This window comes from Macaca mulatta, chromosome 13, assembly GCF_049350105.2.
Source record: "Macaca mulatta isolate MMU2019108-1 chromosome 13, T2T-MMU8v2.0, whole genome shotgun sequence".
Taxonomy (NCBI): Eukaryota; Metazoa; Chordata; class Mammalia; order Primates; family Cercopithecidae; genus Macaca; species Macaca mulatta.
Window position 1 is genome coordinate 49,894,401 of NC_133418.1, and position 71,757 is coordinate 49,966,157.

A 71,757-nucleotide genomic window follows, 5' to 3' on the forward strand; every position below is an offset into this window, starting at 1 on the left:
AAGCAAGTGCTTTTTGGATGTTCACATGAGAGCTATATATCCTGAATATGAATCACATTTGCCAACCAAGACCAGTCAGAGGCCCTGAGGGTGGTGCTAATTTCAGCCAAGCTATTTAAACAGTAGACCGCAGGACTAGCCATAGCCCTTCAGTGGCTTGAAATCTAAAGGGTCAAAGGCAACCCAGGAAAAGCTGCCTTCTAGTTCCACTGGAACTGAGTTTCCAGAAAGGCCACATGCCTCTCAAATACACACACTCAAAATCAAGACACCCATAGATTACTCATCAGGCTGGCCAGTAAGTACTGATATGACCGGAAGATGACTACACTCTTAAACACTCATGAATCACACATTTGATTATTTTGGAAAATGTTAAAATTTATTAATAGTTAACATCACATAGTTAATTAAACTAGTTATTTATTGTACATAATGACAACATCTTCACTAGACTGAGTGCTCAAGGATTTGAGATGATTCGCTATTCATCACACCCCGAAGATTGAGATCCCATGTATATTACACAAAGCAAAGCCACGTCAGCAAAGGACTGTCAACCTAATTCTGAGAACACAAACATTCAAAATTTATTTTCCAGTGTTCCTTTTTGGAAACCAACAACACATTTTTAATACCTACACACACACACACACATCTCTACCTTAAAAAAAAAAAAAAAAAAAAGTGTAACTTCATAGATAGTACCTAATCTTCAAGCTTAAAATTTAAGTTAAAATTCATCTCTAGTTTGTGGGCACCCTTTAGTGAACCTAAAATCTACGTGAAAGCTTTTGGCTTTTGTGTAGCAGGAAACACCCACATTTTGGGTCAATTAGTGCAGATGGGAGCAGCAGAAGAGCTACACCAGACAGCAAAGAGACTAGAGCAAGAGGATCAGCCCTTTGCCGCTCTGTGCTCCCAGGAGGAGCTGGGCCATTTTCACCCAATAACACCCAACTTTGCTTAAAAGTCGTGCAATCAGACACTATTCTCAGCACAAATTTGATAAATATACAAAAACTGGGTGCAACTTCATCATGAGTTTCTTTCCATCTTTCCATTCTGATCCTTGTATCCAATTCAATGGAGTTACATCCCTCTTTATTATATAGTATCCAGGTTTAACGTCTGTGCTTGTGTGTATTTTAGAGCAGAGGTGGGCTTTCAGATTCAGAATCAACTGCACTCTTGAAAAGTAGGGACGGAAGTTTTTAAGCCACTCTCATCCCTCCCAATGGTTTGAAATGAATAGTGTGTATAAAAAACCCCCCACAAAAACAGGTCAGCAGACCAATGCCAGCTCAGCCTAGGGAAGCACATGGACAACAATTCTTGTAAAACATTTAAAATACAAACCCAAGGTGAAACTTGCTGGGAGGGCACAAAAACACCAAAAATGTTGTCCCTGAGGTTTTATTTGGTTGTTTAATTGTTCTGTTTTGGTTTGTTGTTGAGGATTAGATACAATTTTAAAAACATTTTTTTTTGGTGACTTCCTTTATCTTGTCAGAAAGCTTTAGAATACTACTGACTGCCCTAAGAATAAAGATTTCTAAGCCATGAGTCCATTTGAAATGATTCCTTTGGTTTCCTTTGCTTAACATCCCATGGAATATTGCCCCAAGAAAATCTCTAGATGGAGGAACCAATTGCTGTGGTCTCTTCAGTCCATTGGCTCAGCCTCCATCTCTGTCCCTGCCTTCCACACTTCCAAGACCACAGGGGAAGGAGGAGCCAGAAGCAACTGCTTTGCCACTCACTCACCCTGAAGAGGCTTCCCTTCTCTTCCCACAGGCGAATGAGGTATTTCTATGACTAGTCAGTATCTTCCCCTTCCGCCCTTTAACTACACTGAGGCCAATTCTGACAAGACTTGCATATCTATATACACAACAAATTAACATATAAATACATTACGTACAACTGACCATTACATGTCAAGATGAAGGAGCAGATCTACTTCAAGAACTAAATAAAATTTCAAATATAAATTAAAATGAAAATACAGTGTTTCCACTTTTGCAGGAAAAATTTGTAAAACAAACCAAAAACTCCCCCTTCCCCAAAAGTCCATCACTTGTGGATCATGTGTGCACCCCGCTGAGATGCGACGGCTGGCCCAACTGCAGGATGCGTCAACTTCTGGCTTTGGTTTCACTGCCCAGACTCGGGATTCCTTGATTCCAGGAATAGCAAATGCTGGAATCCACAGGACAAATGCTTGTAGATGAAGTTAAAGAGGGGCTGCTGCATGGATATCCATGGATTTCCCTCCATTGTCGCCCCTCCACCCTCCCCACATCTGCCTGTAGGACAATCAGGCTCACATCCTCAGTGGAGACCTCCCAGATCTCTGACAGGAGAATCAGTAACAACATCAGAGCTGGGGGATACACCCCACCTAGAAATGTCATGTTCAGGCTTCAAGGTGAAGCAACCATATCTTCATTAGTGTCCCCATCCTGTAGAATTATACAGGGACATGGAATTTGGAAAGGGGGATTACTAAGGGTGACAATTTTCGTGTTTTAAGAGAACCAATGGGAATGGTTGTGATGCATGTGAACAAATCCTTATTTGGAACTGTACTTATCTTAATAGGGCCAAGTTCGGCCACCAAGCTCTATGATGAGATGCAGAGACAAAACCCAGTCCAGTGGGGTCCTCTCTGCCAAGGAAAAGCCAAAGGGTCTGTCTCTGACACAAGGGGATGACATAATTTAAAACAGGGAAGAGGGAGAGAAAGAGGAAGTTCCTTCCGATTTCAGGGGTTCTATCGCTGTCCAGCCTCACGGATGCGGCAGGCCACAGCAGTGATGAGCGCAGCCCCCTTTCCGCTGCCATCCTCTGACTGCAGGAAAGACACATCACATTTTGGAGCCAGGTCCTTCACTGTCTCATGCATGACTTTGGCAAAGCTGGAAAAGGTGGGAGGAAGACACAGGAAAAACCATCTTAGTCATGATTGGTTTATATTTGCACTTAGAAATGGAAAGCTAAGAAGCGATGCTGGAAACCCAGAAATAATTAAGGAGAGGAGAAGGATGACAGCTATAATGTATTAAACATTTACTATATATTATTAAGTACCAGAAAACTGTGGCTTATTGAAAACAATTTCCATATCACATCAGCCATTGGAGAGCTGGGATTCAATTCTGGGACAAATGTCTGAGATCCCAGCAAATTGTGTTCTTAAAACTAATAATCAGTAAAAGAGAAGTTCGACAGCCATGGAAGCCACAAGTGTGCCTAACAGAGGAGCACAATCTGTTCACAAACTCTGGAGGAGGAGACCAGGACTCATGAATGTGATTTTCTATCTTCCAGGAGCATAGCCTCGTATCAGAGCCACATCTGCTCCAAAATGCCATTGGAGGCAAAAGAAGCAGACTTACAGAGTCACTGCTAGGGTATCACAGTGATCACAGATCCTTCCTATATGGACCAGAGAAAGAGAGAGCTGTGATCTGTCCCAATACAACAGGGTCAGGACACCCTCCCCATCTACAAAGCTAAAGATGCCATGTCCCAGGGTTGGTGGCTGGGCTTCTGTCCCCCTCCCAATCCTCAGGAAACTTTATGTACAATAACAGTCTGTGACTGTTGCCTGTCAACCCCTGCTCTAGAATGTTGAAAAAAATCTTGCTTCAGAGTTCTAGCATTACATTTGCCAGAACGTTCACAGTAGCACTGTTTGTAACGCTCAAAATCTAGAAGTAACCTAAATATCACATCAATGATAGAAAAAACCACAATATACTCAAAGGTACGCTATACAGCTCTGAAAATTAATGAACTACAACTGTATACTTCAATGCGGATGCATCTCTAAACAAACGCTGTGTGAGAAAAGCCAGCCACAGAAGAGATACCATATGATTCCATTTGTGGCAGGTTCAAAAATAAGTAAAACTAAACAATATGGATGCATACCTAGATATATGCGGGCGGAAAAGAAAAGCAAGGGACTGATTCAGCACAATGCTTACCCGTGGCACGGGAGTGTGAGGACACAATTGTGGAAGGGCTCAGAGGGGGCTTCCCACGATGGGGGGTGAAACACAGGCCTATTTCTGGTTGTGAATCTTTAAACTATAATACATGTATTATATACACTGTTTGGAATGGCTGATAATTCACTATCAAGTAACAAAGGAAAGAGAGAAAAGGGGGAAAGAACAAAGAGACAGAAAGAAGGTGGGCAGGGAGGGCTGGGCTCAGGCACTCACTGAGGATGTAGCTTGTAGAGAGTCCCATCCACACCCACTGTCACTTTGAGAGCGTCCAGCCCACGGTTTTCTCGTATCTTGTCCACCACAGCGGCCATGCCTGCGCCACAGAGCTGGGCTGCGCGTCTGGCCACCACAGTGCACACCTCCTTAACAATGATGCTGTCATCACAGGTGCTCTCAAGCCCTAAGTGTTGCAGGATGGCACGGACTTGCAGCAGGGCCAGGCAGTCACTGGGGTGAGAGGGAGACAGCAAGTGTTCAGTTATGCACCAAGAGGGCTAGTAGCCTACCACACCAGGGCCTGAGTCCTTTATAGGGGAGGCTCTGTGGGGGTCTGGCTCTCCAGGAGCTGGCCCCTCAATGTGGTTCCCATTTCTAAATTCAGAGCACTGCTCATCCTACTGGACTACAATGACTCTTCTTGAGGGTGACAGGAATACAAAGAGCTCCTCATTCCACTCTCCATTCTCGAGGTAGAGCATTACTACTACAAAGTGGATACTCAAAACAAAGCAAATTCACTGTCGATCACAGTGGTCAGTTACAAAGCTCTTTCGTGTCCATTCTCTCACTGCTGGTCATGGGTCTGCAAGGCAGGAATTAACCAAGCAGCATTAGACTCATGCTTTCTTTCTGCTCTGCTGCTCTGGGTGGCCTGAACTGTATTTGTACGCTATTTACAAAGGAAGTGTAAATAAAGTTATAGAAAGAAAATAAACCCTCCTATATAAAGAGAGCTATTTTAAAAGCCTGGAATCACCTTGAACATAACAGACCTGTAAGCTAGAACATATCTTTCTATTCACTGGTGCAGATGCCCGAGGGGTCTACTCACGTCAGTTATCTAGTTCCTGTTCTTCTCTGCCCTGAGAGTAATGGCATAGCATTAATTTTTAAAGGGCTCTGAAATTCACTGTTCTAATTTGGAGCAGATTTTCCACCATTTGACTGTAGGAAGGCGGCTTTGCTCTAATGAGCCACTGTGTGGCATATGTCTGCACTGCCTGACGTTGCAACATTTACTCAATCCTGGCTGCCTGATTACTGCAGCCAGCAGTTAGGAAGGGCTTTCAAGCCGAGTGTGGATGCTTTAATAGGTTATCTTTCTCTGTGCATTTCAATTTACATGCTATGAGCAGGTATCTTTCTACCTTTGATATATGGTCTAAAACCCAACAACAATACCACTTTACATGACCTCAGGTCAGGCTTAGCACAAACTTTCATGAGAATGCTCTATGTTTGCCCTTAAAATGACAACTGTCCATAATACGCTTTTAGTAAACACTATAGACACGAATGTGTTTGCCACTAAACTGACTTTTGTATGAGTCATGCCCTGAGCTGTGAAAATCCTTCAGTTTATCTGCCAGTGAGAAAAAAGAAGGACATGGCCCCCTGCTACCCTGATCCCTAAGCTCTCACCTCTCAATCTGAGACAAGAACTTGGTTTCGAAGATGCCCCTTGTCTTGAGCCGCTCTGAGATGCGACCTCGGAAGAGCAGCCCACGCTTGGTGAAATCGATGAGAATGTTACGGACAATCTCACCTAGGTACATTCCACTGATCATTTTCTCGAACCTGCAATGCGAGTAACATTCATGGAGGTTAAGTAGGAAGGGAGAGGGATGTGTTGAGACAGGACAGGCCAGCTTAGTCACCCCCAGTGCATCAGAAGTGGCAGACAGGCAGACTCCCCTGATGGAAAAGGAATTGCTACTTGATTCACCTGGGCAGGATCCCTGGTGTCTCTGCATGCTAATTCACAACTTCAGCAACACTGACCACAGTGCCCGAGGCCAGTGGGGCTCCTGGGGAAATAAGCCTCGGAAAGGAACCCACAGGGAAAGGAACTCATTTCCTTTCCAAGGCTTATTTTGAAACTTCATGAAGCAACTCAAGAAGGAACACACACCATAACCCTACCAGACTTCTCGGAGCAGGGGAGAATGCTGAGTCTTAATCTTTAACCTCACTAGGCATTCAGCGTGCCTTCTCTTGGACCTAATCATCATTACTCAAGTAACTACTGCCAGCTGTAGGGCCCCCCGTCCTGGCCACTGGAACTAAACATGATTATGCAGTGACTTGAGGGTCTTTTGGTCCATGAACCCTGCCTTGAAAAAAAAAAAATCCATGTCCCCAGTTTCAACCAATACCCCATCGCCACCCCATCTTGGCTTGGCCCAGCCTGCCTCCTTCATTAATGCTGCCTACCTGGCCCCTAGAGGCATTTTAGTCTGTAACTTCTATTCTAGTCATGTTTTGCAAAGTTTATTCTGTAGAACAAGGGTGTTTGATTAATCTAGTTAGGAAACACTACAGACAACATCTTAATGAGAAGTGTATTGTCTCTCAGCTCAGACCCTGCTCCCCTACCATGCACAGGGTCTTGTGACACTGGGGCTGACCCAGTGCTCGGCACTGGAAGATGGAGGAGGGAGAGGATTTGTTCCTGTCTGCATCACCCCAGAGATGCTCTGCAGTCTGGCAGCAGCAGGTGCTTCAACTATTTGTTTCTCCTTAGAGTGCCAGACCTAGGCTCCAGTATTCTCCCACCTGTTCCCTGTTCTCCTAGGCTTTGGGGTGGGAGATGCTTCTTACGTTTACTAACTCAGAACTTTCTAGGTGCATTTGACAAGAAACCCTTTCCAAGGAAACCTCCTTTATTAACATCTCATGATAACGAGCATCCTGGGAGATGCTATTGTGGAAGCTCCGATCACTTGTTGCCATCCAGTCCTGGGACACACTTAACAGGGCCCCAGCTGGGTGCCTACCTCTGCTTGCCGGGGTTGAGTGAAAGCTCATCCACAGCCACATCAAATTCCGTGCAGAAGTCATCTAGGCATCCATTGTCCCCGAAGGCCCCCCATTCCATGTTCACACACATCCGCCCCTCTTCTCCTTCCACCAGTTCCACATTGCGCATCTCCTCCATGTAGCAGGCATTGCTGCCCGTGCCTGCCAATCACAGGATACCAGGGCCTTGCTCAGCACCATCCCTCCCACACCCGAGGCCGTGCAGCCCCATGTGGAAAGGACAGTCTGGGTCCTTACCAACGATGAGGCCAACTTCACAGTGAGGGTCTTCAAAGCCACAGGTCATCATAGTTCCAACTGTGTCGTTCACCACGGCAACCACATCCAGGTCAAACTCCTGAGAGGGCAGAAGCAGATGCCCCGTTCACAGGTGAACCCGATATTCTCCTTTCAGACATTTGCGTGGGAGATTTATAGGTATATAAAATATATCTCATACACCATGGCTGGCTCTCTCATTCCATTCAGGTCTGTGCTTAAATGTCACCGCTTTGGAGAGACCCTCCCCGCTCGTGCTATTTAACAGTGCCCCTTGCCAGCACACTTGCTCCAACTGCTCTCCTCACTCCACTTCACTCCTTTTCTTTTTTTTTTTTTTTAACTCTATATGGTCTAAAAAGGGAAGGCATGAATAATACACCCTTGTTTAGCATATAATCAAGAAATAACCATAAAAATGGGCAACCAGCAGCCCTCATGGCTGCTCTGCTTATGGAGTAGCCATTCTTTTACTCCTTTACTTGTGTTGTGTGTGTGTGTGTGTGTGTGTGTTTCACAGCTCTTAACAGCACCTGCCACTAGGTCATGGGCTTATTTGTTTATAGAACAAAGCTTTGTTGTGGTCACTCCTGAACCGCCAGTGCTGAGAGCATGGCTTGACACACAGTGCACACTCAACAACCCATGCAGCCACACTTAACGCTGCCCTCACTTTCTGAACACACAGACCAGGTCAATCATCGAGGAGCTGACACATCAGGCCTCGTGCCATGTGTCTCCTACCTCTCGCCGGTGGATCGCTTCCTTCAGCAGGGTCACCACGTCCTCGCCCTCACAGCCAGATGCCTTGAAGCCTTTTGTCCACTTGAGGAGGATGCTCTAAAAGTCACACATTAGCATGGAGAGGACATCAGGGAAGGGCTCCCAGGTCAGACGGATCCTCCAGTGTCACCAATCATCTCACCCACAAATTAGTCTAAACTGTTCCTAAGGTACATACTTGGATTTATTAAGCACCTACTGTGTAGCAGGTACTGGGCTAAGCACAGATCATGTATTACATCATATAATCCTCACAGCACCCTTGTGGAACATCTGTCATGTTTATGGCCACTTTATAAGAACCTGAGGCTCTGGAGTGATTTGCTCAAGGCCTACAGCTTGGAAGAGAGAAGCAGGATGCACCCTGAGGCCCTCCGACCCCAATGAATGGGCTCATAAGCACCATGCAGCTGCCCCTGCTGTGCAACTTCTTCCTGTGTGCTTGCTTTGCTCACTGGGCAAAGCAGTTTGCTCTGTCCCTATCCTTTACATCAGAAGGGTCGGTGTACGTCTCCTAATTTCAAACTCCACCATCTGGCGAACAAGTGCTTCGCCCACAGCTGGGTGACAGCTAGGCTTCACCACCACCCCATGTCTTTCACTGAGAAAAACAACTCCGGGCTCCTCCTCAGCATCCTCAGTGGCCCCTTGCCTTCAATATGGTCCTCTGGGAGCAGATGCATGATGGCTTTGAACCTGGGGAAAATGCTTTGGGTTTTATTCCCTGATGCCCTCTCTGCTGCCACAGCCCACCAGGAAACAAGCCTCAGGGCTTCAGACCCCTTACCCAAGAGCTCGGCTTCCATAAATGAGCTGTGTGGTCATAACCCACCCATTTGAATGATTTCTTCAGGCCCTGCTAAGGGATTCAGCCCATCAGCTTGGCATTTCATTCACATCAACCTGGAGGTGTCACACTGTGTTTAGATCCCAGGAGATTCAGAAAACAAAGCGCATACCCTCAGAGACCTGGCTGGCACACCCACGACCAGACAAGTGTGTGCTTATCTCTACCCAGCTCTCCACAAGTTAGCTTCATATCTCTGACGAAAGTTTGTATTTAAAGAATGTTCAAATAACATTATTTCAGGTGATCCTTACTGATAAGGCAAGTGGAGCTCCAACAGCTGGGGAGGCTCACCCCAGGCCAGCAGCTGGGAAACACAGCTGGGGGGCCACTGAGCCCTAGGGCCTCTAAGCCTGGGGGCCTCTGCACTGGCGGGATTTCCCAGTCATAGAAGGATCTTGCCAGAGCCCACAGGCAGAAATGATTTCTGCTTTATTTGCTCTTAATTTTTATGGCTCTAGACCTAACAAGTGCTCCTCACAGAAACCTGGAACACAGAATAAAACCTAATCCAATGGCCTGGAATCTCACAATTCAGAAACAGTTAACACACCTTCCGGTTTCCCTGGCAAATATGTAAATAAATATATACCCTGTTGGCATGAAAAGTTAAGATAGTATCTACTAGAAAATATTTCGGTAGGAAGTCTAGAAGAGGATATACACTGGAGTGTTATGCTTTTATCATCCCGTTAATTGTATTTTATATTTTTCTATATCATAAAGAGATTACCATTTCTTTTTTTTTTTTTTTTTTTTTTTAAGACGGAGTCTCGCTCTGTAGCCCAGGCTGGAGTGCAGTGGCCGGATCTCAGCTCACTGCAAGCTCCGCCTCCCGGGTTCACGCCATTCTCCGGCCTCAGCCTCCAGAGTAGCTGGAACTACAGGCGCCCGCCACCTCGCCCGGCTAGTTTTTTGTATTTCTTAGTAGAGACGGGGTTTCACCATGTTAGCCAGGATGGTCTCGATCTCCTGACCTCGTGATCCGCCCGTCTCGGCCTCCCAAAGTGCTGGGATTACAGGCTTGAGCCACCGCGCCCGGCGAGATTACCATTTCTAAAGAAAAATAGTTTTAAAACTTTTTAGTCATACCAGTATTTTTTCATGTGATTGAAATTTCTTACAAATAACTAGTGGCTGATACTAGGCAATAAGTGGGTCAGAATTTATTTAACTATTATCTCACTATTGAACAAGTTTGTTTCTAATATGTGTTATCATAAGTAATGGTCCATTAAATAGTACAGAAGTATTTGTCCACATGAGGCATAAAGCAATGCTGGTCTGGTTAACACTAGATGAATATTAATAGGTGTTGAGAAATACCAGACTAAGCAGAGTTTTTATTGCAGAACTTCTTAAAACCTTAATTACACTAGTGCACATGGGGAATTCTCTCAGATAAGGAGGAGAAGGAGGCATTTACAGAACTCAGTGAAGCAAGTAGAGGGCCACTGTTGCAGGGACCCTATGGGAAATGCTGGTCTTTCCTTGTCACTGGGGTAGGCTTTTCTGTGCTGGCCCAGCTCTTTCTGTCACTTGCTCCCACCTACATGCCCCTCTCCACACTGGGCAGCCTGCTCGCTTTTCTTTCCCACCAACTCATTCTTCTGACTTGTTCCAAGTCCTGATGTCCCCCAGGTGTGCACTCAGATTAACAACATCTGTCTCACTACCTGTCCTGGGGGCTTCAGTATCCATCCCATTAGGGCCACATTCCAAACAGCAGCTCTTCCTTTTCTGAGCTTGCTTCGTCAGTCCAGCTTGTTTGTAAGCATCTAAAGGTAGGAGCCATGCCTTTTATGCCTAGCAGTGGCATGTGCAACATACCACACACCGGCAGTGTGCACATGCGCTTCTTCATGACTGAGACGGAGACACAACTGCTTAAAAACAGTCTCCTGATACCTAATGCTCAGGTCTACCAGTCATCAGCAGCAGATCCAGCACTGCCTACTCAGTTCTCCACTTCTCGGGGCACTCATGTCCAGAATATCCGGGAGTGCCAGATCCTCACGCACCTACTTCACACCCAAGGTAAGTTGAAGAGGAGTGAGAAGCAAAGATGAGACCGGAGAAGAGCCGGGGTATCCAAACAGCAGGAGATGGCATGAAAATGCCCTGATCCCATAACAAGGGCCTCAAGAGCCCCACAGCATAACTGAGAGCACAGCCTCAGGCATCAGGAACCCAGAATCCAAATCTTGACTTGGCCAGTCCCAAGCTATTATGACCTGGAGCAAGATAGCCAGCACCTCTGTAGGGCTTATTTTCCTTTCTGTAGAATGGGTATTCAAACACGTCTCTTACATGGTTGCTGTGAGGGTTAAATGAGATAATGCACATAAGACGTCTAACATAGTACCTGGCATAAAGTAAGTGCTTAAAAATGATATATTCAGTAGAGATGGGGTCTTCCTATGTTGCCTAGGCCGGTCTTGAAATCCTGGCCTCAAGCAATCCTCCTGTCTCAGCCTCCCAAAGTGCTGAGATTACAGGTGTGAGTCACCATGCCGGGCAGTTGTTAACATTGAGTAACATCATCATCATTGCCCCAAAGGCTGTCACAGCTGAGCTCACCTACTTAACCTCCACCAGCCTCAACCTACTCATTCCCATCGAGGGGTCCCTCCCCACTACTAGTCACTCACGTCCTTCTTTCCTTAGTCTTAGCTCAACTTTCTCCCCTGCTCCATACCTGGCTGGTTTAGAGTCAATAAAGCCCTCAGGGGAGCCCTCCAGGAAGGTGTTATTACCTCGTCCAGGCTGTTCTGCTGGCAGGGGAAGGAGAAGGTAAAACCCAGAGGCAGGGACACGCCCTTCATGCCCATGTACTCAAGGAAGTCCGCGATGCACTGGACAATGTGGTCAAAGAGCTGCAGGGAGAAGTTAGGACACTGAGGGAGGGGCCCTGGGCAGGGCAGGCTGCCCCCAGCAGGGCCCACGCAAGACCTCAATGTTTCTTTCCACCCAGAAGAAATGCAAGCTCAGGCACAAACCTGAGTCAAGACCAGGCTGGAGCCCTGGGTCCAACTAGCCCTCCCCAGGGTCACAGATAAGCAGAGAAAGCACTGTTCTCGAAGGCAAGAGGTGACATCCACCAGGGGCCCCCTCCTGGAGGCGCCGCCCTGCTCACCTCGTCCCCGGTCCCATGCATGACCTCCTGCGGGATGGCGTAGATCTTGTTGTGCATCTCCACTCCACCCCACTTCCCATTCCGAACACGCACCAGCAGGACCCGGAAATTTGTTCCTCCAAGGTCCAAGGCCAAGAAGTCCCCTTTCTCTGGAAAGTAAGCCCAGGGAGGTGATAAGTTGGGACAGAACATGGGGAATGCTGAGACAGTACACTTAAAACTATCCAAATACACCATTCCTGTTCCATCAAATGCCAGCTTATATTACATTCTAGAATACAGAAGGAACAGAAGAGTCCAGCTCCGTGAAGGAAGCTGAAGGGAAATCTTTTAAAATGAGAAAACCCTCCCTTGTTGGACAATTACAATGTGCCACATGCCTCACACACAGTCCTGATTCAATCCTTAGGAAGCCCTGAGAGGAAGACACTGCATTCCTCTCTTAAGGATGACTGGGATCCAGCTGATAGGTTAAATCACTTGCCCAGGGCCATACAACCAGGACAGGGTAGAGCAGGGACCAAATCCCAGTCTCTGTCTCTGGAACCTCTACCAACTGTGCTATGCTGGCCTGCTCATCGACTATCTTCTCTGAATTGGAATAAGACCACCATTTCTGAGGTTACGAGAGTTACAGCAGGGGTCAGAAATCTTCTTCTGTAAAGGCCTGGACAGCAAACAGTTCAGGCTCTGTGGGTCACGCAGTCTTTGCTGCCGCCACTCAACTTTGCCAAGACAGTTAAAACAACAGTAAGATGGGCATGGCTGTGTAATAATAAAACCTTATGTACAAAAACAGGTGGTGGGCCACATTCAGACCATGGGCCATAGTTTGCCAACCCTGACTCAGACCAACATGGTGATTGCAGGAGCAGATTCTAGAACCTGAATTCCTGGGTTTGAATCCCAGCTCTGACATTTTCTAGTTGCGTGAATTTAGGCAGGTGTCTTAACTTCTCTGCGCCTCAGTTTTCTGTCAAACACAGGTCAATACATAAAATTAACTGCTAATATTTTTTAAGTTAACAAAGATTACATGAATTCATATACATAAAGTGCTTCGACACACAGTAAGTATTGAATAAGTATTGACTATTATTACTGTTTGCAGAGGAGCACCTTGTCTGAGTTTATCAAAGATCAGAACTCCCTAGTAATACAGCTGAAGAAATGTGTTCTGGTTCAAATGTCCAATGCTAATGCTAAGGGAGTCCTCCCAGGGCATCAACACTAGGACAAAGGCCCACCATGTGAGCCAGGTGGCAACCCTGCCGCATACCTGTGCCATCAGGGGTGGCACACACGTAGGTGGGCAGCATCTTGACGGGGGCAATGGCATGAGTCTCCTTGCTTAGACCTCGCTCCATTTCCACCTTCATTCTTCTCTTGACCTCCAACAGCTGGTCATGGCTCAGCTGCAGAGGCTCCAGTGTCTTCTGGCGGGCTCGGTGTTGATCGGCCAGCCGGTAAGCCACTGCTGTCACCATGGCTGCACCTTTGCCACTGCCATCCTCGGAGCGGAGGAAGCGGACATCGCAGTCGGGCACCAGCCGCCGCACGGTCTTATGTAGACACTTAGCAAAACTGTAGTTCCCCAGGGCGGATAAAGAGACAGGTGTCCATGGTTAGGGTCAATGGTGCAAATGGTTAGACAGTTGCCCACCGCCTTAGCCCAAATGCCAAAAAGCACCTGCAGGAGTGGGTGCCACCCTAAATATCCTCTCTCCACTCTCCCAAGTTAGGAACCACTAGAAAAACATATCAACTATGACCACTGGGATTGGTTCACCCCCACCACTGAAAGGAAAAGACCTTCTAATAAGCCACTGTCCCCTACATGCAGTCACACAAGACCTCCTCTTCCTCACTGAAGAAGGCCCCCTGGCCACTGCTCCTCTGCCCAACATGGTACCATCAGCCTCTTTGCTGGAGTAGCCCTGTGGTATGAGGTGGTTCTGATGCCACCTACTTGTCTTGTTCCATCACTATTTCACTAGCTGCTGTCTGGGAAAGACCCAAAATTAAAAGCTAGAGATGCTCTTCTGGACTTTAGCTTCTCTTTAGCCAGTTTCTGCCAATGATCCCACAGGTGTCTGCACAGCTAAAGACAATGGGTGTGTTCAGCCAGGAACTCTCTGGGTAGTGGCCACTTGGAGTCATGGTCTCCAGGGCCTTCCTACTCCAAGTGTGGTCTGTGGGCTGCAGCCTCACTGGGGGCTGTGAGAGATGCGGGATCTCAGGCTCACCCCAGACCTTCCGATCAGAATCTGCCACCTAACAAGGTCCCCACATGACTCACGTGCACACTCAAGTTTTTGCATCACTGAGTAGGAACAGGGAATCTCAGGGCTGAGTCCTCCTGCACCAACCAGTTAAGAAAACGAAGGCACATTGACCTGGCATTCTTATGAGGTGAAAATGATGGGGAAATAAGTAGGGCACAAAAGAGAGCCATCTTCTAGGTCTCAGCTGAAATGTGAACATTCTGGTACCTATGACCTGAGGGATCAAAATGTGGACAGGGCAGGATCAATTTAATACCAAGGTCAGCCAGAGAAGCTGGTAACCCCCACTGGGCTGGGGTGGCCCCTGGCAGAGGACATAGCACCTGCAGGAATCACCAAGAATTCTAAGAGTAAAGACAGGAACAATAACGCATAAAAAAGAGGATGGCAAAGAGAGTGCCCAGCAGCCAGAGGAGCTCTGCGGAGAGCCCGAGTCATTGGTAGCCTTCAGAAATCACCTCCACCCGCGCCAGATATGACTCCCTCCCATTCCCCCTTGCCCAGGCGAGAACTTTTATTCCAAGACCCTCAGCTCCATGGTCCCGCCACACCGCCCCTGAAATGCAAAATGGAGCTGGCATGAGGAGTCACTCAGCCCCAGGTGCTCCAGGAACTCTGCGTCTCCAGGCCCTGCACACTGACTCACTGGGGGTGTTTCTTGTAGACGGAGCCGTCAACCCCAACAGTAGAGCGCAGCCGCTCCTCGCCTTTGTTCTCCTTGATGCGCTGCAGCACGGCGGCCAGGGTGGCTGCGCACAGGCTGGCGGAGCGTGTGGACACAATCTGGCAGATTCGGTGAGTGGCCACGCAGTCCTCCTGAGTCGGGTCCAGGCCCAACCGCATCAGGACCTCACGGGCCTTCCGGATGCCATCCTTCTCCCTGGGAAACAGAAAGACAGCATGTAGGCCCACGTCTGACCCACTGTGGCCAGCGTGTGTGTTGCAGAGTGGTAAGGAAGCCCTTTAGCTCCAGCAAATTCACTGCCCAGTGGGGACAGAATCCCTCTGCATTGCTCAGTCCACCTGCGCGGGGCAGGAGGAGGAGGAAGAGGGTGCAAAATACAGTACAGCCACCCTGAGGCTCCTCTCCCTGAGGCCCCACACACACGCACACAGAGACACAGGGAGTTGAGAAAAACAAGTATTTCTTATGCATGTGCTGTGTAAAAACAAGGCCCTGTTCTTGGTGCTTTACCACCAAGTTGTGTGAGAGTTTGTGTTACATTTGCTTGTGTTAGGGGAGACAGACAGTGTCTCTGCTGTCAGCCGCTCTCTACATGTGAACCCTGCTGTGATGCCCACCTGGTTTCTCTCTCTAAAGCAGTCGGAATCTATTGCATTTCACCATGGACTTGGCACTGCTTTAGCTTGTGTCTAAAGACAGTTGGTAAGGGGCTAGTGCTATAACCTTAGCACCCTTCTCAAGGGAACTAAATCTTGTATCACCTGGGGGTACTTGCATCACCTTGGGGTATAGCAAAAAGTAGGCCCCATTCCTTCAAGAGTTTCCCCTTAAAACAAAGTCATTCGAACTGTTCCACTGCTCCATTTGGCTCCAAAGACACCTCCTCTCCACCATCTGGTCCCTGAAACACCAGGACTTCTTCAGTCTACAAGTGGAAATCTCAAGAACAGCAAACGAGGCCCGCCCAACTCTTGGGATATTGTTAACAAAAAAAAAAAACAAAAATCAAGCCATCCTCACTCTCGCCCCTGCTGGGCTGTGAAAATGCAGGCCCCAGCTCTGCTTATTAGAATTAATTGGGTAGCTATATCTCTGGCCCATCCAAAGACCTAGCTTTCTATTATGAAGCAGGGGTCATGATAGAGTCCTTTTTGAGAAATGCCAATAGGGAATCAGATGTCAGAGCTTCAGGAGAAGGAAAAGGAGGCAGATGCAGGGAAGTCGTTCAGGGGCCCTCTGGGATCCTACAGCTTTAAACCCAGTGCAACAGCCCAAGTCCCTGCATATGGAGGCCAACCACCGTTCCCAGCACCATGCGTCACTGGTAGCAATCACATTCGAAATCGACAAGAGTGGAGACTGGTAAGTGAAGTGAAGCCATAGGCCTGCCATGGTCCATGTCGTGTGAGACCCTCTTGCAGTCTACACTTGAAGAGTCAAAAGGTAGTGCTCCCTCCTCATTCCCCAACTACCCGTCCACTCTTGTGGTGACCCAGTGAATAGAGGGGGCTGGCCAGACGCTCACCCTTCGATATCTGAGATGTCTTTGGTCTCAAAGCGACCGGTGTTGAGGAGCTCTGGGCTGAGCTTCCCCCCAAAGAGCAGCTCCTCCTTGGCCATCTTCACCAGGATAAGCCTCACCAGCTCCCCCATGTACATCCCACTGATCATCTTCTCAAACCTGCCGGAAGATACAAACCAAAAACATAAAGTCCCGGTTGAAGCAAGATGTGCACGTGTGAAACTTTACAACTAAGGGTTAATGTGTGCTGCATGGCCCAGGAGTAAGATATGTGGAGAGGTGACAGCTCAGGGTGGCTGACTTGGGCTGTCCCTGCAGGCTGGTGGGCCTTGACCTATGGAGAAGAATAAATGAGCCTTAAACAGCCAAATGAAACACCCAGGGAGTATGGAACATTCTGGAACAGCCTGTATTTAAGTAAAGTTATGCATAGGGTGGTAATCTTTAAAAATCTTCTCTAGCCAGGAAATAATTTTTAAAATTAAAATCTTACATAGCCCAATATTTATTTACAAGAAAAAATGGCAATCTGATTAAATATGTGGCGCAGGCCTAGAAATTCATCAACTCATACTGTCCACCCCTGCAAGATGTTCATGGGCTCCAAGGAAAATGGTGTGAAAACCACCCAGGCCAGGGGATGATGGGGCAACATTATAAAGGCAGGTTGGGACAGAGAAATCCGCACTGGGCTAAGAGCTCTGAATGACAGGTCTCAGGGGTCTGGGAGTGAAACACGCTTCTGAGCAGGCAGGTGACAAGATAAAGGCATGTTTTAGAAAGGCAGGGGCCGGCCCCCAAACCGGCAGCGCTGTCGGGTGATTTAATTTTTCAACACTAGGTGGCACTGTTTTCTTTGGTAATTGGACTTTCTGGCTAGAACTGAGAGGAAACCAAGCCCTGGTGATTCTTTTTGGCAAAAGGCCCATTTCTGGGTGTTTGAGAAAGAACCTGTCTTAGAGAAGGCACCTGGGCCTGCTGCCACTAACTAGGATGAGCCCCAGCGAGGAGGGGGCCCAGGACTGAGATGTGAAAGGGATTCCAAGGTTACCTTTCGGAGAGGAAACCCAGGCCTCCAGGAAGCAGCCTGCTCAAGACCCAGGGCCAAGTACAGCAGCATGGCGGCTAGCTGAGAGCCGGCAAAATTGCGAAGATGACAGCGCGCAAGATGTTAGTGCACCCACACAGGCAGAACTTCAGGAGAAGGAAACCAGCGTGGATGCGAGCCTGGCTTCAACAGTAAGGAACTCCATGTCTGCCCCAACATCTTCTCCCACACAGCTGGTTCTACGGGAGCTGTGGGGAGTGAGGTGGGGGGTGCGCTGGGCCCGGTGGGGCTCCCAAGTGTGGGTGGTTTTTTATAATGGGTGATTTTTTATAAGTTTTTATTCTAGTTTTTAAAAACACTTTGTTCCAGTCAACATTTGGAAGATACTTACTTGGAAATACATTACAGGGGGCAAAAATTGTCTACGGTGACTTCAGGGCTGCCATGGATAACAATTTGGTGGGTGTCTGAGGATAAGCCGGGGGTGTGTTGTCATGGTCTGGCTGGCAAATTTGTCTGTTGACACTTGAAAGGGCCTATAGTTCCTCGGAATGACTTGGGTGTGCCTCATTCGCGGAGGCAGACACCGAGTGATTTTTCAGCTCATAAACCTCTCATCAGCCGTGGCAGACACAACCAGTATGTTCCTCAGAAAGTCCGAGTAAAGGACTCATTTCAACATGTGAAAGAAGCTTGTGACTTAGATAAATAAACCATGCTTTGAGAAAGCAAGCACTCTCCTGGAAAGAAAAAGGTTACCCACCACTGACTTGGTTTATAGGGTTCAATTTTCCTCTCCAGGTAGAGATCTGCACGAAAAGCTTTTCTACAACAGTCACAAGACAAACGATGATCTGTATTGCTCAAAATATTTTGCAACTGCTTCAGACCTTCCTGTTTCAAGACCTTCACACGTACATTTGGCAAATGTTTGTGAAAGTGAAATAAGGTTTTGTAAGAGATAAAAGCGACTAAAAACAAAGGCAGGCCAGGCTGGAGAATACAATATTCAGGATCTAAAATGCTAGAAGCCCCTCCTCCAGTCCATCCAATGTCCAAAGGAAAGAGGCCAAGGAAGCTCCTCAGCCAATGTCTCCCGAGGCCATGGGTCTGCCTGCAGCTGCAGCAGGAGGCCCTGGGACCCCAGAGACCAGCAATGAGCAGCCAGCTGTCAGCCTGTCCTCTGGGCAGTGATGGAGTTGGAGCTACGAAAAAGGAGCTTTCAGAGACCCCAATCTTGGCCACCTCAACACAACTTTTCTTAGGTGGCTCACAGTCCCCATGGACAATTTACAAATAGAAGGTGGAAAGAAAGAACAGGGCCACCCACTTACACTCAGAATAGAACCTTCTAAAATGACTCCTGTGAAGGACACACATTATTAGCTATAATCTGGTGTATCCGCTTGCTCTCTGTTTTAGATCCTCTCAGCAATTTATAGTCACAGACATTCCTATGACCAGTGGCCGCCTTGGCCACCTCTGGGGATGTAAGACTGTAAAGAAACAACCCCCTGGCCCCGACCAGCCCCAAACTCAGCTCCAGGCCCCCTCCAAGCCACTCGCACAGGAAAGGCCCACTCACAGTTGCTTCCCTGGGTTCAGCGAGCCCATGTCAATCTCCTGGTCAAACTCAGTGCGAATGTCGTTGAGCGAGCCATCGTCCCCGAAGGCCCCCCACTCCATATTGATACACATCCGCCCCTCGTCACCTTCCACCATGTCGATGTGGCGCATCTCTTCCATGTAGCAGGCGTTGCTGCCCGTGCCTGCCAAAACAAGGGATGGCTATGCACACACCTGCTCCAGCCCCTTCCCATCCCTCTTCCCTCTTACACTACTGTCCCGAGACTGCCCGGCCAGGGTGGCTGGGATTTCTCACTGCAGACTCTGGAGTCATCACAATACATGGTCTAATCTTCTGCCACCCCCAACTCCATGAGTCCCTGTTCAGCTCTCCAAAGTGATTGGACCATTATCTTCTAATATGAACCAAAGGAACAACCAACCCATGGGCCCCTTCTCCCTTTCCGGCCCACACCCCCATCTCTTGGCCAGCACCGGCCCTCATGCCCAGTATTCGCTTACCCACAATGAGACCAATCTCACAGTTGTGGTCATCATAACCACAGGTCATCATGGTCCCAACTGTGTCATTCACCACAGCCACAATGTCGATATCAAAGTCCTATGGAGATAAAAGGGAGGGCTCTGACCTTCATAATCACAGAGGGCAACTTTCCTAACACCAGCTGTACATCACTCCTCCTCTTTCACCTCCTCCTTCTCTCCCTCTCCCTCTCACTCTCTCTTTCCCCTTCCCTCCCCAGAACTCCTCCTGTAATAAGACTTTTAACTGATTCTCTCTCTGCACCATTCCACTCCCATGTCAACATCATTCCAACTTTCTTACTTAGAAATGATATTCAAGTCTTCTTCAGGTTAAGAACTAAAGAGTTTTTCTTGTGCCAAGGCTAAGATTATTTATCCATTGCAATAATCTAAAAACCCCCAAAGCAGCAGATCATATGCAAAATTATTGAGTACTTGTGTCAGGGAAATGAGAACCTCTCCTTAAGCTCCACAAAAGCAGATCATGATGAGTCAAGGACATTCAAGGAGTCTTCAGGGTGGACCCAGAAAAGCCCACAGACCCCAAGCTCCTGCCACCCCACTCACCCCTCTCCGCTGGATGGCCTTCCGGATCAAAGTCACAACGTCTCTGCCTTCCACTCCACTGGACTTGAATCCCTTGGTCCATGAGACCAGGAAACTCTGGAAAAGGAGCAAGGAGTGAATACTGATTTCCCACTAAAACTGAAACTCACACCATACCCCTCAAACCTCCATCATTGGCAGAGACCTCTGCCACTGGGGTAAAGTCGTGGTTGAATATTTGTATTACTTCCTGGCTAGCCTAGGAAAAAGAAACTCAGGACAACCGTCACTATAAGACACAGTCATGTGCCCCATAACTATGTTTCAGTCAATGACCGCTTGTGTATACTGTGGTGGTAACAAGATTATAATAGAGCTCGATAGTTACTATTGCCTAGTTTAGATACACAGATATCACTGTGTCACAATTGCCTATAGCATTCAGTACAGTAGCATGCTATACAGATTTGTGGCCTAGGAGCAAGAGGCTGTCCCATACAGCCTAGGTGTGTAGTAGTAGTCTGTACCATCTCGGTTTGTGTAAGTGCACTCTATGATGTTTACACATAAGTGAAATCACCTAATAAAGCATTTCTCAGCACATATCCCCATTGTTAAGCAATACATGACTGTACTAGTTTCCTTACATCAGTAACTCTCCAAGCATCTTTCTTCCGAGGGTCTTTATCACAACACTTTAGACTGGGGAGTTCCTGAGTTCTCACTGTGGATGGGATAAGGATACTGTGCAATGTGTGTGGGAGACAGAGTGATAAAGAGCACTCCCAACCCCCCAAATATTTCTTCACCAGCCCCCACACTGACATACACAGTCACCCAGAAAGGCAGAACTTCATCTCCACAATCCTCCAGTGCTACCACCAACACCACAGCAGGTGGCTCAGAAGTCCCTCTCGGCCCTCCCAGCCCCAAGAGTGAAGCAACAAAAGTGTCCGAAGAGCCCATCTTACCTCGTCTAGTTTAGTCTGGTGGCAGGGAAACGAGAAGGTGAAACCCAATGGGAGCTTCTTGTCTTTGATTTGTAGCTTATCCATGAAGTTAGCCAGGCATTCGGCAATGTGGTCAAACAGCTAAGGACACATGACAGGGTGGTAAGCAGAGAGGTCGAACAGCATAGAGATTAAGGGCGTGCACTTCTGGCTCAGCAAGTAACTAGCTGAATGTGTGCAAAACCCATTATCTCCTCTGATATCTTCATTTGCTCATCTACCAAAAGGGGAATTATAACTGGACCTGTCCTCATGGAGTTATGAAAAGGAGTACATGAGGCAATACATATAAAGCCTTAACATTAGTTTTTGCCCACTAAATATTGTCCTCTCCTTAAGCCATTTATCTAAACTGCTGTCCAGATAACCCTGTGAGGTAGGGGAAATCATGGCCAACATTAATCAGAAAGTCACTGCATGCCTGGGGAACAGAACATTCTTTGGTGGCCCTGTCAGAAACCCATTGACATGGATGCCCAGTTGATGACCGTACCAGAAAGGCCTATCTTGCTGCCAAGAAGTATTTTAGTATCCCTGTCTCTGGTGATGGGGTGGGGGGTGGTTTGCGGGGACAACATTGTCTGTTGGCATTCTATGAACCAACCAAACAAAAACAAGCAATTTTTACATTTTCTTCTCCATTCTAGAAAACTAATCTGAGGGCAATTCAAAGAAGTTATCTTTGTTTTCTAACTTTCTAAACAGAACATCCAGTAAGTTCATGAAGAGCGCTGAGAAATAAATAGCGTTTTGTGGGTGAGCAGCCTCACAACCATGACCACATACACTCACTGTGCAGGACCCAGAGCTCCTAAGCCTTAGAAAAGCAGTATTCACAATAAACCAGGCTTTCAATCAGCTCCAAAGCCCACACTCTCCTGACTTCCTTCTTGCCCCCGCCTACACCCTCAAAGAGAAGCTGCTGACCCCTCTAGGTGTTTGAGGGCTGAGACCAGAGGCATTCTGGTGTAAAAAGTAAGCACAGGCCAAAGAGGCTGGGCAGATTCCAAGGGCCAGGTTGACTACATGGCAAAATCTAAAAGCCAAGGTGGGTAAGAGGACAGCTATCCTTTAGATTCGACTAAACCATGGCTTTTCAAAGTGTGCTCCTGGAACAGCAACCTCAGCCCCATCACCTGGGAACATGTTAGAAATTCTAGGGTCTAGGGCCCATCCTAGACCGGCTGTAGCAGAAATTCTGGGGGCGGGACCCACTCATCTGTTAGCAAGGCTTCCGTCCTCCAGGTGATCCTGGAACAGTAGTTTGAGAACCACTATGCCAAACCACAGAAAGTATTTACATTTATAAAGGAACTGAGAGGTTGGGAGAGGGAAGTTGACAGACCTGTTGGCTCTCCTGATGCCTAGGGTATGGTCAGCAGGAGGGACCCAGGAAGACAAGGCCACCACAATCTGGAAGATGACCAGATCTAACTAAACTTCCCGCATCCATTCTGTCTGTCCCTCTGTCTGATCCCATGCAAAGTTAACAACAGCTGAGGATGAACCTTCGACCTCCAAACCAAAACATTTTCAAGAGCAAAGGCTGGGGAGGACAAGGCTCTCTTGCCATGGGGATCACCAGTGCAGGTGAGCCAACTCCCTTGAACAGAGTTCAAGTATTTTAACATGAAAATAGGGAAATATTCAGCAAATTCTGTTCTGTCGGGAAGGTGACTGGAGTTGAATTATATGATACGTATATTAAACAAATTTCCAGCACCTTCTTCCTGGTACTCTGGTCAAAATGATCTTTAGTACAAATAGTTTTTATCCAAAAAAAAAAAAAGAGAGAGAGAGAGAGTTGCAGAAGTTGTGTAAAGAGAGGGGGTTAGAAGGGGGAAAAGCAAAAGGGTTTCTCCTCCCCCAGCTCTGATCACTGCTTTCTTTCCAATTGCGCTCCTAATATAGGAAGGTAGAGAAAAATAGGCCACAAAGAAGCATTAAATACTGCTCTGCCCAATACAGTAGCCACTGGCCTTCTGTGGCTATGTCAATTAATTAGAATTTTTAAAACAGGCCGGTGTGGTGGCTCCTGCCTATAATCCCAGCACTTTAGGAGGCCAAGGTGGGTGGATCACTTGAGGTCAGAAGTTCAAAGCCAACATGGTGATTCAAAAAATTAGCTGTCTCTACTAGCTGGGCCTGGTGGTGCACACCTGTAGTCCCAGCTACTCGGGAGGCTGAGGAAGGAGAATCGCTTGAACCTGGGGGGCGGAAGTTGCAGTGAGCCAGGATGGTGCCACTGCACTCCAGCTTAGGTGACAGAGTGAGACTGTTTCAAAAAAATAAAAGACCTTAAAAATTCAGTTCCTCAGTCACACCAGCCACACTTCAAGGGCTCGATGTCACAGGGTCAGTGCCCATCACATTGCACAGGGAAGGCAGGAGACAGTTCCATTGCTGCAAGAAGTTCCACTGGCTAGTGTTGGGTTCAAAGAACCTACATCTTTTCTCAGGTGAGAAGAGGAGACCTTCTGCTTCCTTGAATTGAAAGACTATCTCATCCTCTTTGAGGAGGATCTAAGGGTGAGATGCAGAGAAAGAGTTAACACCTTCCTGTCATAAAAAGGCTCAAAGGGCATCATTTTATGAAGTTAAAATGGTTTCCTTTTCCTTACTGGTCTGAAAACCTGCTCACTTCCCTTTCCACAAGATATACTTTTAAAATCTTAAGTGGCTGATATTCAGGTTTGCAATCCACTGATCTTCAGGAGAAGTTAATGTGCCGGACGACAGACTTTACCCAGGGACCCCCATTGCCCAGGTTCACAATTCTTCAAAAACCTTTGCAAGTTTGAGATTTCAACATTTGTTCTTGGTTTCAACTAAATTGTATTTTTACAATCCATTCATTTTCCTTTAAGTAAAATACTGATACCGAATACCAAAAAAGGGGGGGAAATATGGGGAAAATATAGCACCAGTAATTCCATCACTAAAATAGCCACAATGAACTTCCTTTCAGCCTTTTTTCCAAGTGTTTTCTGCTGCTTTTAGGTACATAGTAGTCTTTCTATTCCTTAGGGTCAAAGATACCTATATTTTCTTCTAGTTTTCTTTCTGTTTCATTTTTAGATAGCATTTTTTCCACTTACTCAAAATCTTTCTAATATCCCAGCAGTTTTAATGTTCTTCAAGGTGGGTCTCATAGTTGTTTTTTGTTTTTAATCCGGACTAAAATGTTTTGCTTATATATTGCATGGAGAGTAGATTTTCTTGATACTCTCTAACTAGGTGGTCTGAGCAAATTTAAGGTTAAATTTTTCAAGAAAAACTTCACTCGCATCTTGAATGTTTAAAATGGATTCTTTTTCTCAATTGGCAGAGATGCACTTCATTGTCCTTGCCAGGCTCTAAGGATGGTGCTGCAGGGACTGCAAGGTGCCTGGGCCCTGCATGTTGTCAGGGTACAAGCAACAGGGAGGGTGTTGTTCTCGTAAAACTTAAAAATCCACTAACACATCACTGTCAAGTTACAAGTCTTTTACATAATCACAGCCAAACTTCAGATGTTATTTTGTTTGTTGGTTTTGTCTTGTCTTGTTTCTTAAATATTTATCATCTGGGGGATGTGGCCCAAGGCAGGAGATTGAGGCAATGGGAAAAAAAGGCAACCATATCCCCCAATAGGGAACAATGCAATTACTAGCCACAGAGAGTGATAGCACAAGAAGCTATTAGATAAAGAGACAAAAACCCCTGTGAAAAAACAGGGCACTAGATTATGCACCAGCACTAAGCAAATACTTAACAGGTATCATCTCCTCTAATCTACACCCCAATCTGTATACTATCATCCCTTTTTACAGATGAATAAACTGAGGCTCTGCCAAGCCCTATCATCTGCCCAGAATCACATAGCTAGAGTGCCTGAATACAGGGCCCAACCTCTTTACTACCTCAGCTTGGTGCAGGCATAGGAGAGGCAGTGGAAGGGCCTCTACCCTTTGTGTCCCTCCTGATGTTATACTGGAGACACGTGACAACTTCGGTAAAGCTCAAATGCCCACAGCCCTAGGGAAGCAGCCTCCCTTCTCCAACCCCAGCATGATAACGAGGAAAGCAGGTTTACCTCAAGGCCACCCCAAAGACAAAATGAGTCTAAAAATATCTCCCCCGCGTGTTCTACTCATGGTCAGAAATTCCTTTCCCAGGAGGGAGCCTTGTGTGGGAGAGAGAACAGCAGACCAGGAGTCAGAGGGCTTGACCTCTTCCAAGTCCTGAGGCCCAAGATGTGACAACACTGAACAGCGCCTTACTTGGATTTAATGCTTCTTCTCTAGTCACTCCTTTTAATACATGTTGGGTATAAAATACAACCAGAACAGCCTGAGCTCGGGCCGAGAGGGAGCCCTTACAGCTGTGCTGGCATCCACAAGTGTCTTGGATGACTGCCTATCCAAATACTGGGAGCGGCTGGAGAAACTGCAGAAAGAACATCCCAAGGAAGTTTTTGTCACCAGGGGCTGCCCTGAGAGAAGGGTCATACCTGGGTGCCACTGCCTCGCATGATGTCCTCGGGGATGGCATAGATCTGGTTCTCCATCTCCACCTTCTGAAGCCCATTGTCCGTTACTTTCACCCAAAGCACACGGAAGTTGGTCCCTCCAAGGTCCAGAGCCAGGAACTCTCCGTGTTCTGCAGAGAAAGGAAAGGTCACTATTAATTTTGGGCAAAATTCTTCCAGAACCACCAAGACTGAAAACTCCAAGTCCCTCCAGGAATATCTGTGGGTAAGGGGTGGCCAGTGGGATTCACTTATCTCTACAGACATTACATATAGTCTAATTTCATGCCATACACCTTTACATTATTGTTATTTTTTTAATTCTCAAGAGCTTTATTAAAACCAGAAACTCACGGGGTAGTTTTTTTTAAACCCCTCCCTCCCTTCCCATCCTTTCCTCTGAGTCTCCAAAGTCCATTGTATTATTCTTATGCCTTTGCATCCTCATAGCTTAGTTCCCAATTATGAGTGAGAACATTTGATGTTTGGTTTTCCATTTCTGAGTTACTTCACTTAGAATAACGGTCTCCAATCCTATCCAGGTTGCTACGAATGCCATTAATTTGTTCCTTTTTATGGCTGAGTAGTATTCCATCACATATACATTACTTTTATAATTCAATCAACAATAAGACAGTTACATCCAACGATGTGCTCACCCCTCCTGAGAGCTGACTATCTCCTCAGGGCTTTCAGCAAGCCCCATGCCAGGGGTCCATGCTCCATCCTGTTCCTCCTACCCCCAGAACACCAAGCTGCGATCACAGTATTAAATTTACTTTCTGATGTTTGTATATCATGTTTGCATATAATGTTTGCGTACTGCAATTGCAGTACTAAATTTACTTTCTAATGTTTGCATATTATGAGGCCCATGTCCTGCAGCAAGATCAAAGGGGTCAAGCAATGGAGTGGAATGAGGTCCAATTCACTACAAACTAAGAGGCCTGGTGAATAAGCCAAGCAAGTGGCCCCTCAAAGGATCTCAGGCTTATTAGAATGCAAGAGAATGCTGACCCCAGAGCGTGTATGTACGACAACAGTCAGGTCACTCATGCCACAGAAAAGCTCTGAGAGAGCAGGAGAGAGGCCAAGTGAGACTCCAGAAAGGAGCCACAGACACAGATGGGTGAAGACTGTCATGCGTCACTGGGAAGGTGCAGTTCCTACCCTCCAGGAAACAGCAGTGTAGACAGGAAACATCCAGATCCTGGGTAATAATACCACCGACTCTGGGGAAGGGCCCCATTGTGTGGCACAGAATGAAAGCGCTGAAGAGGCGCGGAGCCTGCAGCGGGACAGGGGCTGGTGGAGCAGGCAAGGCGCATCCCCAGGTGACTGCCAACCGCGAGCAGCACCGCCAGTCTTCTGCTGCCCTGCCACGACCTTCTCAAAGGATGCAAGGCAATTAATTTCCCCAGGGGTTCACTTATTGGCATGTTTGTCAACACTCAACCCCTTTCCCGGTGGGAGAACAGCAATGAAGTGAAGCGGAACAGGTCAGAGGTCAGGGAGGGGCTCTGACTCAGTAACCCAAGAATGTTTGTTTTATACCCAGCTCCACTCAGCACCTCCAGCACTTAGGCCCTGAGAAAAGCCACATCTGCCCAGCTCCCTGAGAGCATCACCCACAGTCCCCAGGGTCCCAAGGGGAAAAAGGGTAGATATCATCCACCAGAGACCACACAGGCAGAAGTGTGTCAGGCAGCGTGACACACGGAGACTGGCTCTGGATCTGGAGTCCAATCACCTGCTCCAGAACCCCGGCCACTTTCCAGCAGAGGCAAGTTCCTGAGCCTCTGAGCCTCAGCTGCCTCATCTCTAAAATGGGAACATCGCGTCTCATTGGGTTGCTGTGAGGGGAAAAATTAGACAAGTGTGGTGCAGGACCAAGAACTCAGGACATACTCACTAAGTACTAGGTACTCTCTCTCCGGGCTCTCGGCAAGCCCTGTCCCACAGCCTCACTTGAGTGTCCCAGGCCAACGACAGCAGAAGGGATTGCAGAAACCTGTCCAAGAAAAGTCACTGGAATCAGCTCCAGTGACTACAGCATTCCTCCTTAGGGGCACTACTTTTCCATTTCCTGCCCAGTGACTAGAGGTGGCCCCACCCCTAGCTACAGCTGCAGGCTAACTACAGCAACATCGCCCTCATCTGGGGTTAGCCTGCCTGCCTCATGGCCATGGTTGACTTTTCCAGACACTCCAGCTCTGAGCCTTCCCCGGTAATGGGAACTCAGCCAAATTCTAGGAAACGCAATGTGGTCACTGTCATGAGGGATGAAAGGGATATCAAAGATGAACTGCCTCATCAGCACTCTCAAGTCCAGGATACACGCGATCCGCTGAATCAGTGACCACAGGGGATTGAGGCAGCGAGGCTGCCCTGGTGGGTCGTCATCCGAGGCCAGCCCAGCTGGACTCACCAGAGGCCACTGCTCCAGCAAGAACGGGTGGTGTGCAGGATTTTCTGATGGACTGAAGGGAAAACACAAATAATAAAGTATTGCTGATAACCCTGTTCCCAGGAGGGAGGTCCTCTCTTGCTTTGCTTACAGGACTCCTCTGGAACACACATTCCCTGACACCTCTCCTCCCTGCGGCTCTCCTCCACACACGCAGGAAGCCACAACCACCATAGCCAAGGACTGCATTCCTTCCAAGCCCGGAATGTGAGGCAGGCCTAGCACTGTGACTCGGCAGTCCTGAGATGGACCCTCTCCTAATGCCCACACATGAGAGGCTCCCACAGAGCAGTGGTGAGGCACTGGACCTCAGACAGGTGGGCAGGCCTCATTTTGAATTCCAGCTCAGCGGTTTCACTACCTGTGTGGTGTGGGCACATCACAGGGCTCTCTCACCTCACCTGTAGAAGAACAGGATTCTACAGCGGTTGTGACGCTTACATGAAACATGGACTATGTTGTATGTGAACATACAGAAACACACAGGCCGGATGCGGTGGCTCATGCTGGTAATCCCAGCACTTTGGGAGGCCAAGGCGGGCAGATTAGTGAGGTCAGGAGTTTGAGACCAGCCTGGCCAACATGGTGGTCATGTCTCTACTAATGTCGCTACTAATACAAAAATTTGTCGGGCATCGTGGCGTGGCCCTGTAATCCCAGCTACTCAGGAGGCTGAGACAAGAGAATCACTTGAACTCAGGAGGTGGAGGTTGCAGTGAACTGAGATCTCGCCACTGTATCCCAGCCTGGGCGATAGAGCCAGACTCTGTCTCAAAAGAAAGAAAAAGAAAAACCCAAAGAAGAAACACAGTAATTATTCCTCCGTTAATAGATCTTATCAAGGTACTTGTTCCCTTTCTCCCTGTCAAGGCCGTGGAGGTTTGTGGCATGCTCTGGTGTCCAGCAAGGCAGGACAGAGGTTTGGTATAACTACGATTGGCACTAATTTGTGGGTGCCAAAAAATGGCATGTCCAGAGTGTCTACAACATAGGGCTCACGTGACATGGCTATAAGCGCACAGCAAATACCATTGCCAAGGACTTTCTTTCATTCTTAAGAAGGTCAAATCTGTTTCCAAAAGGGCTCTAGTGACTAACGGCACTGTGGAGGGCAGGGCTAGCAGCACAAGGGAGGCAGCTCAGGGGCTGCTGCCATAGTTGAGCTGAGCAGCAGTGAGGGCATGGGCTCCAGGGCCATGGAGGGTGGCCAACCATCCCAGTTTGCCCAGGATGGAGGGGTTTCCTATGACATGGGACTTTCAATGCCAAAACTGGGAGAGGCTCAGGAATCAGAATGCTGGACTGTATTTGATCCAACCATACAGCCTCCAGCTCTTCCTTGTCACTCAATGCCTGAGGCACGCAGCCATAAACTTGGAGTGGGTCAAAGACACACACGCATACTTTCACATTCAGTTCCTGAACCAGTCCTATATTTATAACTTAATGCCCCTAAAGGGACCCGCCCTTCCTGCCCTACAATAGCACTTCCAGTGGCCCCAGGTAACTGCACTGAACATCCAATCATTCTCTATGGGGTGACTCTGGGTTGAGGGGATCTTGTTTTCTTCCTTTAGTTTTCAAGTACCTGCTAGCACACAACAGTGGACTGCTCTGAGAATGTATGGCATATACTCCAAATGAAACGAGGACCAAAAAGATACATCTCCAAGTCCTAAGCAGGTAATGAGGCAAGACACAGGTCTCAAGGCACGTATTTTCCATGTACCCAGAATCGCCATGATCACTACCACACCTGGCAGCCTCTTTTTAACCCCCAGGATTCCAGTTACTCCATTACAATGCAATGCCGGCCACCATTCAAGAGCTCAGCCATACAGAAGTATTCAATACTCCGTGTCATTAAAGGCATTGAATCACAGTTAATGCTGGTGTCTGGTACAGACTAGGAATGGAGTGAGCTGATCTTCTACATCATTTGTTTTCAAACGCAACAGAATGCTTATTTCCAAATAAAATTGGTGGACCAAATACCACAACGTAAAATAGAGAAAAACAGAGCTGCTCCAAATGAAGGGAGAGGCGTGGAACATGTAAAACACATGACTAGCACCCCAAAGCTCCTAGGACACCTCTTGGAAAGCATCACTCTGGTGCTCTTTTTACCCAGGAAGTGTTTCTTAAGTTCAAAATAGGCGCCAGTCACAGAGAGGTGTAATTAGCCCCACAGATGTGAAACCACTCTTCAAAGGGTTAAAACACGATTACGTTTCAATATTGTGTAGGCTTTGAGCATGTTCAGCTTTTTAGGCAGGCAGACCTGGGGTCAAATCCCACTCTAACATGTATTAGCCATGTAGCTTTTGGCAATTTATTAGAAATCTGACACTCAGATTTCATCATCTGTTTTAAAAGGGTTATGATAACCTCCTTCTAGTCAGTACCTCCCTCCACAACCCAGAACGAGAACACAGGAAAACACACACATACACATGTACACATACACACACACACCTTGTCAAGATTCAGTGCAAGGAAGTGTAAGGCATTTGGCACAACGCCTGACAATGTTAAGTGCCATCTGCTGTACTGAGGCTATCTATCAGTACAATCTTCAATTTATATTGCCTGGACTACGTAAGTCCACTAATTAACTTGCTGTGTGCTAGCTCTGGATGTATGTCTCCGCTGTACAGTAGTTAATATAATGCAGAGCAACCAAGATAAGGGCTTCTTTCGGGTTTAACCAGCTTCCATGCAACGTATCACCAGCCCAGTCTCCCTTTATCATATCATGTGCTTGCATTATATGGCCCGATATCTCTAATTGTTTTGTCTACATGGGCCTTATCTCCCCAGCACAACTTTCACTCTTCAAAGGCAGGGCACGAGGCAGCGTAGCACACTGCTGCTGCACAGAGGACCAAGACTCGGAGAGGACTGTTGAATGAACTGAACAGCTAGGCCTGGGTTAGTAAGAAGAATCCATACATTGTGCTAGCAGCATGGAAGGTACATAAAATGTGCCACTGGTGGCGTGCTTAAAAGCCCAGGCATTAGCAATTCGGCTGGCCGAGTTCCAATCCCAGTGCTGCCACTTGCTCACTATGTGACTTTGGGCAAGTTGCCTAACTGCTCCAAATCTATTTTCTTTTTCTGTGAAGTAGAGTGCAGCATACCTACCATTGGATGACTGTAAGAAATGAGATAGCTCAAACACAGCGTTTAGCACAGTACCTGGCACTTACGATGTCTACAATTTTTATCATCACCATCATCACCGTTACCATCGGCATCATGGTTCCCTGCTCTCTAGAGGGGTTAAGTCTGGCTAGAGGATGGAGGTATACTTACCCGTGAAAATAATTCACAATTCAGAGGTGAAGAAGAGTCACATGATCGATTTGACACTGCCTTTACCCTCGCTCTGTCTCATGAGACATAGTTATATCCAAACGATCTTGCCAAGACAAGGGTGATAAAGACACCACAAAGATACTTCTTTTCTAAGTTAGACCATGCGGCTGGCACATTTTCAGTTGGGTTGTACTTGAGCTTCTTATTTGAATGATACAAAGCCAACTCGCATTTAGGATCCATTTAAAAAGATAATCATCTGATTTTCCCTAGAAACTTGTTCAGCGGCACAAGCCAATGTAAACTGTGAATCTTATGGCCATGGAGTCAGGACTATCTATGCTCACATCCCAACTGTCACCGTCTGACCACAGGTGACCTTGGCAACCATCAATCCTTTTTTAGCCTTGGTTGCCTCATTTTTAAAGTGAGAATGACTCTCTTGTAAAGTTTTTGTAGAGAGTAAAATAGATTTATGTAAATGGCCTAGTACAGACACCATGGGTGCTCATTAAATGCTATCAATTCTTCCTGCATTCCCTTTTTTTTTTCGGAGTCTCACTCTGTCGCCCAGGCTGGAGTGCAGCGGCATGATCTCAGCTCACTGCAACCTCTGCCTCCCAGATTCTCCTGCCTCAGCCCCCCGAGTAGCTGGGACTACAGGCCCACGCCACCACAACTGGCTAATTTTTTGCATTTTCAGTAGAGATGGGGGTTTCACCATGTTGGCCAGGCTGGTCCTGACCTCAAGTGATCCACCCACCTTGGCCTCCCAAAGTGCTAGGATTACAGGTGTAAGCCACTGTGCCCAGCCCCTGCATTCCCTTTTAAGATGGAAATGTCCTCTGAAAGCCAGGCCCTTATCTGTAGCCCCTATGTGTGGTGGGGCCCCTGACAGAACTGTGTTAGGACTGGTACCACAGTCCCACGCAGGGTCGTGGCATAGATTAGGGCTGCCTACAGAGAGGTCAAGATGGTGTGATTCCTGGCAAATACAAATGAATGCTTTCTTTAATCAACTCTCCACTGAAAAAAAGAAACAAGGGCATACAGACAACAAATGCTGTTGAGGATATGGAGCAGGCAGAGCTCTCATACATTATTGGTGGGAGTATAAATGGTTCAACAATTTGGGGAAAAGGTCTGGCAATTTTCTAAAAATTAAATGTATACCAAACTCTATGAATGATCCAATAATTCCACTCCTAGTTGATTATACAAGAAACTAAAAACGTGTCCACAAAAAGGCTCATACAATAATGTCCATAGCAGCTTTACTCAAATAGTCAAAAAGTGGAAACTGCCCAGATGTCCATCAATATTCATATCATAGATTCTAATCATACTATGAAATCAGCAACCAAAAGGAACGAGACACTGATAGACACAACACAGATAAATCCCACATTATGAAAAGTAAAAGAAGACTTGCATAAAAAACAAATACTGTATGAGTCGATTTATGTGAAGTTCTGGAACAGGCAACACTGATATATGTGGAAAATAGAATGTGATTGCCTCTGGGGGGTCAGGAACAGGGACTGACTGGGAAGGGGCTCAAGGTAACTTTCTGAGGTAATGGTAATGTTCTCTATCTTGATGGAGGTTTTTTTTTAGTTGTATACATTTATGAGATACAAGTCTAATTTTGTTACATGGATATACTGCACAATGGTGAAGTTAGGGCTTTCAGTGTATCCAACACCCACTGTATCCGTTAAGTAATTTCTCATCATCCACACCGCCCCCCACCCTCCTACCCTCATGCCCCCACCCTCCTACCCTCACCCTTCCAAGTCTCCGTTGTCTATCATTCCACTTTCTATGTCCATGTGGAGACATTTTTAGCTCCCACTTATAAGTGAAAACATGCAGTATTTGTCTGCTTTGGAGCTGTTTCACTTAAAATAACAGCCTCCAGTTCCATCCATGATGCTGCAAAACACATTATTTCATTCTATTTTAAGACTGAACAGTATTCTATTATGTATATATACCACATTTTCTTTATCCCATCATCTGTCCATTGATGGGCATTGACTCCACATCTTTGCTATTGTGAATGGTGCTGTAATAAACATACAAGTGCAGGCGTCTTTTTGGTATGATTTCTTTTCCTTTGGGTAGATACTCAATAGTGAGATTGCTGGATGGAATGGTAGTTCTATTCTCAGTTCTTTGAGAAACGTCAATACTGTTTTCCATAGAGGCTGTACTTATTTACATTCCCACCAACAGTGTATAAGCATTCCCTTTTCTGATGGAGGTTGTATTAAACAGGTGTATTTGTCAATTCATCAGATAAATTCTTTTTTTTTTTTTTTTTTTTGAGACGGAGACTCGCTCTGTGGCCCAGGCTGGAATGCAGTGGCGTGATCTCGGCTCACTGCAAGCTCTGCCTCCCGGGTTCACACCATTCTTCCTGCTTCAGCCGCCCACCACCATGCCTGGCTAATTTTTTGTATTTTTAGTAGAGATGGGGTTTCACTGTGTTAGCCAGGATGGTTAACTCACATACCTTTTCTTAGTAAATTTGGCAATGAGCATGCCTTTTGCAGTGGTGGTTTGTGGCTGCAGGAGTGTTTGTAGCGTATGTGAGAAAGTCACATATCTGATTCTCCCTTAATTCTCAGAAAACCAATCCCCATGAAGTTTCCCCTTTTCACAAATAGGGAAATAGAGGATCACAGCATAAATTGCTCTGGAGCACACAGCTTGAATTCAAACCCATTTGAACGTATAATTCTGATTCTCACCTCTCACCCCACACTGTCCTGAAACTACACATTTCATGCCAGCGAGAAATGAAATGCTAATCTAGAACCAAACTGGGCCAAGGATCATTTAAGGCAGTGGCTTTCAAACTGCAAGATAAAAAACATTTAGTAGGTTCCGACTAGCAACCTTAAAGACTAGAAGACAAATCCAACTTCATCATGTTTCAGAATAAATTCTGGTCCCCAAATTTATTTCCTTTCATATAAATATTTATATGCATGTGTTTCTTGATGTGAAGATATAGTCCAGAAAAGTTAGAAAGCTATGGATTTAAAGATTGGCTTCCTCTAGATCTGGGGTTTGATTTTTCAGATTTGAAAAGTAATACTAGTCATGAACAGGCTGAGAAACGAAGGTTCTGAGAAAGGTGGCACTGAACAGGTGTCCCTGGAGCAAATGCCTCGAGCCTTCTGTGGAAGAGGGATGCAGTTTCACCCCCGCAGCAATGGCAGGCACCCAGGCTGTGTGCGACCACATAGGAGGGAATCGCTAACACAACTTCACCTCGGCCTTTCCTCTCAGCACTTCACTAGGGTGCTTACAACAGAGAATTTTCATTTTTGATAGTCTGTATCAACTTAGGAGTCACCTATTTTCACTGCCATAATCCATAACTCATACCCCCAACTGACAAAACAAAACTTGAAAGCCCTGATGCTGACCACTTTATTTTTTTTTAATTTATCTATTTTTGTTTGTTTTTTGAGACACAGTCTCATTCTGTCACCCAGGCTGGAGTGCAGTGACGCAAACTCAGCTCACGGCAACCTCCATCTCCCGGGTTCAGGCAATTCTGTCTGCCTCAGCCTCCCAAGTAGCTGGGATTATAGGTACGATTATAGTAGGTGGGATTATAGTAGAGACGGTGTTTCACTATGTGAAACCGGGTGTGGTGGTGGGTGCCTGTAATCCCAGCTACTCAGGAGGCTGAGACAGGAGAATCGATTGAACCTGGGCAGAGGCTGCAGTGAGCTGAGATCGTACCACTGAGTGACAGAGCAAAACTCCACCTAAAACAAACAAACAAAAAATTCTAATACATTGCCATTATAAGCAACACTGTAATGAACATTATTGGGCCATGTCTCCTTGGATTCATACAGGAGTCTGTTCAAGGCATATAGTTGGAAGTGGAATTGCTGAGTTGTTATACATACATATGTTCCACTTTACAGCAACACAAAAATGAACTAAGACACCATCCAATGAACACCAAGGGTTTATCTCCCATTACAGGATCTCAGATGTGTTTGTGTAAATAGACTAGCATACTAGTTCTAGTAGATGTGCAGAACAGACTGGAACTGCTGGGTCCAACCTCTTTACTTTACAAAAACAAAGGCTGAGTCCCAGAGAGTATGGAGGTGAGGAGCTAACCTATGGACTCCCTGCAGATGGGGAGGGAGGGATTAGGTATGGGTTTCCTGCAATCTGGTCTCCATTATTCCAGGAGCCACTTCCTTTGTTTCAGTGAGTAAGACATTTCAGTATGTGCTGCAAACAGTGCAAGCTTCAAAGTGCGTGGGAGGTCTTGGTGCCTCCAGCTTCAGGAAAGCAATGAGAATTTTGAAAGCTTGCCCCATAATTAGTTCTCCCCAACAAACTTAATTCACCTGCCTATAATACAGGCTAAACAATCAGTCCCAACTCCATTCCAAAAAATTTTAGTTGAGCATTTGCAGTGTGCTCCAGCACCAAGTGCACAGGCTAACACATACATGAACACATAGAATGCATCACATGTAGTACCGACGCCTGAACTTCGGCTTCCGCAAGCTTGATTCCTAACTCGGCCTCTCACTGGCTGTATGATTTTGGATGACTTTTTGACATTCGAGCCTCAAATTCCTCATCTATAAATTGTGGATAAAATTTGTACTTACCATAAAGGTTTCTGAAAAGTAAATGAGTTAATACACTGAGGTGCCCAGAGAGTCCTTAGCCCATATGTATTTAGAAAAGATTTAGGGTACTTACTTAGTGCTAGTGCTGGGTGAAATAAAGACAAGGCCTTGGCCTTCAGGAGTACATTTATCTGAATGTCAAACAACAATCTCAGAAATGGGTGTGGTTTCCAGTCAGAGGGAGTGGTAGGTAAACATGCCAATCTAGAGGACATGGAAGAGATAAGAGGCCCCTCACCTCGAGGGTCTCTTTGAAGGGCCAAGAAACACACTCAGGAAACAATCCTAAACAAGGTCATACCCTCAGCACTGGGTCCAGGCTGGGTCCCAAGGCTTCAGCAAACACTTATTTTGGGAACCATACAGTCTCATTAGACAAACCAGGTCCCTAGAGGCACTAAGGGAGATGAGCCTCAAGGACACACGTGTGCTGGAAATAGCACAGGCACTTGGCATTCACAGGCCCTGACCCACACCCTGCCCCTAACTCCCCTCCCAACAACGCCCCTGCAGATGCCTCACCAGCGACCTGTCAGCTTCCTGGAGATCTCGTCCCCCTTAGGTTTTCGGACACTGTGCTTCCTGCTTCTTCCTCTGCCCTGGCAGCTGCCCCTTGGGCTCTCTCTCCTGCCCTCCAGATGTGAGTACCTACCCGCCACCCTCCACCCCTCATGGGCCTCACAAGCACCTCATCTCTAAAATGGAGACACCTATTATGAGGATTAAATAAAAGCTCTGACACGACTTTGTTCGGTCCCCTTCTCTGGGATGCTGCCATTCCCAGGCAGCTGGGCTCCACACCCAGGCCCCACCCTTGAATGCTCTTTCTGCCCACCCACCAGGGCCATGTCTTGTGTTCTACCAGTCGGGCCTCGCTCCCCCTCCACTCTACCTATACTGCCAAAGACATAACGTTACCAAGACACTCCTGAAAAACTTGTGTTTACTCCCCAAGGCTACTGCAGAGACTAAACGTTTTAGGCTTGCATTCAAGGCCTTCAGTGATCTAGCCCTAATCCACTGGACCTTTCCAACCTTTCCAACTTGAATCTCCACCATGATCCTTTTTCCCCTACCTGATTAAATCACTTGCTGGGTGGTGCACCATAAAATAAGGATTCTGGGCTGGGTGCGGTGGCTCACGCCTGTCCGAGGCGGGCGGATCACGAGGTCAGGAGATTAAGATCATCCTAGCTAATGGAGATCGAACCACTGAGCTCCAGCCTGGGTGACAGAGACTCTGTCTCAAAAAAAAAGGATTCTGTATCCAAATAAGGTGATTAAACAAAGTTTTTCCCAAGCTTCCTGTCCATCCGTCACACAGCCTTCCATTCAATTCCCTGGATGTTTCCCTTAGCCACGGTTGGTTTCTGAGGCTTTTGAGTTATTTGGGTCCTGAATAAAGCCAACTAAATCACCCCTGAGTAACGCAGCAGCTAGAGCCATCCCCCAGGTGCCGCACCTGTCCCATCTGGAGTGGACCTCACAAAGGTGGGCAGCATCTTCACTGCTGCAGTGGGGTGGGTGGTGGCTCCAAGCCCTTTCTCCATCTCCTTGCGGAACCGCTTAGAGATCTCCAAGAGGGTCTCATCAGAGAGGCGCATGTGGTAGAGATACTGGTCAACCTGAAAGGGGAGGAAGACAAGAGCAAAGCCATTGGTTAAATAAATTATGGCATAGGTCTATGTCATGGAACACTACTCAGCCCTTCAAAAGAACAAAATCTGTTATGTACAGAAAGTTATTATTAAAGACCATTAGTAGCAAACGATTTGACAGGACTTTGTCTTAAAAAAAAATTAAAATTATAAAAATAGACCTAATTTTTGGAGAACTGGTGCATACCAGAGGAAAGGCCTATTAGGGCAGAGGAGAGTTATTTTCAGAATGGTTGAGTCGGAAGGCCTGTGACAACATCACTGGAGCCAGGGTTCATTACCCTCATCTCTTGTTCCCCCAGTACCTAACACAGCCAGTCACATCAATCCCATTGCCCCTCACCCTAGGCCGGGTAGCCATCACCTTTTTCCTGGACTCCTACAATCCCCAGTTCGGCTTTTACCTCTTCCATCCACTTTCCATGCCCAGCCAGACTCACCCTGAAAGCCAGCTGATCCCTGGCTTTCAGGGCTTTCCGTTGGAACAAAGCTCAAAATCCTTTCAGGGCCCCACCTCCTAATCGGGCCTCTAGCCACCTCCTAATCTTTTTTTTTTTTTTTTTAACAGGGTATCGCTCCAGTTGTCCAGGCTGGAGTGCAGTGATGAGATCTCAGCCAGCTTCAGGTGATCCTCCCACCTCAGCCTCCTGAGTAGCTGGGACTTTCAGGCACGTGCCACCTTGTCTGGCTAATTTTTTTGTTGTTGTGTGTGTGTGATTTTTCTTTTTTTTTTTTTTTTTTTTTGAGGCTGAGTCTCACCCTGTTACCCAGGCTGGAATGCAATGGTGCAATCTCGGCTCACTGCAACCTCTGCCTCCCGAGTTCAAGCAATTCTAGTGCCTCAGCCTCCCAAGTAGCTGGGATTACAGCAGTGTGCCACCACACCCAGCTAATTTTTTGTTTTGTTTTGTTTTTTTTCAGCAGAGACAAGGTTTCACCATGTTGTCTAGGCTGGTCTCAAACTCCTGGACTCAAGCAATCCACCCGCCTCGGCCTCCCAAAGTGCTGGGATCAAAGGGGTGAGCCACCGCGCCTGGCCCCACCTCCTAACCTTATGGTAAGGTCTGCACTCTTTGTGTAGATTCTCTCCCTGGTTCAGTTCCCCAACTTCCCCAACTTGCCCATCCCTGCCTCGGAGCTCATGCACACAGGCCCTCCAGGTATATGCCCTGCCAATCTGCTACCAGTCCTTCAGGCCTCTCTCCATAGGGGCCTCTTCTCATCCTCCAGATCACAATAGTAAGGCTCCCTGTTATTCTAAGAACTTGAGCTTTTCCCTTCACAAGACTATCCACAATTTGGAACTACATATTTATTAGGGTCCAAATCATAAGCACCAAAGGCTAGAAGAACAATGTCTACTTGTTCACCTTTGCATACCTGGAGGCTGGCACAGTACCTGGCACAATGGAGAGGCTCTATGTAAATGATAATGCACCCTCTGTGCTCAGGTGGAGGCAACTCTCCCTAGTTCTTTCACTGAATCTGTTTCCCACATAAATTCCCATGAACTTTTCCCAGATTTAAACCAGGAGAATGAGAAGCATCAGATAAGTCTCACTTGTTTGTTTTGTTTAATCTTTTATTTATTAATTTATTATTGAGGCAGGGTCTTGCTATATTGAGACAGGGTCTTGCTATATTGCCCAGCTTGTTTCCAACTCCTGGAATCTACCTCAGCCTCCAGGGCTGTGGGCCACTAGCCCCCCACCCTCCATCCCACAAGCTGGGTCCCTGACCTCCAGTTCCTACAATATCTGGGAGCCAAGGTGCTCCTGAGGAGGCCTGGACCTCCCCCACAAGGACATTTGAGGCTCCCCAGGAAGACAAAGGGTGCAGCTTCGGCCTGACACTAGACAAGCCCCCTTCTTTTTGGTGAAGTGTCAGACAAGTCTCTAGCCATCTCCAGTGACCCTAGTTTAAGGGCAACTCTGACCACCCCAGAGTCCTCCCACTCCAGATCCAGTGACACATTGACTGGCCCAGTAATGCTACTTCACAACTTTCACATCTCAGGGCTAATGTACAAAGTCTGGGGCTACCCAGACCAGAGGCCAATGGGAGGCCACATCCAGGAAAAGCCTGAGATGCACTCATGGGCAACTGTAATAATGGCAAGCCCTCATGTGGCTCCTGCTTTGCGCCAGATCCTATTCTCCACGTTTGCTCCCATTATTCATTTCATCCTTAGAACAGCCCTCTGAGGTAGGAAGTGTCAGCACCTCTATTCTACAGAAAGGGGAAGTCACACAGACACGAGGGGCCATGCTTGGCTTGATAGAGCAGTCTGGCTGGCCTGTGCTTTTGTCCACTCTGCTAGATGACTGCCTCCTACCTGCCTGGATACAGCAGGGTCTATGCAGGTCAAACAGCATTGCAGTGAATACAGGCTGGCCATATCCATTAAAAGGCCATCTTCTATTCCAGTCATCTCCCAATGCAGGCCTGAACGGCAGACAGTGGAGAGTGAGGCCCACAGTGGTGACCGAGCAGGTTGAGGGCAGCAGACATGTCTCTGAACATTGTCATGAGGGCGACACGAGACAAAGACGCTCCCACCTCACTACTTTCCCAAAGAGAAGAAAGGCCCAGAAGCCTCACTGATGCTCCCCACCTCCCCGCCAACTCCACCCTCTATAGAAGGCTTCAGATGTTTGCAAAGGGCGCAGGAGCTCCTGCACTGAGAAGCTGAGCCTGTACCACCTCATTAAAAGGTCCCATCATCATGTCCAGAAGCATGAGGTTGTGCACACACAAGAGTTAATTCTATAGCAGCCAATCTTAGTTTATCTTCGATGTTTAAACTGCTTCAAGACTTGTTGGAAATCCAGTCAGACACTTCTCATCCTTAACCCTCGAAGAATCAAATTAAATGGTCACCCTTTATCCACCTTGCCTTTTGTCCCATAGATAACCATCTTCCACGTGTTCAATGACAGATGAAAACAGTAGTGATGATAGTTACAGCGGCTAAACATTCCTCAAGCATTTCTCACCTGTCAGGCACCATCCTCTGGCTTTACTGACCTGTTCTCCATTATCTTTGTAAAACTTCTGTACCCCCATTTTATAGATCACTTGGGTGATGAGGGGCAGAACTGGGATTTCACAGAGGTCTCTCTGGCCCCAATGCCAGGCCCTCAGGACAGCCACCCTCGCCTGTCCTGTGGGCCCCTCTTAGTGTAGATGGGCACTCCCTGCCTGCCCTGTGGTTTCTCGGATGACCCTGGGACCTTAGTTTCCTCTCCATCGCATGAGGAGACTAAGAGAGAGGATATGAAACAGTGAAAAATGTCCAGGCCAGTAGCTTGGCCCAAACTTTCCCTCTTTCACATCAGAGCTCTTTGAACTATCAAAACTTGAGAATAGATGGCACCAGGGCATGATGATGTGTTCACTCAGCTTATTGGGGCCACTCAGGAAGGGATAATTAATAATCACTTAATGTCACAGCTTCCTAAACACACCAGTGGAGCCCACCCAGCCCTGGTAGGCATTGCTGTGTTGGTGGGCACTGCTGTGTTGGTAGCCAAGGGAAGCGGAAGTCAGAAACAAGAAGCAGCCACCATACAAAGATGATTTTCCTGGATTGGGAAGGAGATGAATGCAATTTTCAGAATCTTGCCAACTTTCACCCACAGTGCCATCATTGGAAGGAGCACCAGGCCCAATGTCAAGGGAGAAAGCCAAGCAGGTGATAGCAGATGTACACACAGCAGTGGGAATGCAGCTTAAAAGTATTCACCCTTAGAAAGGAAAGGCCCTTAGGGTAACTAGTTCAAAAATCCCACTAAACATAGTATTCGAGTTTATCTAGTTTGTCTCTCTCCACCTAGTCATCCAGCCGAGGTTTGAATACTTCCAATGCTGAGAGGCGCACTATTTCTCTAAATTCCACTATTGAACAGCTCTACTTGTTTCAAAGTTTCCTCAATCAAAGATAAATCTGCTTTCTGATACTTCTGCCTAATCTCCATCCTGTCACTTGTGATAAGAGTTTCCAAACTTGCGGCACATCAGAATCACAAGAGGAGCTTTCAAAAAAAACAGTAAGAATTCCAAGGATCCATTCCAGACTAACCAAATGACACCTCGAGGGCTGGGGCTCAAACACTTCCCCCTCTCTTCTGGCGGGTTTCCAATATGCCAATAATGTGCTCGTGGTTGGCCCTGTTCTGATCAACTCTGCATACCACTTTTCTACCTGGGATCTTTGAGAATCAGTGGTTAAGATATTAGGCCAGCTGTGTCCCTGTGAAGTAATCCTGTGTTGATCCAGACTGCTGGGAGTTGGGAAGACAAACCCTACATTTGTTGTTAAGAGATGTAAGTTTCTGGAAACTATCAAAGCAGACTCATTCAGGTCAACCCTCGATTTGTAGCTTGTGGTGGTGACGGGAGTGTTCTGGCATCAGAAACACCAGTATGCAAATCCTAGTGGTGGCGTTCATTAGAGGTTGTGCGACATTAGAGGACTCACTCTTAATCTGAACCTCAGTTTCCTCTCCACAAAGCCCCACACGATAGTCATAAGCATAACTGTGGGGACAAACGAGTTCTCTATCACCCTCCCCTTTCCTTCCACCCCTTCTTCCTTCTAAGGCTTCTCTCCACCCAGGGGCACCTTCAGGCAATCAGACATTTCTCAACCCTCCTTAGTCACAAAGCAGAGGCTGTTTCCCCAAACTATTCCTTCTCTTTCTGTGATAGGCGTGGACAAGGCTGTTTCTCTTTAAATCTCTATCTGGGAGAGAGAAGGAAAGGGAGAGGGGGCATTCCAGGCTGGGGAATCAGAGGCAGGCCAGAGCAAAGCCTGGCTGAGGAACGGGTTACCTTCCCGTCTGCCAACCTGCCAGCCCAGGAAGAGAGGGCGTGTGTTAGACAGAAAGAGATAGCACTGTTAGTTGATATCTCTTCAGCAAGGGTTAGATTAGAGCTTCCTCATTGGGTAATTTTGGTCAGTTTCAGTTTTTCCCATAACATACCAGTCTGACATGCCCGCTTCCTCTACAGAATTGGGGATGGTGTCAGGGTAAGCCCTAAAGAGAAATTAACCCCATACTCTTTAGGAATTAAGATAATATCCAAAATGGGAAGCCATTAACACCCATCCCCTTAAGTACCTACATTTTCTTCCAGACCAGCACTTAAAAAAGGAGAGGAAATTGTGTCACTGTCAGAAAGCAAGGAATGGAGAGAACAAAAGAGGACACTCATGGAGGCTCCACTTCGAAGTATGCAGTGGGCAGGGTGGGCCAGACACAGTCCTGGCCAGGTATGGAGGAGCTCAGGAATGGCCTGGAGGTGAGTGCAAGAAAGGGATCTCAGAGAAACCAAGGCCCATCGGGGAGTAGCCTCAACCCAGGTCACACAGTTGAAACTAGAATATGGATCACCCGGATGAATGTCAACCCTTCTGGTCCAGAAGCACCCATCTCATTCTGCAGGCCCAATGCAACAAAAGATTGGTGCCATTGCCTGGATCCTGAGCCCACCCCATCTGGTCCCTGTGGGAACCTGGCCTTGATCATATTATTTACATCCAGAAGACAGCAATATTCCAATTTTGACAGTTTTCATATAAAGTACTACAGATCCTACCTTGAGTGCCTTAAGGGGTTTAAAAGGGAAGTGTAGAAGAAACGAAACCTTAAATTTCAATGTCTGAGTCTGTAAGATCCATATCATTCAATCCCTGAATCTGACTACTGTTGCAAACCTAACATCTTCCAAGTTATGGCATTTATGGAACAGCTATTATATACAAAGCACTACAGTGTACAGAAACATAATTTTATAAGAAATTCTGGAAATGAATAGTGGTGGTAGTTGCACAGCAATGTGAATGATACACTTAATGCCACTAAATTATACACTTAAAATGGTTAAAATGGTAAATTTTGTGATTAATTTTTTTAATAATTTTTAAAAATTTTAAGAAATCAACAGCTCTGCTCTCTAGGACTTTATACCAAAGAAGTTGGCTCATATTATAGACCAATGAGTGTCTCTAGAATGCGTGGAGAGATAAATCTTGTCAGATAAGAATGTCAGGCACAATACAAGGCAGCCCATGGGAAGGGTCACAGATTTAAGTGGCCTGAGAGACGGGCAATCAAAGCGGATAGTTTTGGAGCTCAGCCATCTCAGCAGATAAATGCTGACTTAGCGACAGCAGTGTGAAAAGGCTCAGGAGGCATGGACAAGCCCCCAAGACCCTGGGAAATTACCAATTCCAAGAACAGAAAGCTCCTCACCTTTACAACCTTATATTAGCTCCCCAGGAAATGCTTCACAGGTTTAATTCTATCACTTTTAATCAAGGGCTCACAGGAAAGACTATACAGACCTCTGCACCGTGTAAAGCTGCTGTGTCTTTCACTAACGCTTCCCTAGCCATTCAGTCCCCAGTAGGGTTTAGTGTCAGGAGAAAGTCTGGCTGCCTAGACACACTGTGCTTCCTGTTATAGGCCAATGGGATGAAAATGACTGACTCAAAGAGAGCTATCCTTTTTGCCTTGACTGTCAGGAAGCTTGGAGCTCCGTCAAGTTTGTTTAACTTTAGAGACAGAGTCTTGCTCTGTTGCCCAGGCTGGAGTGCAGTGATGCAATCATGGTTCACTGCAGCCTCAAACTCCTAGGCTGCAGCCTCAAACTCCTGGGCTCGTGATCCTTCCAATGCAGCTTCCCAAGTAGCTAAGACTGTAGGTATGCACCCTTGTACCCAGCTGATTTTTTAATTTTATTTTTTCTGTAGATACAGAGTCTCACTGTGTTGTCCAGACAGGTCTCAAACTCCTGGCCTTAAACAATCCTTCCACCTTGGCCTCCCAAAGTGCTGGGATTACAAGCATGAGCCACCACACCAGGCCTGTCAAGTTTTTCAGTAATCATCTCTGCCAGTTTGATGACTCTTGTTCTAGAAATCTTTTTACTGAAAGCTGAACCAAATCACCAAATCCTTTTAGTAAGCAAGCAGAAAATACATAATACATGAATAAGCAAATGTTCATCACTTGTGTCTACAGGGCACACCCTCTAGGTAGAGGGCTGAATTCAAGTGATCAAATAGGATAAGGAAGTTACTCCGCAAGCATAGAAGCATCAAAGCAAAGGATGCAGGATGGCTGTGGCACAGCTGAACTTCAACTCTTCGGTCTTGGGATATTTCTAACTGATTATCTAGAACCCTCTCTCCAGGCAGCCCTAGATGACCACAGCTAAAAATCCTACCTTTTAGCTTCTAGACCCTAGAAGACCAATTGATTGAACTTCACCTTTCTTAACATGCATGTTCTTGTCCTGAAGATACAATCAGGTCATCTATATATTAGGTCAACACTCCTATTTGGCCCCTTTGACAGAAACTTAGAAAGGACCATACCTTCTGGAAGTCAGGGGCCTTATTATGACTACTTTCGTCTGCTTTAAACCAACCACAGTTGAAACAGGGTGGTGGGATGGGCACAGTGGCTCACACCAGTAATCCTAACTCTTTGGGAGGCTGAGGCGGGAGGATCATTTGAAGCCAGGAGGCCAAAGCTGTAGTGAGTCATGATCACACCACTGCACTCCAGGCCTGGGCAACAGTGCAAGACCCTGTCTCTTAAAAACAAACAAACAAGCCAGAGTGGTGCAAGAGATAGTATACAGCAACAAGAATGCACCACCTACCACCATATGCAACCACATAGGTGAATCTCAAAATACAGTAAAATGCTGGGTGAAAAATGCCAGACACAAAAGGCATCTTTTATATCCTGCATGAGTCTATTTATAATAAGTACAAAAACAGACCTATGCTGTTAGTCAGAATGGTGATTACACTTGGTGGTGGTGGGTAGGACAATGTGGGGCTGGTTCAGGTAATGATCTGTTACTGGATCTGGATGTGGTTACCCGCTACGTTCAGTTTCCCATGTGCATTATACTTCAATTCAAAAGACGCTGGAAGAAAAAAAGGCAGGTGGCACTGACTTGGCCCTAGTTTACCCATTATACACGGTCAACGAGCCAAAGAAGATTAAAGAGGTCAAAAGAGGCCAAACAAAGAGAGACCCATCATTTAAATCTGGCCACACAAACACTTCCAGTGACCCCGTGCTGACACATGCTTGCAACTAAATTTCAAAAGAATTTCATATTTTTGCATTATTCCTTTGCCAGTGTTTTACCACAAATCTCTGACAAGGAAACCAAGGCTTGGAGAAGCGTCCCCAAATCACAGGCCTAGTCCCTGTAAGGCCTATAGCATCCAGTGACCAGCTGATTTCCCTAACCTAGGGCACAGGTGCGCCCATCCTGGGAAAGCCAGGCAACTGCTGTCAGTGACCTCATTAATAATAATGCCCTCACAGACTCCTCCTGGAAAGGCTGAGGCTGTACAAAGAGCAGCAAGTTTATTCTACAAAGTTGCCAGAGCAGGGCGAGATGTTTCTGATAAAAAGAAAAAAAAAGATGAGCCGGGGGAAGACACACGGCAGAACATGGATTCTGTAAGTCTCTGAAAGCCCACTGACCGAAACTGACAGATCTGCTATGCCACTTCTTCAGATGGGACAAGGAACTTATCCTCGCCAGGGCAGCCATGCCACCTCAGGCCAATGCCAGCTCTGACACACTGCAGACTCACAAGCCCGGGGCGGCGGGTAAGCGCAGAGCTGACCAGGGAGGCATACGGGCCACTCCTCCAGGATCCTGTTGCAGTGTTGTGAGTCACAGGACTTCCTGTTCTTCCAGTTCTCACTCACTCTCAGCTGCATCAAGTTACAGCCAGACAGACCTTAAGCAGCAGCACCTGTCCAGGGTCTAGGAGATGGACATTTGGGACACCCAGTCCGGGGTCCTCCTGTCCTCAGACATTCTGCTCCAACTGCGGGGCAGCAGGGGGCTTATGTCCCAGATGCACGTGACCCTGGCACAGTTCACCTGCCAACAGATACTGACTGAGCGCCAAGTTCAGCGTGCCAGGGCTGGGCACTGAGGATACTGGTATAAAGGAGACACCGGCCTCTGCCAGCAAGGGGCTCAGTCTATTGGCAGGAGACAGATACATTAATAAGTAATTACAAACTGACGGGAAGGGCAGAGCAATGGGCAGCTTCTTTTACAGTAATAAAACATGGATTTACAATCACTTAAATCACATACATCAATGTGAATCTGAGGAGTGTTTGTCTTGGTTAGAAATGTGTGTGTGTTGGCCTCACTGCCCAGAATGTCCCCTCCCCTTGTCTAACAAACTCCCACTTACCCTCCATAGCCCAGCACAAATGGCCTCTCTCCAGTCATAGCAGCAGCTATCTCAATACTAGAGATATAATAGGTGCTCAAGAAACCTTTGTTATAGTTATACACAAGGGGCTATGGGAACACCAAAGAGAAAAGTTGGAAAAGTAACTTGGTGAAGGGGAAGAGCTGGCTGCTCCTGACTGACCAGGTGCTCTATGTCGGACCTTGCTCTTCAGGCCTGTGCCACACTGCATGGGATCCCCGCAGCAGCATGGTTTCCTCCCAGTCTACCTGTCTGCCCTGCCTAGGATGCTAGGTCCCCTAGAAGTCAGACTCCGCCTACCCCTCGACAGCCCCAGGCCAGGGACGAGAATCTGCCTCTGAGCCTCTTGTCCCACAGTGGCATCTGAACTCCCCACTCCTGTCTGCTGCCAGCGGTCCCCTTGCTGGACCAAATGCCTCTGGGTCTGTCCCAGTCTGCCCCATCCACCCCAAGATCGCACCCACCACAGGCAAGGTACCCACACTTCCCTGTTTACCCAGGACAATCTCAGTTTACACCTGTGCTCACGGCATAACTACTACTGACAGTGCTTTCTTCCATTCTAAAAAGCGGCTCAGTTTGGACAATTAATTAGGGCGGCCCCCTAGACACAGCTAAGTAAATCCTGCCTTTGAGCTTGGGAAACTGACACCTAAAATGATAAGCGTTCATGCTGCACAAATGGTGTTTTAAAAAAACATGATGGGGATCAAGAAACTGGGTTCCAGATCTGGGGCTTATCCTATGTGAACTTGGGCTGGTCCCTTAGTACACAATATCTGGTTTCCTTAACTGTAAAATGAAGGGTTTGTTTAGACTATGTGGTCCCAAAGGTCCCTTCCCAGCTGATACCTGACTCATATCCCATGAAACTGAAACATAAATGACTGTCTCTAGTTGTCCCTGCAGCTTTGTGCTGGGGGTTAAGGGCACTGGCTCTGGAGTCAGACTGTGTGGGTCTGGATTCTGACTTGCCATGGGGCAAGGTACTATCTATCCTATTCTGTGCCTGGTCTCCTCATCTGAATAATAGATAATAACAGGACCTACCTGGAGGGCAGCTTGAGGGTGGCCTGTGTTACTATACATAGAGCTGATGGGAAGAGGCTACAGGACTTCGTGGAGGGGACTGAGACAGAAAAATTTGGGAGGAAACAGGAAGCAGGAAGAGGAAGTCCCTCAAATGGGAAAGAAGGAAAAGTGGCAGCTTCGAATGCCCTCATTTAACCCTAATTAAAGCTGTCAGATGGTTCATCTGGCTTTATTCCTTCAGACAATATGGAGATGTCAGAAGGAAGGGATTGGGAAAAGGCCTTTTAAGAACATGGACCACCTCCAAGCATCCAGGGCAGAAATGGTGGAAAGGCAGGAAGGCTGGGTGGGCGGGAGGTGGGTGGGCCCCAAGGGCTTCCAGAGCCAGGTTCTGAGAGCCTGACTCACTCTCCTGGTTAATGCTGAGATAAGGTTTAACCAAGGCGGGAAAGAATGTCCGGGAAATGCTTAGAGATCCATCTGCAAACAAAATGAGTGACCACCCCTAAAAGAGGGCAGCATTTTAGGGGAAATGAGATTCTCTGTTCACTGGAACAGGGCCAAGACTCCTGACTCCTGACGTGGATAAGGCAACGGCTGTTCAAGAGGTGGGATGGAGGATATGGGTTCCACATGCAGAATCCCCCTGGGCTTCATCAAGAACCCAGGGCACCCTGGGCTCAGCTCAACAGCTGTATGAGAGGCAAAGAGCTGTCTGCCAAAGCCCAGGATGCCCAGGGAACCTCACCCAATCTGCTGAAAAAATGTGAGAATGCCCATTCCCTTCTGTGAAATTCCAGGGGTCGGTGGGGCCAAACCTATCATGGCGGGTCCTGTGACTCTTCAGCACAGGGCACTGCAAATGATTTCCCCTGTGGAAAGCTGGGGTCTGGGAGAGATGTGAGGATGAGTGAACAAGTATTTAATGACAAACTCCACAGCACAAGAATACGAAATTCCAAGTAAGCAGCCTCCACAACTGCCCTCTGAAGCCTCTGCTCTTCTCTGGGTTAGTTACTGGGGAGAGAGAGGTTAGGCTTCTCCAGTGAAAAGGAGCTGGAACTAACACTGATCATTCAGCACAGCTGTGTCTCCTGCGGCATCGCAAGGATGCTTCAACCTGAGGCGCAATGTCCCAGGCATCCCAGAGACCTCGAATGGGGGTGCCACCTCCGTAGAAGACCAGAAGAAAAGCAATTTAGAGGAAGAGCTTAAGGATGGATCTCCTAAGCCCAGGAAAAAGAAGGTTTTAGAAACCTCTACAAAGAAGCAGGGTGGGTGCATCCTTCTTCCCTGGCTTCAGGAACTTTCCATCCTTCTGACTTCTCTGTCCTCTGATTCAATCCAATGTCAGACAGAGACTCAAATGGACCTGAAACCACTTACTCTAAAAGAAGCTATTGAGAGTTATCCAGGGTAAAGCAGGGCCTCTTTTTGCTCCTGTCCAGGCGGACAGTGCAGTGGGACATCTAAGACTGTGTCCCTCATTATGTACAGACGCTCCGACTTACAATGAGGTTATGTCCCGATTAGTAAGTCAAAAATGCATTTCATACACCTAACCTACCATCAAACACAAAGCTTATTTTACAATAAAGTGCTGAATATCTCATGTAATTTACTGAATACTGTACTGAAAGTGCAAAACAATGGTTATATGAACACGAAAGTACAAGTTCTACTGAATGCGTATCACTTTTGCACTACTGTAAAGTCAAAAAAATCATTAAGTTGAACCATTGTTAAGTACCAATACTTAATACGTAAAGCATTGACTATATGTCAGGCACAGTTCTCAGAGCTTCACACTTTTTAACCCTCTTTCTCTTTCATTCTTACAAATACTATATTAAAGTGTTATCCAAACAATCTTTACATTTTATCAGGAAAAGAAACTGAGGCCTAGAGAGGTTGAATAACTGACCCAAGCTCACACTGCATGTTATGCAGACAGCCAGAGTTCAACCCCAGGGAGCCTGACTCCAGCTCATCAAACAGCCTCTCCCAGTAACTGTCAGGCTGTCCCTCAGTGGATGTCACTGACGTCTCTCCTCTACTCCCCGGCTCAAGTGCCTTCTGAGCTCCCACTACACCAGCTCACATGTCTGCCTTGTTGGGAAGCCTGGCTCATGCCCAGCCTCCATGGAAACTCCAGCAGCACCAGGGTGAGCATCTCCCAAGGACAACTGAGCAGACTTCTCTTGCTGGCTTTGCTGGCTTTCTGGAGCACTTGTATTGCCCACATTTCTCGGGTTGAAAATACAGAAACAGCAACTAGCTCCTGTCCCCTGAAAACCTGCCCCCCAGCAAGGGACTGTGGGCATCTGCAGACTGCTGTGAACTGTAGACCTCATCTTAAGTTCATCTTTTGTAGAAGCCCATTTCCCACTATGACCATCCCATGACATGGCACACTGTTGAGAACTCAGGGCTCTGGTCCCAACTAGGGCTACTAACTTGCTGTATGACCATCAGCAATACACCTGAAAACTGAAGGGGGTGGGGGGTATGGACCATGTTCTTCTAAAGCAGTTTCTCAAACTTGACACTGTAGACATTTTGGGCCAGGTAATTTTTTGTTGTGGGGAGCTATCTTGTGCATGGTGGGATATTCAGCAACATTCCTAGCCTCTCTTACTAGATATCAGTAACACACACTCATCCAAACCTGCCTCTGCTTACTACATGTAACACACACTCACCCAAACCGTTTTGACAACCAAAAATGTCTCCAGACACTGCCAAAGTCCACTGGGGGGCAAAATCACTCCTAGTTGAAAACTACTGCTCTAAATGAAGAATTTTTAAAAGATAGGCTTTGTCTCTGGAAATCTGAGTAAGGTGGACATTCTTGCTCTTTATGATAGGCTGGGATAGCCCCTCACCAAAAAAAAGTATCTGTCCCAAAATGTCAATAGCACCAAGGCTGAGAAAACTGTTTTAGAGATAAGCAGAAAGAGCCACTCCAGCGCAAAGAAGAATGATGTGTGATCCACAGAGTGTGATATGAAGACGTGTCCAGTGAGCTATGGGATTTAATTTGCCACACCCCAACCCCCACAGCTTTGAAAAGGCAAAGACAGTCAACATACAGTGTTGGAAAACAAACCAAACCTGCTGACTTCAAAGCTCAACGAGGATAGATAATGAGGAACCTCTTATCAAGATTTGGTTTTTTAAACCGGAAGTATCTGAACAAAGGAAGCCAGTTTTCTGGGGCTCCAAGGTCTTTCAATTATCAGATCTCCTTACTCCCACTGCCAACTGTGGTTTGTGTTGCTCTGATTCCCCCTGGAAAAAGACTTCCAATTGCCCCAAACTCCCCTGGGTACTGGAAAAGTTCATCTTTGAAAAGTGATGTTTAAAAAAAGCCTGGGCACAGTGGCTCACGCCTGTAATCCCAGCACTTTGGGAGGCTGAGGTGGGCAGATCACGAGGTCAGGAGATTGGGACCATCCTGGCTAACACAGTGAAAAACCCCGTCTCTACTAAAAATATTTAAAAAATTAACCGGGCGTGGTGGCGGGCGCCAGCTACTCAGGAGGCTGAGGCAGGAGAATGGTGTGAACCTGGGAGGTGGAGGTTGCAGTGAACTGAGATCACGTCACTGCACTCCAGCCTGGGCAACAAAGCAAGACTCCATCTCAAAAAAAAGAAAAAAAATGCTAGGCGCGGTGGCTCATGCCTGTAATCCCAGCACTTTGGGAGGCCAAGGTGGGCAGATCATGAGGTCAAGAGATCGAGACCATCCTGGTCAACATGGTGAAACCCCATCTCTACTAAAAATACAAAAATTAGCTGAGTGTGGTGGTGCGCACCTGTAGTCCCAGCTACTCAGGAGGCTGAGGCAGGAGAATCACTTGAACCCAGGAGCTGGTGGTTGCAGTGATCTGAGATTGCACCACTGCACTCCAGCCTGGTGGCAGAGTGAAACTCTGTCTCACACACACACACACAAAAAGTGCTTCTTAGCTCTCTCTGACATAGAAGTTTGGCAATATAAACAAATGGATGGTTAACGAAAGCTACAAAGTATTCCTACTATCATCAGTTGTCTTCTGAGCAGAGAAAGGGACAGAGTTAGGTTAACAAGATGTTACAAATGAAACAAATAGAGTGAATTGTACCTGTCAATGTCAGTTTGCCCAATCAAAGTTAACGTAGACAAAAATATTAAAGTTTTAATCAGCAATTTACTCTTGATAGTCTAATCCCATACGTGCGGACTCATGGCACACAGTAGGTGTCCAAAATGTGCCAAGGTTTCTTGAGGCCTCTAACTCCCACCCCACTCATGGTAATTCATTCTTTTGACTTAGCGGCCATAAATTATCTCTTCCTGGAGCTTTATCTCTCTAGACAACTGAAAAGTGTCTGGGTTTCTGTCTCCCACATCACACTCAGAGGGCCTTGCACTCACTGTACAAGCATTAAAATTCTTGGCTTTCTTGACTCTTGGGGTCTCTGTTAAATCTTTTCGCTTCCAAGATATTCCTCTCAAGCCCAGCATTGAAGATCACCCCTTGCTCATACAACAAGGAGTCTACATGAACTATGTCTATACAGGATTCCAGTGCAAATGTCACCAGTCTATGTGTATTAAAACAATTTGGTCAATGGCTAGAGGAAGGAGTATATACTTCATTTTTTCTCTATGGTTAACCCTGATTCTCCATTCTTAAGAGACAAAATCCTGCATCTTGTATACTAACTTATCTCAATTAATAGAAAGAATCCTCTATCTGTCCACAGGGAGGACACACAGTCTTGATTGCTGAAGGACAGGAAACTCCTCCCTTTCTCTCTCCCTCCTCAGAACTGGACTCAGGTCATGCTTTGGATGAAGAGATAGCTGAGAACTGTCCCTCCCTCTAAGTGTCCACCCATATGCCATCCCTTTAGCCTAAGACTAGCCGCCCGCGCCCAGCTCCTCCACTTCCTGCAGCCCTGGTTTAGCTTCTTTCTCCAGAAAGGTCTCCTCCTTTACTCTTGTACTCACTGAGCACCTCACCAGTGGCCAGGAACGGCAGCAACAAACCTAACAGCCGAGATTCTCCCTGCCCTGAAGAAGGAACGCGAACCGAAAACCACCGACTCTAACAGATGGTGGAATGAAACAAATGTCATGCAAGGTTCAAACACACTAATGTTGGCACCCAGGATCGGGAGGAGGCAGAAAGAAAATTAAGAGAGGAAACCGCATTTGAGCTGGAAGGGGTTAAGTGGAAAGAAGCCAAGCAGAGTTCAGGGCCACAAAAATGGCAAGGGCAAAAGGACCCAGTGTGAACAGGCAAGACAGAGGAATGAAAGCATGGAGAGGAAGATGAGGCTGAGCTGGGGGGTAGAAGCGAGAGGCAATGAAGAGCTGTAGAGGGCTCCTGAAATGATCCAGTCTGGCTCCAGAGTTTTAGGGACACCCTTAGGAGGCCTCCAAGGTAACCCAGAGACCATTTAACAAAGAGAGTTGATGAAAATGAATCCAGGACTCTCAGCTGGAATTGCCAGAGGGTACTGGTGCCACTTATCAAACCAACAGAAGAGCTAGTTCCACCTGTGGTCATGATGGGTGGGGGTGCTACCAGCAGCCAGGAGTGGGCGTGGGCACAGGCCCATGCCAGGAGCCTGCTCACGTTCCCCAGAGACAGGCGAGTACGTGCTCAAGAGCATGGTGCTCTAAAGCCAAATGCATGGCTTCAATTCCCAGCTCGTACAGAAAAGCTGGTGACCTTGGGCAAGTTACCCCTTGTCCTCAGTTAAACAGGGATGCTAATAACAATCAGTCTTTACCTCATGGGATTGATTTGAATGTTAACAAGCTGACATACCTAAAGAGCTTAGAACAGTGCCAGGTACATAGTAGGTGCTCTGCAGTCACTCCTGAGTTCCAAAGTGTCAACTGGCAAAAGTGAGCAAATAACCCTTATTCTCATCTCTCATGCCCCAAAACACTGGGCTTGTCCATCAGGATATGACGAGTGACCTCATTGGGCAGGTGAACCCAAGCCTTCCTTGTCCTCACACTACAACCCAGAATATCTTATCAGAAGGAGATTTTGGCCGGGCGCGGTGGCTCACGCCTGTAATCCCAGCACTTTGGGAGGCCGAGACGGGCGGATCACGAGGTCAGGAGATCGAGACCATCCTGGCTAACACGGTGAAACCCCGTCTCTACTAAAAAATACAAAAAACTAGCCGGGCGAGGTGGCAGGCGCCTATAGTCCCAGCTACTCGGGAGGCTGAGGCAGGAGAATGGCGTGAACCTGGGGGGCGGAGCTTGCAGTGAGCTGAGATCTGGCCACTGCACTCCAGCCTGGGCGACAGAGCGAGACTCCGTCTCAAAAAAAAAAAAAAAAAAAAAAAAAAAAGGAGATTTCAGAAGGGTCCAAATCAAAAGGTCTTTTCAAAAGACTCTAAAGTTATACTAAATTTTCAGTCTTCCCTCTTAATTCTTCTTTCCAACGGCAGCTCAGAAAGATGGTTCCAAGATACTCTCTGAGTTTTTCTCTGCTTTCTATGTAACTGCCACTAAGCTGGGAGTCAAATCCCAGGTTCTGACACCTACTGAGTTAAAGGCCTGATTCAATTCTGCCCCCATTGGTAGTTTAGAGGAAATACACCCAAAGGTCCTCAGGGACACTTCTGAAACTGACAGGTGGCTGCAAGGGTAGAGAAAAGAAGCCTACAGGAATGACAGTTGCACACTGCAGTGCTTAATCATCGCAACTCCATAAGTGGACAAGTCTACTGTTATTATTGCATTTTACAAAAAGAAACGAACGGGCTGTCCAAAGAGGCTCAGGGTGCTATAGTTAATAAACCACAAGACAGGGATTACAACTCATTTCCAGATACCCTCGCTAATTCCCGTTCCACTCTGGGAGCAGACAGATGACCCCCATTCCAAGATTGAGAGTGGTATAACTCCCACGGGGTTCCAGTCCTAGTGCCCTCCTCTGGTTTGAGTACATTTATGCAAGGATTCAAATGTCCTGGGGTAATCCCCAAAGGAGAAGAACTCCCTGGGATTAAGGATGCTTCACTGTGTATTTTAGGACTTGCCAAGAGATGATAGCCTTCCCCAAGAGTTCTTGGAAGTTGAGAAGTTACCAAGATCCTGCCAGCTCAAATGCACGTTTTTAAGTAAACTGAATCAAGGTGCAGAGCCACATCCCAGGAATTAGAGAATAACAGCCATTTACAAACAGTAAAACCCAAGTAAACCAACCGCCTCTGCTCGCTCCTCCAGACTTGAGGCTGGGTAACTCCTGCTTTTCTCGGAGGTTCACGCGCCATCGCTACATTAATATGCCTCCTATGCCCTCGGGACCGCCAGAATGGGAATATGAGCAGGTTGTCGCACAGAACGATAAAGGCAAGACATTTTCCCAAAAATATGTTCCCGTCAGACATTGAAATTTCAAGTATGTAACTGAGCAACACACAGTTGCCTCACAGCTCTAAAACAACCTCCCTCCCGCTAATCCCTTCCCAACTTGTCCCCTACCTCAAATCGTAGCCCAGGCCCGGGCCAGGAGCCAATCCCCTAATCCCAGGCATTTCAGAAACTCAATTCTGAGGGCGCCCCTGGCCCTGCCCGGCCCCATCCCCACCCCCATACCCTGAGGCGGGGAATGAGAGATTCTCTGCTTGGCCTGAGGCTCTTTCTTATGTAAATGAACCGGCCAGGACGAGCGTTCAGCCGTAGGGAGCTGCAGAGAGCGAGGTGGGCACAGACAGGTCGAGGCCTAAGGGGAAAAAAACCGCATTTTCGGAAGGCACAAATCTCAAGAATCTCAAGTAATCCAGGAACGCGTAGAGTTGGCCCTCTCCGAGTAACTTCTGGGGCAAACCAGAAAGTAACAACCAAAGTCCTCCCCTGAGACTCGGAGGCAGGCCCTGAGGACACGAGGCTGGGCGGTCCCGAGGTTGATTTGGGGGGGCGGGGGTTGATGGGGGACGCCCCTCGCCGAGCCTCAGTTCCGGGCGCCACAGTTCCGGGGAGGGGGCGCGGCGGGCGGAGTTCCTCTGCCCCTTTCCTACTCCTTCCCGGATCAGCTTCTCCCCAAGCCCACCCCCGCAGGGCCGCAGGGAAGGAGAAGGGAACCGCTGGTCTCCTACAGGCGGTCCGCGAGCGCAGACTGCCACCGGCGGCCCCACGCGGCAGCGGAGCAGCCTCCAGCAGCCACGATTCTCTCCACGTGCTCTCGCCGGAACTCGCGCTGCAGAAGGGGGCTCCCTCCCACGTGGGCGCAGCAATCCCTGAGTACCTGCGGGGTTACCCGCCCCTCCAGTAACAGGGAAAAAGGGGTTGAGGGAGAGAGCGTGAGCGCGTGCGGGAGCTCAGGGAGGGAGAGCGCCAGGCGGAGCGCGACCCCGGCTCCCCGCCCGGGCGCACTCGCCGGCCATGCCTAGCGGACGTGGCTCCTGGCGCCCAGGAGTGTCCCGGCTGCCCAAACTTTTTCCGCGTCCCGGGCCCCGAGTAGGGAGGGAGCAGGTCCCCGCAGGGTCGAGGAAAAGACTCCTGGAGGCCACGCCACTTTGCCGGAGCCCAGCCTGCCGCCCCGCCCGCGCTGACTTACCTTCTGCACTTGGTCATGGTTGAGCTCCGTGAAGAAGTAGGCGAGCAGATGCGAGGCAATCATTCTGCCGCAGCCCGACGGCGCAGAGTTGGGAAACCGAAACGGGGGCGCGAGCGGGGAGGCGGGTGGCGCGGTCCGACTGCTTTGTGCTGGGGCTCGGCTGCCGGGCCGGGAGCTGGGAGTCCGAACGACGCACAAAGAGGGCTAACGGCTAGGGTGCGCCCGGCTGGCGGAGGGCGCGGGTCTCCAGAGACGGGATTTTGGTGTCACAACTGCTACCAGGCGCCTCAGTTCTCTCCTGGCGGCGTGTCCGGTTTTCCCACGTCAAGGCGCTAACTTCGGCCACAGGATCACTGAGGCTCAACTTGAAAAGAATCGCAGCCCGGCTCCACTCCGGCAGTGGGACCTCTCTGGTTCACAGGCGCGTGGCTCCGGCCCGCGGATTTTCTTAGCTGGGTGACACGATGTTGCCAGCGGCGGCCCGGGACTCCTGCGCCGGAGTTTCATGCAACAATGTGGCTTATTGAGGGGCTGCCGGCCCGCGGGCCTCCGGGTCAGTGACGTGCGCACGCCCATTGGCTGCGCGGGGAGGGTGTGTGCGCCCGCGGGCCGCCCGCCGCAGCGTCGCGGCCAATCAGCGCTCACGGCTCGCGGGCGCGGCCGCTCAGACACCCGAGCCGGCTGCCTGTGGAGGCGCGCCGGGGGCGGGGGGCGGGGGCGGGGCGGGGCGCCTGAGATGGGACGTGTGGTCCGTGGCTAAAGGCTAGGACGGAAAGGCGCATGAGCCACCGCCGCGTCAGGCTCGGCTATGGGTGGGGGGAGCGTGATCGCGGACCCGAGGTGTGGGGCGACTGGAAAAACGGGTCACTGGACCAGCGCACACCCTGTGCGTAGAGACACTGTCTGGCATCTCGGGATCATGTGAGGGGCTCCCATTGCCCAGTCACACGTCTAAAGCATCCTAGTTCTTACCTATTGTAGCACGGCTGGAAAGTGAGCCGCCTTAGCGGCTGATTGCACTACAGCAGGCAATACAAGAGTCGGCCCATCCTTCACACCACTGATAAGATGTGAGTTTCACTAATCCCATTTTACAGATAAGGAAACTGAGGCCAGGCTAGGGCTCACACCTGTAATCCCAGCACGTTGGGAGTCCAAGGTTGGAGGGTTGCTTGAGACCAGGAGTTCATGACCAGCCTGGGCGATATAGTGAGACCCCCATCTTCCCAAATAAAAATAAATAAATCTGTCGGACATGGTGGCGTGTGCCTATAGTCCCTGCTGCTCAGAAGGCTGAGGTGGAAGGATCGCTTGAGCCGAGGAGTTTGAGGCTGCAGTGAGCTATGATCATACCACTGTACTCCAGCCTAGATGACAGAGGGAGACCCTGTCTCAAAAAGAAAAGAGACTTGAACGAGGTCACATAGCTAATAAGTAGCAGATGGGGAAGAGAACCCCTGTCCCTCTACTTTAAGGTCCTATTCGCTTGCTCCATTATCCCGTGCTGCTAAAAGCCAGAGAAGTAGGAGATGGAAAAAAAGCATCTCTACAGCTCTGGGACTGATGCAGTGAATGAACTGGGTAGATGGTAAGTCTGTAACTGGATGATCTTGGACATGGGATGAGGTGGATGAGGGGGCTTACCAATGCTGAGAGGAGTGGAAGCCCCCGCCGCAGCTAATGCTAGACACCAGACTCCAAATTTAAACACACAGTGGAAACTGGCAAGAATGAAATACTGACTTCAATACTGATTTCAAGAGACATGACATTAGCGCCGGTGGAGAATGGCAAGCCTAAGGTTGGAAAAGGTTCAGTGAAGGAAGATGAAGGTCTGCCATGTTCTACTGAGGAGGAGTTTTTCTCTCAAACAGTGGCGTGCTGTCTGCAATGTGTATAGACTTAAAATTATTATTATATAAGTAATCAATGCTCATTGTTGAAAAATAAGAAGACATGGATGAACAGGGGGAAAAAAACATATCCATGATCCATCTAGCCTCTCAACAAAACTTCTTTTTTTTTTTTTTTAAAGCAGGGCCTCGATATGTTGCCCAGGCTGGTCTTGAACTCTTGGGCTCAAGCAGTCCTCCCATTTCAGCGTCCCAAATAGTTGGGATTACAGATGTGCTCAGAAAAATTTCTTGAGAACTATGTACCCTTCTAAATGCACGTCCTCAGCCCTCCTTTCCTATACTCCAGACAGAATTGAGCTCAAACTGCTTTTGTCATAGTCATCATAATGACCTACCTGTTGCCAAATCTTGCATTCTCTTCCCTGCCCTTGTCTTACTCCTCCTTTCAGGGATGTTGAGGACAGTTAATCATATCCTCCTTCTGGACACACCTTCCTCACTTAGTAAGAGCGCCAGTGCTCCACTCTGCTGGTATCCAGCTAACCTCACTCCCCAGGCTCCTCAGTCCCTGCTTGCTCTATTGGTAAATGCTGGGGCATTCGGGGCTGCCCTCCACCCTCTTCTCTGAACTAGTTACAGTTTCAGACTCCCTGAGGAGAAACTAACTTCCTAGCCCCATGACTGTTATATCATCTACATGGTGATGACTCACGATAGTAAATCTACAGCGAGGACCTCTCCTGGAGTTGCAGGCTTATTTCTCCAGCTGCCATTTGTCATCTCCACTGAAGTGACTAGCATATCACACATAACATGTACAAAGCTGAACTTAACTTTTCTTCCCAAATCTTTTTCTTCCCCAGTTGTCTCAGCAAATGGCATCACCATCCACCCTAACTCATCTTCGATTCCTTCTTGCCACTCATCCTCACAGCCAGTCAATCCATCAGCAAGCAGTTGATTCCACCTATAACACAGACCCTGCATCTGACCACTTCTCTCCATGCCCTTAGACACCTCCTGAGATCTTCCCCCAGAACACTGCTTGGCATTCACACTAGCATGCTTTCCTCAAAAATGCAAACTCTTTCTCACCCAAAGGTCTTTGCTCTTCCTTTTCCTTCTATCCGGAATATCCTTCTCCAGGCCGATCTCCAGCTCATTCTTCTTCCTCATTGAGGTTCCACTCAGATACCTCCTCATGATGCAGGACAGGCAGGCCCCAAAATTTGGACTTAGCCTGGGAGGATTCTTGGCTTCACCCAGTAAAGAATTCAAGGGCAAGGGGGTGACATTAAACAGCAACTTATGGCCGGGCGCGGTGGCTCACGCCTGTAATCCCAGCACTTTGGGAGGCCGAGGCAGGCGATCACAAGGTCAGGAGATCGAGACCATGGTGAAACCCCGTCTCTACTAAAAATACAAAAAATTAGCCGGGCGCGGTGGCGGGCGCCTGTAGTCCCAGCTACTCAGGAGGCTGAGGCAGGTGAATGGCGTGAACCCGGGAGGCAGAGCTTGCAGTGAGCCGAGATCGCGCCACTGCACTCCAGCCTGGGCGACAGAGCAAGACTCTGTCTCAGAAAAAAAAATAAAAAATAAATAAAATAAACAGCAACTTATATTGAAGTGGCAGTGTACATCAGGAGCAGAGGCACTGGTCTTTGCAGAGCAGAGCTACCCCATAAGCCATGTTCCCAGAGTAGCAGCTCAGAGGCAGTTCTGCACTCATGTTTCTACCTACTTTTAGTTACATGCAAATTAAGGGGCAGATTATGCAGAAATTTCTAGAAAAAGGTTGGTAACAGGTTGTTGAGTCATTGCCATAGAAAGGGGCAGTGACTTCCAGGTGTTAAATCTAGAACTCTAATCTAGAGTCTGGTCCTGAGTCTTAGCTCCCACCTCCAGAGTCAAGTCCCCACCTTCTACCTCATCAGAGGGTAGACCGGTTTATCTCAAATAGTTCCCCAAGTCACTATCACTTGGCCCTGGTTGATTTCCTGTTTATTTTTGCTATGTTCTTCCTCTCCTCAATAGATGATAAGCTAAAAGAGGGCAGGGTCTGTGTCTATGTCATTCTTTCATGTTTGCAGTGCCTAAAATGGTTCCTGACACACAGCAGACATGCAATAAACATTTATTGAATGGATTCATAGAAGAATCTTAGAGATGACTAATGTTCACATGTTGTGTAACAACACACACACATAGAGTTCATAGTTTTATATATTATTTCCCAAATCTTTTCCCATTTCTCTGTCTACCCTAGATCACACACCCAATATCTCTCACCTGACTGGAACAGCCTCATAACTGGGCTTCCCTCTTCAGATACAGACATACCATAAATATATAGACTTAGATGTCTAACAAAGATTCTTCATTTGTTTGTTCATTGTTTGTTTGTTTAGATGGAATCTTGCTCTATCGCCCAGGCTGGGGTGCAATGGCACAATCTCGGCTCACTGCAACCTCCGCCTCCTGGGTTCAAGCAATTCTCCTGCCTCAGCCTCCCAAGTAGCTGAAATTACAGGCACACATCACCATGCCCGGCTAATTTTTATATTTCTTGTAGAGACAGGGTTTCGCCATGTTGGCCAGGCTGGTCTCAAACTCCTGACCTCAGGTGATTTGCCTGCCTCGGCCTCCCAAAGTGCTGGGGTTATAGAAGTAAGCCACCAAGCCCGGCCCAAAGATTCTTTTTTTTTTTTTTTTTGTTTTTGAGACGGAGTCTCACTCTGTTGCCCAGGCTGGAGTGCAGTGGTGCGATCTCGGCTCACTGCAAGCTCCGCCTCCCAGGTTCACGCCATTCTCCTGCCTCAGCCTCTCAAGTAGCTGGGACCACAGGCACCCGCGCCACCACGCTCGGCTAATTTTTTTTTGTATTTTTAGTAGAGACGGGGTTTCACCGTGTTAGCCAGGGTGGTCTTGATCTCCTGACCTCGTGATCCGCCTGCATCCCAAAGTGCTGGGATTACAGGCGTGAGCCACTGCGCCCGGCTCCAAAGATTCTTAAAGCAGGAAATTATACAATTATACGATCACATTTGCTTTTTTAGGGCCTTAACTGCAGTTCATGTGGATGGGGAGGGAAAGAGGTCAGAGACCAAAGGCAGGGAGAGGCAGAAGCTATAAGGTAAGACTAGGACCTAAGCCAAGATGAGAGTAGGGCAGGGAGGAAGGTTATGGGTTTAGGTATTGTGAAGTCAGAGGTAGAACTGATGGATTTGACTGAGGTGGGTGAAGGGGAATTAAGAGGAAGATGCCTGCTGCCTAGAATCAGATGGAAATTCGATAGCCTGGTGCTACAAAATGCATTGTCTCCAGGTGGGTAAAACCAAAGCCAGTGGGGTTGGGTCAGCTATGATCCTTTCTTCACACACTAATTTTAATGCCTCTTCTCCACTCCCCTCTGTGGTCCCATTTCATGTGAACCGGATAATAATCATAAGGAACTTTAAGTACATGTTATATCTTACAAAGTTCAATCCTGGGAAGTGGTTGGAATAAGTATTGTTATAGGCCAGGTGCAGTGGCTCACGCCTGTAATCCCAGCACTTTGGGAGGCCAAGGCAGGCGGATCACGAGCTCAGGAAATCAGGACCATCCTGGCTAACACGGTGAAACCCTGTCTCTACTAAAAATTCAAAAAAATTAGCCGGGCATGGTGGTGGGCACCTGTAGTCACAGCTACTCGGGAGGCTGAGGTAGGAGAATGGTGTGAACCCGGGAGGCGGAACTTGCAGTGAGCGGAGATCACGCCACTGCACTCCAGCCTGGGGCACAGAGCAAGACTCCGTCTCCAAAAAAAAAAAAAAAAAAAAAAAAGTATTGTTATAAACTCCAGTTGATACACGACAAACTAAGGGGCGACTACCCACATAAGGCTGACTTGTTTCTGTAGTTCTTCTGCCTCCAAACTCCATTCCTCAAGTTTATTATTTATTGAATCTCAGATCTCTCTCTCTCTCTCTGTCTCCCTCTCTCTCTCTCTCATATACATTCATGCACATGTACACACACGCATACGCAGGGATGCTGAAAATTGAAGAGACAGACGGTCTCCTTCCTAAGAAGGAAATCTATCAGCAAAGATTAGTAAACCCTTACAGTGTTCAGGACCCTCTCCTCAAAGTGAAATACAAAAAGAAACACAAAATGTGGGTCTTGCACCTGAGGGATTAACTGTTAAGTCAGAGATATAAACAAACGCATGAAACAAATATTACAGAATAGAAAAGCCTATCGTTAGGAGCCAAACATGTGTCTGTCTTTATACATAGTGGAGTTCTGAAGGGGGAAGACACACAGCGACAGGCTAGATTTGTCCAAGGGTGGTCTGACAGATGCAAATGCAGCTTCCTGATCTTACACAAGGATACTGCTGGTGCCAGTCCCACATGGGACTGACCTGAGCCTAGCCATCAGGCTTCAGGGAGCTGTGTCCTGGGAAGAGACCACTTTGCCAAATGACCTCCAACTTCCAAATATTCCTTTTTCTAATTAGGAATTATCAAGTTTGCAGCATATCACAAGTGATGGTATTAAGTAGAAAATTTTAAGACTGAGGGTGGGCCTGTCCTGCATGTAAATACTCATGAGTCTATGCGTCTTATTACATTTAATACTGTGCCCTATCGCGGTAGCTCACGCCTGTAATCCCAGCACCTTGGGAATTCGAGGCAGGTGAATCACGAGGTCAGGAGATAGAGACCATCGTGACTAACACAGTGAAACCCAGTCTCTACTAAAAATACAAAAAAATTAACCGGGCATGGTGGCAGGCTCCTGTAGTCCCAGCTACTTGGGAGGCTGAGGCAGGAGAATCACTTGAACCTGGGAGGCAGAGGTTGCAGTGAGCTGAGATCGCACCACTGCACTCCAGCCTGGGCAACAGAGTGAGACGCCGTCTCAAAAAAAAAAAAAAAAAAAAACTGTGCCCTGTGTTTCATAGTTCAACTATAATGTATGTATTTGAGGGATTGGGAAAGAAAGGCATTGGAAAGCAGTTAAAATAGAAAAGTGGAAGCCACATGGACACACAACACCCAACTTTATCTGTCACAATTGGAAACAAAACCCATTCAAGCTAATTTACACAGAAAAGGAGTTTATTGAAGAATATTTAAGTCCCTTGCAGGCTCTTCAGGAGGGGCAGAGGATCAGGCTCAGAGGCTAACCCAGCCAAGAATGATGCTCGAGTTATACCACTAAACTCTGCCAGGGGAGATGCTATTGCTATGGCTACTGGGCTAGCATCTCTGCCCACATTCCTGACACTGAACATGGGATGCTATTTAGCCTGGAGGTGCCACAGCCACCTTTGACAGCTGAATATCTGTCTCTCAGCACCCTCGATAAAAGGAATTCTGCATGGTACCTCCTTTTTTATGGTATTTATTTCCAAATTGGCACTTTACAGCTGATTGGCAGAAATTGGATCACATTCCCATGCCCTCACTGCAAGAGAATCTGGGAAAGTGGGCTCAGAGGGTGAGGAGCCACAATGCAGAAAAGTTCCAAAACGTAAGAAAGATGTTCAAAGGGGCTGGCAAGTCCCGAAGCCTGACAAACCTCCACCACTCGCAACAGTCACTGAATGTGCTAAGTTTAAAATGCCCTTAGACAAACTGGCTTTCTGACATCCAAAATATATCAGAAAGATTAAAAAATAAGACATCTGTACTTGATTGGAGTTAAATTCAGGGGAAAAGTAGTCAAGAGGCAAATTAGCACCAGGAAATCTGACTATAAATGAATTGACATGGAACTGGATGATTTATCCTCTCCACACACAAGGTATAACCCCACATCTGTCCACAGATGCCATCAGTGTCACAGAAGACAAGGAAAAGGTCACTATGAAATATTGCCAGGGGGTTCCATCCAAGGCCATCCCAAATGTGAGGGCTGTCATGCCTGATCCTCTCATCCTAATGGACATAAAGCCATAGGTATACCCCTCCAACAATCCGCATGAGAAGGGCATGGTAGCATGCTGAGGCTGGCTTGGAAACACTGTGGTCTTGGACCTTTCTGAGCCCTAGTTTCCTCATCAGCACAGTGGATATCATGATGTAGAATGGGCAAAATCTTTAGTTCAGAGCCTGATACCTAGTAAATCCAGAATATAGTTTTCTAAACGCACTGCTTGTAATATCAAGTCTCCTATTCTCTAAGAACTCGGTGATTAAAAGCCCAGGTGTCTGGATCACTTGAGGTCAGGAGTTTAAGACTGGCCAATATGGTGAAACCCCGTCTCTACTAAAAATACAAAAATTAGCCAGGCATGGTGGCGGGTGCCTGTAATCCCAGCTCCTCGGGAGGCTGAGGCAGGAGAATTGCTTGAACCCAGGAGGCAGAAATTGCAGTGAGCTGAGATCACGCCACTGCATTCCAGCCTGGGTAACAGAGGGAGACTGTCTCAAAAAATAGAAGAAAAAAAGTCCGGGTGTCAAGACTAGCAAATGTGGAGTCTCAGGGACATGGGAGAGACTGGTTTGTTCCAAATGGAAATGCAGTGCTCTGGTCTAGAGAGATGATTTTAGGGGGGAATGGCAGGAAGGATGCTGGGCAAATAGACAAGGCTCAGCTGAAAGGATGAGAGGTAATAGAATCCCATCAGTGCTTAAAGACACAGCATCTGGGCTGGAAGCAATGTGGAAGATAGATTAGTAGGGAGTGAAAACAGAGTCCTGAGAAAAGATGCTGGAGGCCTCTACTAGACTCATGGCAGAAGGACAGAGAAGAGGGGAAAGAAGTGAAGAAAATGTAACTGGCAGCCTGAACAGAACATGTGAAGTGATTCAGTGTGGAGAGAGGTGGGAGAGAGTTGAAAGACTCCAAGACAATGCTTTTCAACCTTGACTGCTCTTTGGAACAGGCTGTACCAAGGGGAGTGAGTGGTTGGCCCTGGGTACAGGCAGTGAGGGGTCACTTGCTGCAGAGAATCTATAAACAATAATAAAAGCTTTACCCTGTCTGGTTTTTTAAATTATCACCATAGGCTGGCAATTCTAAACAATATCAGTGACAAAATACTTCTTCCTGGATTACAACCAGCTGACCCAGAGTATCCCTCCCTTCCTGCTCCTTGTCCACTCACTGTATTAGAATCACCTGAAGAGCTTTTAATAATCCTGATGCCAAATTAATAATCAAAAGATGTTAATGAGGGCTGAGTACAGTCGCTCATGCCTATAATCTCAGCATTTTGGAAGGTCGAGGTGGGAGGACCACTTGAGGCCAATTGTTCAAGACCAGCCTGGACAACATAGCAATACTCCCATCTCTACACAAAATTTAAAAATTAGCCAGGCATGGCAGTGTGCATCTGTAGTCCCAGCTACTCTAGAGGCTGAGTCCTCTGGGAGGATCGCTTGAGCCCAGGAGTTCAAGGCTACAGTGAGCTATGATCGAACCGCTGCACATCAGACTGGGTGATAGAGTGAGACCCTATCTTTAAAAAAAAATTTTTTTAAGATGTTAATGGCATCTTTTCTTCTATTATAATAGTGGGGAAAAAAAGATTAAATTCCTGGGGACTTCAACTGTGCAAGGAACTCAGAAGAAAACTAGGACAAATAGGGAGTCCCAACAGTACTTCATGAATTTCACCTTAGGTTAATCTGTAAATGTTAAATGCAATCCACATAAAAATAATAAACTTAAAAAGAAACCAGGCTGATTATAATGTTCCTATGGAAAAGTAAACAAGTAGGACTACCCCCAGAATTTCTGCAAACCATGGCAAGAAGCTTGTTCATTTGCTTTTTAAATATTAGACTGGTGATAAAAATAAATAAATAAATATTAGACTGGTGAAGCCATTTCTAAGACTAAAAACCTAAGTGTCATAAAAGACCCACAAAAGAGTCTCTATTAAGCAAAGCCAAAAAACAACCTAGACAAAAATACATATCAGAAACAAAAGGCTCATTTTCTTGCTATATAAAAGAGCTTTTTCAAATTACTAAGAAATCCAATCTTTGAGTAAGGGACACATTAGAGTTAACAGGAAAGGAACAAATGGCTATTTGATATATGAGAAGATGATTAACATCACCCAGAATAATGATGAATGCAAATTTAAACTATATTGATATACCATTTTTTGCCCATCAGCTGAACAAAAATCAAATAATGACAACATACCTTACCATAGGGAAAGAGGCACTCTAAAGTAAACAGATTTCCCTAAGAGGAAATGAAATTCGTGAAGCACTGTTAACGTTCTCTACTTATTCTAGCCTTCTGAGTTCCTTGTACAGTTTAAGTTCCCAAGCATTGTGTCTTGTTCACTATTATAATGGAAGAATACATTGTAGGTGGGAGAACACAACCTCCATGAGGTCAGTTTGACTCTATCAATTATAAGAACACCTGCCCTTTGACGCAGCAATCCCATTTTTCTTATAGGTCCACCCATACACGCTGTGCAAGGTTATTCATTGCAACATCCTTTGCCATAGAAAGACTGAGGCCATGCTAAATGCTATCATTTGGGGACTGGTTAGGTAACTTACAGCATACTCACACAATTAACTTGCCACAATATTAAAGAAAAAGAAGCTCTCAAAATATTAATATGGAATGATCTATAAAGTACAATTAAGTTTAAAAAGTGGGATGTAGAACAATGTGCATAGGAAGTCACCATTGGTATACACAAAGTAACTGAAAATAAAACAAACATATACCTGTGTATACTCATCAACCGTCTTCTAGGTGGAAGAATTAGGAGACTAGGAGACAGGCATGGGAGAGAGATCTTATTGTATAGTCTTGTACGAGTTGCAAGTATTATCTCTTCACATACACACACACAAAATTGAAGTAAATTAAGAAAAGGACCTACTGGTGTGAAGGCAGCACAATTGAGTAGAAAGGACAAGAGCAGTAAAGACATCTGAATCCATAAAAAATTATAATTTGAAAATTAAAAAGGATTATATCCAGACCACACCCCAGTCCAATACTTAAGTAACTCTGTGGGTGGGACCAAGGCATCAATATTTTTAAAGCTCCCCAGGCAATTCCAAAGTGCAGCCAGTGGTAAAAACCAGAACTCTCACATGACTGCGAGTGCTTTGGTTTCAGAGCTTGGGAGATCTGTTGAGTTAGTGTCAGTCTTAGCATCTAAATCTGAGTTCTCTACCCACTAAACACTAGTTTGATCCCTTTGCATTTCTCTGAGCCCATATCTCTTCCAGCATAAGTAGCATCTGCTTCTTATCTTCGTAGCTGCCTCATCCCTCCCCTCCAGACAGTGGGAGCTCAGTTTCCTTCTTATGAACTTGCCAAAACCCAAGTTAATTTCCTAACCTCCTGTCACTTTAGAGATGGGCAATGTATTGCTTCTAATTAGGAGGGCGCTTGTCCCAGTAGGAATGAGCGAGGGTCCTATTTCTGGCAGCTCCAGCAGAACCTCTCTCTGTGACACTTTTTTTCAATGACTTCAGTTAGAATGTCACTTCTGATGCAAGTAACAGGACACTTGGCCTCTAACAATAAGGATATTTGTTGTTTCAAATAAAAAGCTGCCCAGCAGTGGGCCAGGCTCCAGGCTGGGCTCCAGACTGGTGCATCGGGGCATTGGCCCTGCTTCTCAGAGAATCTCTTGGCTCTGCCTGCCTCTGAGTTGGCTTCGTCTTCATACCAATGCTAAGACGACTGTAATGTGACCAGGTTTCGAATGTAAACAACAAGATCCAGAAAAAGAGAAGGACACCATCTCCTCCTGAGTCTCTTTCTTATAAAGAAAAAAAAAAAAGTTTCCTGAAACTCCTCAGCAGCTTTCTTTCCCCTTAATCTCATTAGCCAAATTGTCACGTGCCAATCCTTAAACGAGTTACCTGGAAAGAGGAATAGGATTACCATGGTGGGCTTATACCAGTGGCTGTCAACTGGGTGAGAGTTTGACTCCCAGGAAACATTTGACAATATCTGGAGGCATTTTGGGCTGTTAAACTGCACTGGGGCATGCCCCTGGCAGGGATGCTGTTAAACATCCTCTAATACCTACTCTAGCCCCCACAACAAACAATTATCCAGCTCAGAATGTCAATGGTGCTGAGACTGAAACACCCTGGCTTAGACTAATCAGGACCTACCGCGAGAGCTGAGGATGGGTCACCTTCCCCTTAGTGAACTGATGGATCCCAAACAGTATTAGGATTTTTAGAGAGAAGAAGGGGTGTAGTAGACAGCCAGCAATGTCCCCCAGGTCAGTGCCTCACAGGTGCTAAGGTTCAGCATCTGCCTCCTTCAGGGTAACCCAGACAGACAATTTAGAAATTGGTGGTTCATTACAATAGACTATATGACTCTATCATCCCCGAACCCAGTGAGGCTAACATTCTTTATTTCATATTTATACTTCTGCAGAACGAGAAGGCTGGCACTCAAAATGGCCTTGAGACACTTACTTATTGGTCAGTCTGAGAACATTACAAAATTGCTTCTCTAAATCTTATCAGAGAGCAAAGTATGACATCACTATTGGTAGAATTTAGCCAGCAAGGAAAATGTGGGGTTGGCTGCTCCCATTTGCAACATTGTTTGGTATCCCAAGGGGACAACGCGGGAGCTCAGGGAGTTAAGATTAAAGTATCAGCTGAAACACCCAAAAGAACAATATGTCCCTGTTCTTTTTTTCTTTTTTTTCTTTTTTCTTTTTTTCTTTTTTTCTGCAGCAGTTACTTATCCACTATTTCTTTAGACTGAAAACAAAATCATTAATTATAGAGACCAGCTTTTTAGGGCAAAGATCAAGGTTGACATGCCATCCTAGGAATTATGTATGCATGTGTATATTACTGATTGTTAAGCCTTTGGCAAGGCCTTGAGGACTAACTCATGCCTATAGAACAGGTGCAGACAGCTGGTGTCACCAAGACTCAACCACTCCCCAGTGGACATCAGCTGATTCTGAGCCAACATGACTTCATCCCAGAGTTCTGTCCTAACATTTACAGTCAGATTAATTCACCCTATGTCTCATATCCCTAAAAGCTATAGTCACTACTTGTCGTAATCATTAGTTCTATTCACCAAATATTTCTAATTTTCTCTCTAAGTTCATGGTAGGATTGCATAATCATATCCCTTTATAGTTAGATAGAGGCATGTGACTTGCTTTGGCCAATGAAAAATTGAGCAAGGGCACGCAAAAAGTTGAGCTTTGGCTATCACGGAAGGACAGAGACAGAGCCTTTGTCATCCTGGATCCCTAAGTGAGGACAACATGGAACAGAGTCCCCATCCACCTGCAATGGACAAGTAGCAAGAAATCCTTTTAATTTTAAGCCACTGAGATTTGAGGTCATTTGTTAACTCAGTATAACCTATTTTATCCTGACTGATGCAATACCTGAAATGCTAGTTCTCCTCCAGTCATCTGCCTTCTTCTACATCTCCTCCCTATATTGCCCCATTTTTGCTCTCCTCTATCTAATTTCCTACTTCTCTTTTCATGTCCCAACATTTGGAGTTTTACATTTTGACTTTTAATTTTTTAAAAGACCTCAGATGTAAGTGGTTCACTATTCTTTAAGGCATAGCACATTTTCATCTGCCGAGGGAAGGCCCCCCTATTTGCAGTTCATTTCATTTCTTTTTTTTCTTTTTACCCTTCAACCCCGATACCTGTACCTTTTTTCTTCCCAGCCCTTATCATAGGCTAGAATTCTAATATGTTTCAAGTAGGTCTTTAAATGACATCTATTCAGGCTGGGTGCAGTGGCTCACACCTGTAATCCCAGCACTTTGGGAGGGTGAAGTAGGTGGATTGCTTGAGCCCAGGCTGGTTTGAGACATAGGGAGACCCCACTTCTACAAAAAATACAAAAATTCGCAGGATATAGTGGTGCATGACTGTAATCCCAGATACTCAGGAGGCTGAGATGGGAGGACCACTTGAGCCAGGGAGGTCGAGGCTGCAGAGAGAAGTGATCACACCACTGCACTCCAGCCTGGGTGAGAGCCAGACTCTGTCTCAAAACTGTATTCAAGGCTGGGCACGGTGGCTCATGCCTGTAATCCCAGCACTCTGGCAGGCCAAGGCGAGCAGATCACTTGACGCCAGAAGTTCAAGACCAGCCTGGCCAACATGGTGAAACCCCGTCTCTACTAAAAATACAAAAATTAACTGGGTGTGGTGGTGCGTGCCTGTAATCCCAGCTACTCGGAAGGCTGAGGCAGGAGAGTTGCTTGAACCTGGAGGCAGAGGTTGCAGTGAGCCAAGATCAGGCCACTGCACTCCAACCTGGGAGACAGAGGAAGACTCCATCTCAAAAAACAAACAAACAAAAAAACTATATTCAAGTATTCAGGCTCATAAAATAAATAAATAAATAAATAAAAGAGAGACCTTCCTATGAGGTCTTGTGACGTGGTTTCTGATGAAATGGCTGAGATTCATGTCTCCCGTATACACATATCAGTATAATGTCTCTTACTATTTGAACCAGCCTCATTGAGTCTGTTTCTTGAAACTAAAATAATCCAAAGAACACATTACCTCATAGGATGGTTGTGGGGCTTAACTGAGAGCAGGATGTGGTGTCTAGACATCTCAGACCAGTGTTCCTTGAAAGTATCAGGATCTGTTTTATAGTAGTTGGCACTGAGCTGAATGAAGAGTTATTTAGGCCAGAATTAAGGATTCAGTCTCCATATAGCCCGCCGTTAGCTTTGCCAGATACCAACACCACCCCCAACGCTAGCCTAAAAACTGTTGTAACCCCCCTGACATAATAATAGAGGTTAAAGAGTTTAAAACATGACACCAGACATGATTAGACAGACTAGTGGACAGAGTAAAAAGCCCAGAGCCATGCAGGGGCTTAGTATATGATAAAGTTTTGGTTTTTCAAGTTATCAGGGAAAAGATGGATTAACCAGTAAATGGTGTTGGAACATCAGGGTATTGGAACATCAGGGTGTTGGAACATCAGGAACATCAAGGTGATCATCTGGGGAGAAAAATTTATTTTGGATTCCTAGCTTATTTGTTACAACAAGATAAATTACAGATGGAGCAAAGATTTATGTGTAAAAAATCAAATTATTAGAAAAAATCATGGGAGAAT

General features: G+C 47.0%; 1 protein-coding gene and 1 long non-coding RNA gene across 6 annotated transcripts; one reads left to right on the top strand and one right to left on the bottom strand.

The window, feature by feature from the left end:
* Positions 1–363: 363 nt before the first annotated feature.
* Positions 364–57,513, bottom strand: HK2 (hexokinase 2). 5 transcript variants are annotated; one of them, XM_001111706.5, is made up of 18 exons: positions 56,814–57,513; positions 37,733–37,895; positions 25,786–25,934; positions 21,255–21,374; positions 20,305–20,400; positions 19,714–19,813; positions 19,211–19,394; positions 16,581–16,736; positions 15,017–15,250; positions 13,365–13,669; positions 12,086–12,234; positions 11,706–11,825; positions 8,064–8,159; positions 7,299–7,398; positions 7,019–7,202; positions 5,664–5,819; positions 4,236–4,469; positions 364–2,921 (listed from the first exon to the last, which is right to left on the bottom strand). In XM_001111706.5, exons 1-18 carry the CDS (start codon positions 56,874–56,876, stop codon positions 2,777–2,779), a joined length of 2,754 nt encoding a protein of 917 aa, XP_001111706.1. In that variant the 5' UTR covers positions 56,877–57,513; the 3' UTR covers positions 364–2,776. The 5 variants fall into 5 exon arrangements, with proteins under 5 accessions (XP_001111706.1, XP_077815289.1, XP_077815287.1 ...); XM_077959163.1 differs by having other exon boundaries at positions 19,211–19,454; positions 19,643–19,813; positions 56,814–57,346; XM_077959161.1 differs by lacking the exon at positions 56,814–57,513 and adding an exon at positions 56,118–56,284.
* Positions 17,500–47,070, top strand: LOC144333726 (uncharacterized). Its single transcript, XR_013402677.1, has 4 exons — positions 17,500–17,816; positions 38,497–38,596; positions 38,850–38,985; positions 46,095–47,070. It is a non-coding gene; the product is annotated as an uncharacterized LOC144333726 (long non-coding RNA).
* Positions 57,514–71,757: the final 14,244 nt, after the last annotated feature.

What these genes read in the sequence shown, in the direction of transcription:
- HK2 (XM_001111706.5), bottom strand. Translation starts at nt 56,876, where the DNA reads ATGATTGCCTCGCATCTGCTCGCCTACTTCTTCACGGAGCTCAACCAT. An exon ending in AGCAGAACAGCCTGGACGAG is followed by an intron (nt 8,160 to 11,705) that starts GTAATAACACCT and finishes TGTGACTTTTAG; the next exon opens with AGCATCCTCCTCAAGTGGAC. An exon ending in CTCTACAAGCTACATCCTCA is followed by an intron (nt 2,922 to 4,235) that starts GTGAGTGCCTGA and finishes CACCTTTTCCAG; the next exon opens with CTTTGCCAAAGTCATGCATG.